The sequence below is a fragment of the Camellia sinensis genome, chromosome 2 (assembly GCF_055761805.1).
Source record: "Camellia sinensis isolate YWXY chromosome 2, ASM5576180v1, whole genome shotgun sequence".
Classification (NCBI taxonomy): domain Eukaryota; kingdom Viridiplantae; phylum Streptophyta; class Magnoliopsida; order Ericales; family Theaceae; genus Camellia; species Camellia sinensis.
Window position 1 is genome coordinate 84,206,812 of NC_138962.1, and position 72,089 is coordinate 84,278,900.

The following is a 72,089-nucleotide window of genomic DNA, read 5'->3' on the forward strand; positions in this document are numbered from 1 at the left end:
TGGGTCCGTCTGCTCTTCGGCAACGTCATCCCCAGATAGTTGCAGGTCGAAGAAGATCTCAAAACCAGGCACGCGCTTCCTCTCCTCATTCAGCCACGGCTCTAGGAAGCCACAAAATGGAAAGTCCTCCCCCTCCTGGACGAAGCGTCCGTTCAGGGTACCTTGAATGGGTCGATGCATTAACTCAAAAGGCTTCCCTACCTTCTTTGCTCTAGCTCTCCCAGCCATCTCTTTACCCTTCTCACCCAGTCCTCTTTGGTGGGCAGATAAACCAAGCCAAAGGTATGCGGATTGTGCGGCACTTCGGCCAATGCTGCGACGCCCTTCGGCCGCTCTTTCCCAATCCTATCCCGGGGATGCGTTGAAGCTTGTTCATGAGGTATACAGATTGAGCACTGACATACACTCCCTCATTAATAGCCATGATGTTCTGCACAATTCGGGCCTCAGCCAAAGTAAACCCTGATAAGAACAAATCCTCCGTGCCATGTTCAATTTCCAAGACTGGTGTAGACACTTCCGGCGGCGGATAGATTGACGAATTCCCAAAAATAAGAGCTACCCCTTTCTCGTGAGGGTACTTCAACATCTGATGCAAGGTGGAAGAGACTGCCTTGACCTGGTGCAACCACGGTCGCCCCAAAAGTAGGTTAAAGGTTGCGGGAACGTCTAAGACATGGAATTCAACGTTGTGTTGTCCTGGACCAACCTGGGTCTGAATTTTGACAGTCAACATCACCTCCCTGCTTGTATTATCATAGGCTCTGATCACTTGAGTAGTTGGCACGAAGTCCGCGGGCTTCAACCCGATTGCATATGCCGTCCTTGACGGGCACACGTTAATAGCGGATCCCGTGTCGACAAGAACCACTGGTACCCATTTGCCTCTACATTCCACTGAGATGTAGAGTGGTTTGTTGTGATTTGCGCCTTCAGGCGGTAGTTCTTTGTCAGAAAAGGTCAACGTCGGGGAACCTCCTCCCGGAAAAACCAATCCAACCAGCTGCTCCGGCGTGGTGTCTATAGAAAGCTTGGCCTTATCCATGGCTGAAAGGACAGCCTGCCTGTGTACTCGTGATGCCATAAGCAGTCCCCAAATGGAGATGTCTGCTTGTATCTTCTTTAACTGCTTCAGTACGGCCTCTTCTTCGATTTGCTTTTCTTTCTGTCTCTCAGCTTCCTTATCCTTTCCAGATGCTTCTGGCTGGTCTAGGTACGGGGGCTTGAAATACCGCCCACTCCTTGTCATATGATCGACCTCGCCGATATACCAGGTATCATCTGGCTGGTTACTCCCCCAATCTTTATCTGTGTGGACGAGACATAAATCATCGTTTTCTCACCACATTCCGTCGGCGGCCGACAGACACCTGTCCGGCCCCGGTATGATCGTACTCGCAGTACCTTCAGCCCACATGCCCACAGCGTCTTCTGTTCCTGTGCCCACAGCACTTTTGGTCCCTTCACAGGCTTTTGCCTTCCTGATTCTCTCAGAATCCCAAAACTTTTCTTGTTCTGATTGCATCAGTGCAGTTTGTGGTTCAACTTTCTCTGCATCCACAATGCTCAAGTCCCAAGCGAAATTCTTCATACCGGCGCTCTCCGGCAATGTATTCTGACTTCCGGCCCTTCCGGCCACAATTGACACTCTCGCTCTTGCTAGGCCCTGTTCTGGTTGGAACTCTTCCACAATATCCTGTTAATCATCCAGCCATCTGGTAACCTCTGCCGATTCCTCATAGTCAAACCAGTTGACTGCCGCGCCCCTTGATCCTTGGTCATTGAAAAACTGTAGGTTGGCAAAGTCCTCTTCTATAGCTGCCACGTCATCTGTTCCCTGCTCAAATCTATCCCCCTAGATCACACACAGTTCTGCTTTCTTTGGCAATTCTACACTTGGCTTAGACTGGCCTACTGACAGGATGTAATCACTCGGATCATAGGCTTCCCCAGCAAAGTTCCCAGACTGCTCAAACCCTGATTCAACAGCTCCATCCTCAACAGTCGCCACCATTGGCTCAGGTTGGGTTGTGGAGATGCCCAGCATGCACAAAAAGTCAGTGCAGTCAGGGAGGAACACCTCTGGCTTAGGGAGATGGGGCGGGGTGATATAGATGCTAGGATCGTAAGACACGACCCTAGTCTGGATAAAGTTGATTCTTTTGGGAGGTGGAGCTTGGTTGTGTGTAGGGAGTGGGTTGGTTGTGACATTGGGTCTTTCTGGTGGCAAAATCACCTGTTTGTCAACGAGATCTTGAATCTCGTGACGCAATCTGAAACATTGGTTGGTGTCATGACCGTGTTGTTGGTGATATGCGCAATATTTGGCTGGGTTGTGAGTGGGGGGGTGGATTTGGCAACGACCCCGGTTCCAGGGGTTTTAGATATCCTTTTCTGATTAAGACCCCTAGGGCCTTGGACAAGGGCATGTACAATGGGGTGAAGGTCCTTTGGCCTCTAGGTTGGTATTTGGTGGTCTGTGTATTGCTTCCGGATGCACCGGAAAATGGTGTGGCTGCCATGGGCTTTGGAAGGGGAGGGGGAATGGTGGCGATCATGTTTACCTCTGAAGTTCTTACAGTTGCAGCGCCACTCGGGCCTGCATTATTATTGCGGTTAAAGGTTCTTCGGGGTTGCTCTCTGTCTTGGTCAATCAGACCCTGTTTCATTGCATCTTCAATTTGTACTCCCATCTCGTGCAAATCTGAACAGGTGGGGAAGGGGAGCACAATCATTTTTTGCATCAGTTTTGGCTGGAGATTGCGCACAATCATCCTGATCTGGTCCTTATCGGTGGGCCTTAAAGTCATCATCGAGGCCTTCGCCCTCCGCCGGGTCACGAAATTCGAGAAACTCTCTCTGTGCTCCTGCCTTGTTGTTTTGAGATCACGAGTTGTAATCTCAATTTGGGTGTTGTAAGAGTATTGCGCAACAAAGGCCTCAGCTATTTCATCCCAACTCCGCTTGACATCATCCTCCAACTTCGCATACCAGATAGCGGCCACGCCTGACAGGGTCCGGCCGAATAGCGAAAGCTTCTGGGGTCTGGTGAGGCCCATTGGCCGTAATATATCTGAGAATAGCCGGAGGTGGACCATGGGATCACCAGATCCATCGAAGCGATCGATCTGCGGCATTTTGAATCTATCTGGCAACGTTACAGCCACGTCGGTATATCCGTCCTCGATATCTGGGATAGCCTTTACCCCCTGGGATTTTTTGAATAGCTTCTCGAGCTTGCTCAATTTTAGTGCTGTATGGTCTACCTCGAACTTGAAGGGAGAGTCCGGTTGATTGACAGGCGTAGGTGCCTTAGATAGCTGGGGCAGAATTGGGGGCGGAGCTGGCCCCGTTGGTATGTCTGTATCTGCCTGGACATTTGGTGCCTCCTCGGGTGTTGGGATTCCCGGTGGGGGAGGGACTGGGTGTGAAGCAGATGCTCCGATTTGTTGTTGCAGCCTGGCAATTAATTCTGCTTGCTGGGCCATGATCTCGGCCTGTTGTTTGGCAAACTCATCCCGGTGAACAGCGTCCTGCTGCATGGCTCTGCATGGCTCTCATGGTCTCTTGTATCTGACGCATCATTTCCTCAACTCCTGTCGGTGCCGCCATACTGCCCTGATTTGTCTGAACTATTGGTAGGTCTATTTCTATAGCAACAATTGGGATCTCAATCTGACTGTCCACTGATTGGGTAATCCACTACTCTGGCAACCTCTGCTCAGATACACTGCGTTTCCTTGGTCTTTGCCTGATAACCGGGGGTAGAGAGTGGAACACTAGTTGTCCGTCAACCAGATCCTCGGATCGATTGAGTCGGCGACCTCTAGTCTAGAGTGCTTGGGGAATATCTGCTTGGTTTGAAGTAATTGTGCTAAACTACCCTCCCCTAGCAAAAAGATAAATAAAGCAATAAGGAAATAAATAACCAGATAAATGGACAGTATAACAGCTTAAAATAAATACAAAACACACAGCCGGGCATAACAACACACGGTCGACAAGCTGAGTACACACTGTCCTCAAACACTGATCATTATCCTTGAATCACTGTCCCCGAAAACTGAATTCGGTACCCGCAGATAACTGATTCTGAAACACTGATTGATGCCCGCAGGCCTGATACCCAAAATACTGAACTAGCGCCCGCAGGCCTGATGCCTAAACTTGTAAACTGATACATGCATTCGTATAGAGACGCACTCTAAAAGCACATAACAAACAAGTGAGAGCCAAAACACCCCTATGTTGGGGTAAGGTTTCCCTGTCCTATTCTGTCAGGAGCTAGGGTTTCACTACGCACGTAGCGGTTTCAAAAAACCTATCGGGTAAGCAACCTGTCCTAGTTTGGAATGGTCGCTATGGATTCCGAATATGCACTAGGTCGAATGGTCAAAAGGGTGCCCCGGTAAAACCGGCGTTTGTGTTCCCATACTAGCAGAGCCCACAACCGGTCAGCCTTATGGTCATGTCTTGACAAGACAAGCCTCCGGCAAACCGTTCAGGAATAGCAGATGGCAAACACGGTGTCCTAGGCGCACCAATGCACATGCAATGCAAAGAAACACATAAGTGTAGTCAAAAACAGATATCATGAGTTCAAGTCAAGTTCTCTAAGTCCCCAGCAGAGTCGCCAGAAACTGTAGACGTCCCTGAATGTCCCGGGAGGATGAGTCTCGTTCTGTTCATTTGGGCTCACTACAGTTCGGACTCTCTAATTGTCACGGTTCTAAATCTGAACCAAAGAGTCCAAATCCGGCAAATCGTTTTGAGAAAACAGATTGTGAAAGAAGTGCCAAACATGGACTGCTTTGCCAGATACAGAGTCGCCACTTAAATGTTTTATTTTGGGGAAATTTAGGAAACCCTGACTCGTTTGCCTAAGGCCACGTGTCCGTCATTACCAAAGTTGCCTCGGCTCGGGAACTTGGGTACGATTGGGGAAGGTCACTTCGTGAGCACCCCCGCTCGCCCGATCAAAGATCGGCCTCTAATAATCATGATATCTATTTTTGAAAACATTATGCGTTCTTATTCCGGTTATTAGCCTAGATTTACTATGTGATGCGCACAGCATACAAGTATAGACTGGGTCGCCTGAATTGGAACAAAACATTTCATGTTTGTTTATTTGAAAATGGTTTGATGGTGCTACCCGCAAGTAGGCTAAGACGTGGATTTGCCACCCTCAGATGGGCTTAGAAAACATGATTTTGCCACTATCTAGTGGGCTTAAAACTCACAGTCAACGAATTGTTCCAATTCAAATAGCCCAGCCTTCACCCACAAGCATTCAGGTAGTTATATCATATAAGCATATAGCCTCATGGTAAGAATGCTATCATGGTAGTCACTCACACGCATGCAAGGATGCTAAAGCATAAAACTTACCGAGTACTCCAAGCCAAAACATAAGCTAATTAGAAATCCATGCATGATCCTAACTATACAGAAATGCCTAATGCAACACATGCAAAAATGCAACTATAGAAGGCTCGGCTATTCTAAAGATGGCATGCGAAATGCTACAAGTAACAAGTATTCAACTTGGAATCGAAATATAATGCAGTTAGTATGATGCGCCGAGCCCGGTGCATGCAAAACAGATGAATGAATGCAAACATGCTATCATACTGTATGCTAATTGAAACATGCCCTAATCTAACCATCGTAAGCTGGTAAATAAAAGGGAGAAAGATGTAGGGTTGGAAGACATACATCACATGCACGCACACTTATTACAATTGTGCCCTCGCTTGGAGGGTCCGAATAAATAATATACAGTCCCGGATAAATAGTACAGTCCGAATAAGTATAAAATCCTAATTAATTAGCAAATTAATCTAGGAAAGCAGTAAATTGCACGCAAATCTGTGGACCGACTCAGCTCTGTTCCAAATGATGGATGATGCATGCTCGAGTTGCCTTGCGCGGAAATCCATTGCGATGCCCTGGTTTGTCTCTGTTTGCAATTGTTCTCAGGATGCGTGCCAAGCTCCGGAAGGCTGCCGATTTCTGATTTGCTGCAACAGAGAGCAACACAGGGGCATGGCAAAGTATTTTCACATATGTATGCATGGCTCTTTTCAGGAAGTGTAGTCCTCGATCCTCGTGCCACCTATCACGCATCTCGATGCATGATGGCCGAGGAGTCGATTTGCACAACTCAATATGAAATGAATGCACATATGGACACAACAAGGCCTAAACTCCATCATGGGTAAGCCGGAATGTCGGCGACAGGGAATTGAGACACGTTCCGTCACTCGGAGTACGAAACGTCCCTCGTTTCCCGTGCTTGGGCTAACTCCTATCCCAAGCACTATGCAATATGCATGACATGCATGAATGTGATCCTAACATGCATCCTAGCATACACAATGATATGAAATGGCATACACAATGCACGATGTAACGAGGCATACACGATGCTCTAACATACAACCTAGCATAAACAATGCTGCGAAATGAAATGGCATACACAATGCACGATGGACTTAGACCAACATGAGTGGACCTCAGCCACACTCACATCAGTAGCCATTAGGTGAAAATGGGACTATCGAAATGCGTGCAGAGGACCGATCCTAGGCATAACATGCAACTCTAACAAGGCATGGCAAGGGATGCAAGATGGCATACAAACTCACAAATTCCAGTGTCCCCCAAAAGGAAGTAAATAAGATGTGTGCCGAAAACCGGAGCAAACGGAGGTGGTTAGGCGGTCGCGAACCGAGGCACACGGCCGTCAGCTCCGAAAAATCGAAAACTGGGCTCCAAACGGGAAAAATGGCCTACGACCACGAAACGTAGCCTACGGCCACTGAGAGATGATCTATGAGACCTCTCCCTCCCTTTGGGAAGAGAAAACAGAGCCTGGTTCGCAAACCGAGGCAAGACATGAAAGAGTCCGGAAGTCCGGAGGCAAAGCTTGCAGCCGGGACTCTGAAACTTTTGAACGAGCACAATATGCAATATCACCGAGTGCTCAATCAGTGACGTCTGAGTCTTAAGGTTGGTCAAAAATGGGGTGTCTACAGATACTATTATAAATATGTTTCATCATCAACAACATTTATCATCATCATCAACAACAACGATAATAACAAAAAAATTAATAATTTCACACATATCTTATTTAAATTAAACAAATTTGAAGAGATCCGAGGTCTTTTGATCGTCGAAGGTGTTCAAATCTTCAGATTTGACGTTGTTAGAGTTCCATCGTTGTAAGTGGATGAGAAGAAGAAGAAAAACCCTAGATTGGCACTAAGAGAGGATGATGGTCGAGAATCTGGAGATATTTGAAAGAAACCCTAAAGTGGCGACAATGGTGGCGGAATCGCCGTTGGGAAGGGTGGTGAGATACATTGGTTCGAATGAGAGATTAGGGATGAAGATGTGGAGGCTGAAACATAAACTCGATGGCAGGGTAAGGATGTTCGAGGGTTGGTTTTCATAGTTAAGGATTCTTCGTCGAAAGAGACAATGTCAACGCGATTGTTGTACTCTTCGATGAAGCTCCCGATGATGATGCGATGGTAGTGGGGTGGCAACTGAGTGGAAGAAGAGAAGGCCTTGGCATAGAGAGGGTAGGGGGAGTCGCAGGTCACGGAGTTTTTGAAGCTGATGTGGGAATCTTAGCTTGAATTATAGCGTTTCTAGTTTGGACGCGACACATTTGATGTTATGGATCCAGGTTTCATTGTCATATATAGCTATCCATGTCTTGTTTCCATTAATATCTCTTTGAGTTTGGATCGTGGGACGTGTTGATTGCGTTTGGAACAAGTTGGTAGCATGTTTTTCAAACTTTTGTGGTCCAGATTTTTGTCCCTTCACTCGAGCGAAGATTCTTGCGCTCGAGCGGTCTTTGTGAACCTCAAGTACTTTTGTAGGTCTGCAAAAATACTGAGAGTTTATATTTTTCGTGCACTCAAGCGAAGTTTCATGCGCTCGAGTGACGACCTCTATTTTCAAAACTACTAAGAGTTTGTATTCTGCGCTCGAGCAAAGCTTCTGGTGCTCAAATAGTAAAACTTATTGTGTCTATTTGCTTGAGCAACACATCTTTCACTTGAGCAAACTCTGCGTATATCAATTCGTAAATAGGTCATTTTACATCACTTTTCATCTCTCTCTCTCTAAAACATTTTAAAACTCTAAGTTGAGACTTGCTTTCTATAAAACTCACATGCTCTATACAAATACACCTAGATCTAGTGATTTCTTCACCCTAATCCCTTTGTTAAAAAGGTAAAGCTCACCTAGAGTTTCGTTTTGATCCAAACAAAGTTGGGTTTCGGCGTGGTTGGAATCTTTTCACTCTTTTTCTCGTCTTCTAAACTCGAGGTAGAGATTCTCTACATCTTTTATGATTTTTAACTGTCACGACCCAAACTCACCCCTATAGGTTTAGCGTCGTAACTAGCTAGTAATCTGTGATTAACAAAGGCCTAATTAATAATAATGACAAAAACACAATAAAAAGGGCTGGCCGAAGCCAATCAATAATAGAAAATAACGTCCAATGAGCTGTGAGGACTTAAATGTACAAAATAACTTTCAAATATTTATATATGCACATAAACACTTAAGGCCATAAACACTTATATACAGAATAAAACACAAGTTAGGGATTTAAATCCCATAATAAAAAATAGTACAAACAAAAGTCATAGACCATTCTCGTCACTTGACTGATTACAAAAGGATGAGTCTGAGCCATCCAATAAGCCTTGACATGTGTTGGTTTGGAACCTCGTGGTGAGGCTCGATAGTTGGCTTGACAAAAATAGGGTTCGGGTCGACGCCACTAACTCTGATCCGGTGCTCGATCACCTACATACATATAATAAATAGTGAGTTACCACCCAGTGAATAACAACTGTGTAAAGGGGTTATAAATGATGTCCTTACAATAATTGAAACAATCAATTCATCAATAAATCAATTTCTCAATCAATGTTTCATATCATATCAATCATTTTGATTCATAATAGTCATACGTGGTACATCTAATAGCAGAACAATTGATAGGTCTTAAAGACCGAACAATAATTTGATGGCCATCAATGCAATAACAATAGTTCTAAGAATTGGAACTGGCAAAGATTTCTGTAACAATAACAATATGTTATGGATGCCACAAGTACAGTTCATAAAATAGAACAATAATTCATCAATAAACATTATCATTTGAGTAAAACAATACATTTTTATCAATCAAAAAAATAATTATAATGGAACATAGCTTTACAACAGTGTTACTCATAGTGGGCTCCCTGAAACACGTGCTAAAGATGTGGTGCCCGACCTAATATATAGATTCAAGCACAACAATTCAATACACAGTTCAATCTTTCAGTCGAATCTATTTAGTTCATTGTTTTCTTGGTCGGTTTCTATTCGTTGTTCACTCATTTGGTTCTAACTTTTTGTTTTATATTCATTCGTGTTCATGAGATGCAAATACATTTGAAAAACACTTTTTAAAGCATGAAAACGGAGGCCCGAAATGTAGAAAAGTGGAGCGAAAACAAAATCGGGATTGCCCTTAAAACCGTACGTGCAGGGGTATTGGCCGCACGTGTGGAACCATCACTGCACATGCACCCCGCACGTGCAATTATTTCAGTATGTTCAGCTTGAGGTGCCCTGTTTTCCGCACGTGTGGAACCCCAGGGCGCACGTGCGGAACTAGGTAAAATCTAGTCTGAATTTTGCTGCAAGTTTTAAAGCTCCAATTTTGCAAGTTTCAACTTCATTTTCATGCAAAACACTTCCAAAACTTGTCAAAAACACCTTGAATTAAACATATCTAGTTTGAAACAAAATTCATAACTTCAATTGGAGCTTCAAAACCATGCAAAGAGTTAAACTCTTGAAATTAAACACAAAATCATAATTCATACAAATTGAGCTCCAACTCTTTGAATTGTGTGGAGCGTTCCTCCTAAATTTTGAAAGCTCAAACAAGAAGTAAGGAAAGAAGTAAATGATCATGGTTTCCATGGAAATTATGCCATGCATGTTGCTAATTCAAGTCAATTTCTAGAATTTCTTCTTTATGTGATCATGAGCTCTTAACAACAATTTACACTACTACACTCACAATTATGCAAGATTTTTTTCTTGATTCAGCTAAATTTCTATGATTTCATTTGTATTATAACTCAATGACATGGAATTAAAGATGAATTCCTACCTTAATTGCTCAAATTGTTGAAGGTTTCCTAGCACTCTTTCTTTCTCCTTCTTGAGCTTCTCCTTCCTTTCTTTCTAATGTTGACTCTAACATTTCCCACTAAGCCTTCTCTTCCTCCTCTTTTGTTTTAAGTTGATGAGTAGAACACTACCATTTTTTTTTCTTTTTTTCTTTTATTTTATATATATGCATTAGGCTTAAATTAAATAGGCTAATAAATCATATTAACTAATTTAATCAAATTCACTTAATTAAATTAATCCCCATCATTTTATGACTTAAAGCAAACTAAAGTTAGGTATACTAATGTGAATTAGACTCTAATTCCCTATCCAATTATTTGATACTAATTTGTTAAAATTACTGAATCAGACAAGTTTATATTACATTTTATCACATCTGTTCACAATAACACAATTCAAATAATCACATGGCAAATCAAAAACACTTCATAACACATAATCACATAATTAACAATAAGCACATAATCAATATAATTAATTTACTTAGTTAAGGAGGTGGTTGTCATATTAACTTAGCTATTTATCTTTATAAAACAATCTCATGATTTTGGGAGATTTTGGACAAACTTACGATTTTGATTTAAAATCAAAATAGGGGTTTTTAAATGGATGTATTGAAAATGCTTGTGGGAGTGGAAATGAGGTTGAATTGTGATAAAATTATTGATTTAGATACTCCGGATATATTTTGGAAGAAAATAGGGTTTTTCCCTAAATGTCTCAAATGTTTATTTTATATAAATAAATGAAATTAGTGTTAAAAATGTGGAATTGGATGGATATTATTATGGATGGTGGAGTTAGATATGTAATATCACTCACCTCTTGAAAATTTGAAGAGTTTATCCTTGTTGATGATTGTATATCTGTTTTGGGCTATCGGTGAAGGATAACTATGATTGTTGTAGAAATTGCATGTGAATTAGGAGAATTGAAACTATTTTCTTATTCATTTGCATCGGGCATTATCTCACATTCATACATTGGAAATGTTATTGTTTTGATAATATAGGTGAATCTAAGAAGAAATTATCGTTATATCAAATAAGTTGGCTTGTGTGTCAAGAGTGAAAGTCCCGAAAATTGCGCGTATACATGGGTGCCGATTCCGCGGATGAAATTTTCGTGAAATGGCTAGTAGTGTTTGTATAGCCTACGTTTACATGGGTCACAGTTTATGGTTTCCTCTGGATGAAAATTTTGGGAAAGGTTGTATTTTTTTGAAATACTCAGAGTGTGAATCACCGCCTTACTTTCTATTGTAATGGAAACGATTTATGAATCAAGATATTAACTTGGCATGGCATAGTTTTGAAAAGAGATATAAATATGTTTTGGGCAAGAACATGACATATGCATTCACCTTATAACTTTATTAAGATTCATATATTGTGTTGGATTATTTCTACTGGGTTTTGACTCACCATATCTGGGAAAAACATTTCAGGTGCTGATGATAGGCCTCCACCAAGGCAATAACTTGGGAGGACTTAGAGCAAGAGCTTATTTTGTTTATTTGTTATATTTATTTTTGTATAGGCCAAGGGCTTAAAACTGTATTGGCCTTAAGTCCACTTTTGTTGTAACCAAGCATCGCCTTGGAAAGTTGTAAGCCCTTAGGGCATTGTAGACACCCCATTTTTGACTGACCTTAAGACTCAGACGTCACCAACTGAGCGCTCGGTGATGACGCATGTTGTGCTCGTTCTGAGGTTGCGGAGTCTCGGCTGCGAGCTATGCCTCCGGACTTCGGGGCTCTTTTGTGCTTCGCCTCGGTTTGTGAACCAGGTCCTGTTTTCTCTATTTCCTCTTCTCGAAGGGAGGGATAGGTCTCGTAGACCATCTCTCAGTGGCCGTAGGCTACGTTTCGTGGTCGTAGGCCATTTTTCCCGTTTGGAGCCCAGTTTCCGGTTTTCGGAGCCGTTGGCCGTGTACCTCGGTTCGGGACCACATAACTACCTCCGTTTGCTCCGATTTTTGGCACACATCTTATTTCCTCCCTTTAGAGGGACACTGTGGCCCAGGAGACCACCTTCGTGGTCATACGCCACTTCCAGTGCCTAATAGCCTATTTTCGGGGCCTCGGACTGCGCGTTTTGGCCCCCGAACCTTCGTTTTGCATCTGTCTTGGTCCATTTTTGGTAAGGACCCTATTTTCACTGTTAGAGAGGGGGTAGTATGGTGGCCGGCCACCTTTTCCCCTGAAAAACTAGTTTTCTCATTTTCTCTCTCCAAAAGTTGATTTTTCTGACAGAAAGTTGGTTTTTCCCACTTTTGAGCCACAATTTCTGGTTTTTCACATCATCATTATGTTGTGCTCATCTGGGAGGCCACCAATATGGGTAGGCCGACCAGTATTTCCTCTTGACCCTTTTGAACACCTCTAAAAAGCTAGTTTTTCTCTCTCCTGGGTCACTTTTTCTAGTTTTTCACCACAGGACTGTGTTCTACTCATCTGGGAGGCCACCTTTCTGGGTAAGCCGGCCAGCAATTTTGCTTTACCCTTTTGACCCCTGGTCGGCCGACCATGGGGAGCGGCCGGCCGGCCACCTTAGCTGGTCGGTCAGCTTTCTGCTTTTTGCTCTTCTCAAGTGCAACACAACTGTGCCAGCTGTGAAGCACTTGACCCACTGTCCGAGATTTTGAGTCTTTTGTTGACCTTTTTAAGTTGGTTTTGACCCTCTTGCTTAGCTTCTTAGGGAAGCTTGACTCTTTTGTGAAGCTTCTTGAGGAGGCTTGACCCTTTTCGGTCTAGCTTCCTCAAGAAGCTTGACCCTTTGTGGTTAAGCTTCTTTGGGAAGCTTTGAACCCCTCTTGAGGCTTCTCCAAGAAGCCTTATCCCTTCTCCTCTATATAACCAACCCTCCATCCTATTTTGCAAGGGTTAGAAAAAAAGTTTGGCCAAGGCACATGCACTCCACCCTCCATAGCCTTCTTCTCCAAAGCTCCAAACCCGAATTTTCTTGGCCATTTACACAACACCTCTAAGCCTAACCTCCACCATCCATTCCAGCACCTTGGAACTCATTTTCAGAGGTTCAAAGCTCACTTTCTTGGTCCGAGGTTGGCTGCATTGCTGTGCTACAAGGGTAAGTCCTCATTTTCCCAATTTTTGCATTATTTTGCTTTATACCTTAGCTCCATTTGCAAGCATTTTCGAGTCTTGGTGTAAACTGAAAATAGTCTTATTTTGAGCTCCTCTTCATGTTTATTTAAGATTACTTTTCTGTTTGAGGTCTCCTACCCCCTTGAATGCTTTATCTCTCCTTTAGGGCTTATTTTGCATAATATATTGGCCTCATTTGTGAGAATTTTTGGACCTCGATCTAAACTGAAGAGAGTTTCTTTTTGACCTCCTCTTTAAGTTTGATTGGGTCACTTTTCTGTTTGGAGTCATTTTCTTCCTTGCATGCTTCATTTCCCCATGTTTTGAGCCATGCATGTGAGCATTTGCATTGGCCTTGTTTTGGCCTCTTAGCCACTGAAATCCAGTGGATTTTTAGTGGCCTTGATGTGTCTTTGAGCTCCAAAATCATAGAGGGGTGACCCTCTCACCCCTCATTCTCTTTACTAGCATTGTTGGCCTTCCAAAGGGACTCTATTTTGCATGCATTGAAGTCATGTTTCAGGCCTCATTTTGTGAGTTTTATGGTCTGCATTAGCTCTGTCCGAAGCCCATTTTGCCATATTTTATGTCTATGATGCATGTGTAGAACAATCCCACTCAAGGCCTTTCAAAGGGTCTTTCATTTGCATGCTTCCTAGGTTAATTTGAGGACATTTTTGGTGAGTCTTAGGGCTATCATAACTCATTTCCAGAGGTGGTTTTTCCATGTTACATGTCTATCTTGTATGTGCTTAATAACCCCTTGTATGGCCCTCTAAAGGAGCTCATCATTTTTGCATGTATTGGCTGCATTTCAGTGGTTATTTGGGCATCTTTTGTCATGTTTTATTCACTGTTTTTGGCTGGTTTGATGAGTTCTCATACGCTTCATATACATGCCATGTAAACCATGCTTGCTAGCCGAATTTGCATGCTATTTTTGTCCATCATGTTAGCACCTTTTGGCCATGCTCTAAACTAGAAATGTGCATGTTTTGGGACTGTCTTGGCTCGGTCTTTGTACCTCATGGCCAAATAATGCTTGCTTTGCATAATTATAATTCAATACATGTGCCTAGTTTTGAGTTTCGGGGCTTATTTCATGCATAGGGTGCCATATTTCCATGTTTCGGGATCCTTTAGCATCATGTTTTAGTGCTGGAAATTGCATGTTTCTATGCCATCTTTCATCCCTTGCCATGCTTTGGTACAGTGGCATTTTATGCCTTAGGTTCGGTCCTTGGTATGCGTGCACGTGTGCACGCATTTCGGTTGTCTCTTTTCCATCTCATGGCCACTGATGTGAGTGTGGTTGAGGTCCACTCATGTTGGTGTAAGTCCATAGTGCATTGTGTATGCCATTTCGGTCCATAGCATTATGTATGCTGAGTTGCATGTTAGAGCATTGTGTATGTGATGTTACATTGCGCATTGTGTATGCCATTTCATAGCATGGCGTATGCTAGGTTATATGTTAGTCGAATTGTGTATGCCATCTCATTACATTGTGTTTGGGATAGGAGTTAGTCCAAGCGCGGGAAACGAGGGACGTTTCGTACTCCGAGTGACGGAACGTGCCTCAATTCCCAGTCGCCGACACTCCGGATTACCCATGATGGAGTTTAGGTCTTGTTGTGTTTTCATGTGCATTCATTTCATATTGAGTCGTGCAATTCGACTCCTCGGCCATCATGCATCGATATGCGTGATTGGTGGCACGAGGATCGAGGACTACACTCCCTGAAGCGTAGTCATGCATACATATGTGAAAATACTTTGCCATGTCCCTTTGTTGCTCTCTGTTGCAGTAAATCAGAAATCGGCGGCCTTCTGGAGCGTTGCGCAATGTTCCAAGAACAATTGCAAACAGAGGCAAACTGGGGCATCGTAATGGATTTCTGCGCAAGGCAACTCAAGCATGCATCGTTCATCATTTGGAACAGAGCTGAGGCGGTCCATGGATTTGCGTGCTAATTTACCTGCTTTCGTAGATTAATTTGTTAATTAATTAGGATTTTGTATTTATTCGGACTGTATATTATTTATTCGAACCCTCTGAGCGAGGGCAAAATTGTAATAAGTGTGCGTGCGTGTGATGTATGTCTTCCAACCCCACGTCTTTCTCCCTTTTATTTACCAGCTTATGATGGTTAGATTAGGGCATGTTTCAATTAGCATACAGTATGATAGCATGTTTGCATTCATTCATCTGTCTAGCATGCACCGGGCTCGGCGCATCATGCTAACTGCATTTGTATTTGGATTCCGAGTTGAATACTTGTTAGTTGTAGCATTTCACATGCCATCTTTAGAATAGCCGAGCCTATCTTAGTTGCATTTTGCATGTGTTGCATTAGGCATTTCTATATAGTTAGGATCATGCATAGATTTGTAACATAGCTTTTGTTTTTGCTTGGAGTACTCGGTAAGTGTTTATGCTTTAGCATCTTTGCATGTGTGTGAGTGACTGCCATGATAGCATGCTTACCATGAGGCTATGTGCTTATATGATATAACTACCTGAATGCCTGTGGGTGAAGGTTGGGTTATTTAAATTGGAACAATTCATTAATTGTGAGTTTTAAGCCATAGTGGCAAAATCATGTTTTCTAAGCCCACCTAAGGGTGGCAAATCCACATTTTAGCCTACTTGCGAGTATCAAACCATTTTCAAATAACAAACATGAGATATTTTGTTCCAATTCAGGCGACCCAGTCTATACTTGTATGCTGTGCGCATCACATAGTAAATCTAGGCTAATAACCGGAATAAGAACGCATAATGTTTTCAAAACTAGATATCATGGTTAGTAGAGGCCGATCTTTGATCGAGCGAGCAGGTGTGCTCACGAAGTGACCTTCCCCAATCATATCCAAGTTCCCGAGTCGAGGCAACTTTGGTGATGACGGACACGTGGCCTTAGGCAACGAGTCAGGGTTTCCTAAATTCCTCCAAAATAAATATTTAGGTAGCGACTCTGTATCTGGCAAAGCAGTCCATGTTTGACACTTCTTTCTAAAAAATCGGTTTTCCAAAACGATTTGCCAGATTTAGACTCTTTGATGATTTATCGGTCTTGTATTGCACTCTGCGATATTAGATACAGGACCGTGACACAAATTGAGTCCGAACTGTAGTGAGGCCCGAGGGCGCGTCTACAGTTTCTGGCGACTCTGTTGGGGACTTAGAGAACTTGACTCGAACTCATGATAACTTGTTTTGACTACACTTATGTGTTTCTTTGCATCGCATTTGCATTGGTGCGCCTAGCACACCGTGTTTGCCATCTGCTATTCCTGAGCCTTTTGCAAGAGGCTGCGTGCCATAAGGCTTACCGGTTACGGGCTCTGCCAGTATGGGAAAACAAACCCCGATTTTACCGGGGCACCCTTTTGACCATTCGACCTAGTGCATATTCGGATCCATAGTGACCATTCCAAGTTAGGACAGATTGCTTACTCGATAGGTTGTTTGAAACCGCTGCGTGCATAGTGAAACCCTAGCTCCTGACAAAATTTGACAGGGAAACCCTATCCCAACATAGGGGTGTTTTGGCTCTCACTTGTTTGTTATGTGCTTTTAGAGTGCGTCTTTATACGAATGCATGTATCAGTTTACAAGTTTGGAGATCAGGCCTGGGGGCGCCAGTTCAGTATTTTGGGTATCAGGCCTGCGGGCACCAGTTCAGTACTTTCGGAATCAGTTATCTGCGGGTATCAGATTCAGTTTTGGGACAGTAATTTGGGGAACAGTGATCAGTGGTCGAATACAGTTATTCAGCTATGTATTGATTGGGCTGAGATGCTGCCTGTTTTCTCTTTCAGTTCAGAGATTCAGTTCAGAGCAACCAGCGTTCTCCATTGCAGAGGCAAGGCAGGAAAAGACTCACTGGTTCATCAGATCCGTCAGTCACCAGTCACCTCACCTCCGTTCAGTTTAGCGGATTTCAGATGACACAAAATTCAGAGGAAATTGTGGTTATGGCAGCCGCATTCGATCAAGGAATCATCTTGCAGGGTGAAATCGACGCTGAAATACCACACCCGCCCAGGTCGCCTGTCGCGCGCCCGATTTGGGAACCCCAGTTGTTTCAAGCTCGTGAACCCACAACATTTGAGTTGATGGGAATGATTGGTGACCTTCAAAGGTCTGTGGCTGATCTCGCCTATGGGATGTCGGCTTCACCACTAACTACACCGTATGCCGGGAATTTCATACCACAGGAGGCCCCATTGCTGGGGCGAATTGTGATCGAGCTCAGCCAACCTGAAGCTGTCTCCAGCTCCGACAATGACATGCCGACAACATGGCTCCACTCTGACCTAGTAATCCAAACCTTTTGCCAAGCTGAGGCTAGTGGAAAGAACAAGATGAAGGTGGACACTGATCCCTATGAACAACTCCAGCATGCTGTTGAGGCTCTGAAAGCTAGGAGGTTGAATAAGCAGCAAATACTTGCAGTTGTGCTAAGACTGTAGATGACGTCTTTCCCACTCAGGCCGAGAGCAGTTCAGGCCGAGGAGAAAATCAGGATAGGGACCGTCGCACTGGAACTTTTCCTGCCAATCCTAACCCCGCACCTGAAAAAGATCGGAAAGCCAAGGCAGCACCTGCCGATCCTTTTTCAAGTGCGTCCAGTAAAAGCACGCAGACCTCGAAGTATCTGCCCCGAGGTCGCAGGGTCTTTCACGCCCTCTACATGCCTTTGTCTAAGGAACTTCAAATTCTTGCTAAAAAGGGGTATCTCAAACCCCTCAAGCCTCGACCTCTCCCAAGTAATCTCCCTCTCTCACATGATGCTACCCTGTACTGTGCGTACCACCAACAGACTGGTCACGCCACCGACAACTGCTTCCGTCTTCGTCATGAAGTACAGGATCTGTTTGACAACGAGGTTGTCCTCCCGCCAAGCTCGGTGAAGTCCACCATCACTGGGTCAGCAAATTTCGAGGATATTACAAGAATGTGATCAGAGGATGAACCACCTGCGGGCGGTGTTCAGTTCACTTCAGATGTGGCGTTTGGCACGCACTGTTTTGGGGCATTTGCGAATGCTAGTTTTGTGGTTTCCGACTTGGGTGTTGAGTCAGTTCTGTAGTTTTGTTTTGAGTCTGTCTCATTGTCCTGAGTCAGTCTTTTTGTTTCAGGTCTGTCTTGTTGTATTGAGTCAGTCCTGTTGTATAGGAGTCGGGTGATTCAGGGGGTGTTACCTCGGACGTCATTATTTTTGTTTTGTGTTTGTCTTTTTGCTTTCTTTTGAGTTTGTTTCTGTCGAGGAGCCAGTTGTGCCCACAGATCTCAATGAAACAGCAGTAGTTTTCACACTCTTGTGTTTGCCTCCGCTTTGTGCCAGTTATGCCAGAAGCTTGAATGAAACGGCAGTGCATTCCACCAGCTCTTTTGTGCTCTGAAATTATTGCATTGACCTAAGTTTTTCAAAACTTTTTCTAACACTATGGTGAAAACGAAGAGGAAGGAATTCCTCGGGTTTTGCAAAAATTTGATCCATTGAGGGAAAGAGAGGCATGCTAGGCCCTTAATGAATGAGATCTTGCTTGTTAATGTGAGTACTGAGAAGGATCCTGGCTTGATCCAGATTGGCTCCACACTGTCTTCAGCGCGAGTGATTTGTTGCTTTCTTAAAAGATTTCAAAAAATGTTTTGCGCGATCCTGCGAAGACCTGTGTGGAATCGCTCTTGAGATTGTGCAGCCTAGGATCGCTCTCAGCCTCAAGACTCGGCCCCTTGCTTTCAAACCTTGAACTTGCATTCAGAATGTTCAACGGTTAACCACAATGTGAGGCCTGTGTGGCCAGATTTGAAGCAACCCTCGAACAAGAGGCCAGGAAAGTCGGATCAAGAAGATCAGAAGGTCAAAAGAAGCTTGCGAAGCTAGATCAGAAGCACCCTTCGAACTAGGGGAAAAAATGTCGAATGTGCTCGAAGAGTCAAAGACAAAGACAGGCAAGAATGCCAAAACCCAGAAGGGAAGAAATAAGAAGGTGTCGCTGAAGGACAACTGAGTCCCGATCCATAACACAAGGGGCAAATTCAGCCCCCCCATTGGATGGTCTCCTACATCATCAGCGAACAGCAGCCATTCTCCTAGATTCAGATGACTTCAGGATCTCAAAACCATTTGACATGGATCAGCTACACTTTTATCCTTGAGAGGCTCGCTGGGTCGAAAACCCGGAAGGGCAACCCAGGCAAAAGTTAGAGCAAGAAAAAGAAGAAAAAAAGAACAAAGAAGAAAAAGAAGAAAAATGAAGAAAATAAAAAGAAAAGATAAAAAGAAAAAAGAAGAAAAGAAATGAAAAGAATTGAAAAGAAAAGAAAAACAAAGCTCGCAAGGTTGAAAACCCTTAAAGGGCGGCCTTGGCAAAAGTTAGAGCGTAAAAGGAGAAGTTAATACCCGAGTGTACCTTAACCCCGAACTACGTAAGGCTTGATTCCCATCTTTGGGATACGTAGGCAACTTCATTATGAAGTCCAACCGTAAAACACTTCAAATTGATTGTGCCCATGTAATGGTTTTGATCATCTTTGCCTTATCTGTATTTGAGAGTTTGGTTGTGTTCGTCACTCTAAGGACTGACTACAATGCGCTGCGGTGCCATTCAAATAAGGGGAAACTTTCCGTTGCCATTCAACGCGTTGCGGTGTGTAGACACCCCATTTTTGACCGACTTTAAGACTCAGACATCACCAGTTGAGCGCTTGGTGGTGTTGCATATTGTGCTCATTCTGAGGTTGCGGAGTCTCGGCTGCGAGCCTTGCCTCCGGACTTCGGAGCTCTTTTGTGCTTTACCTCGGTTTACGAACCAGGTCCTATTTTCTCTGTTTTCTCTTCCCGAAGGGCGGAAGAGGTCTTGTAGACCATCTCTCAGTGGCCGTAGGCCATTTTTCCCGTTTGGAGCCCAGTGTCCGGTTTTCGGAGGCGTCGGCCCTGTGCCTCGGTTCGAGACCGCTTAACTACCTCCGTTTGCTCTAGTTTTTGGTACACACCTTGCTTCCTCCCTTTTGAGGGACACTGTGGCCCGGGAGACCACCTTCGTGGTCATACTCCACTTCCGGTGCCTAACAGCTTGTTTTCGGGGCCCCGAATCGCGCGTTTTGGCCCACGAACCTTCGTTTTGCATCCGTTTTGGTCCATTTTTGGTAGAGACCCTGTTTTCACTGTTAGGGAGGGGGTAGTATGGTGGCCGGCCACCTTTTCCCCTGAAAAACTAGTTTTCTCATTTTTCTCTCTCCAAAAGCCGATTTTTCTTACAGAAAGTTGGTTTGTCTCACTTTTGAGCCACAATTTCTGGTTTTTCACACCATCATTGTGTTGTGCTCATCTGGGAGGCCACCAATATGGGTAGGCCGACCAGTAATTCCTCTTGACCCTTTTGAACCCCTCTAAAAAGCTAGTTTTTCTCTCTCCTAAGTCACTTTTTTTGGTTTTTCACCACAGGGTTGTGTTCTACTCATCTGGGACACCAACTTTCTGGGTAGGCCGACCAACAATTTTGCTTGACCCTTTTGACCCCTGGTCGGCCGACCATGGGGAGTGGCCGGCCAGCCACCTTAGCTGGTCGGTCGGCTTTTTGCTTTTTGCTTTTCTTAAGTGCAACACAGCTGTGCCAGCTGTGAAGCACTTGACCCACTGTTCGAGATTTTGCGTCTTTTGTTGACCTTTTTAAGTTGGTTTTGACCTTCTTGCTTAGCTTCTTAGGGAAGCTTGACCCTTTTTGGTCTAGCTTCCTCAAGAAGCTTGACACTTTTTGGTTAAGCTTCTTTGAGAAGCTTTGAACCCTTCTTGAGGCTTCTCCAAGAAGCATTATCCCTTCTCCTCTATATAACCAACCATCCATCTCATTTTTCAAGGGTTAGAAAAATTTGGCCAAGACACATGCACTCCACCCTCTATAGCCTTCTTCCCCAAAGCCCCAAACCCTAATTTTCTTGGTCTTTTTCACTACACCTCTAAGCCTAACACCTCCACAATCCATTCCAGCACCTTGGAACTCATTTTTAGAGGTTCAAAACTCACTTTCTTGGTCCAGAAGCTGCTGGAAATCTGTTCTTTAAGGGTGAGTCCCTATTTTCCCTTTTTCTTGTCTTATTTTGCATGATTGATTAGCCTTATTTTCAAGCATTTCTGGGCTTCGACCCAAACTGTAAAGTGTCTTATTTTAACCCCCTCTTCAACTTTGTTTAAGGGAATTTTGCTGTTTGAGGTCATCTACTTCCCCTTATCCTCTATCTCTCTTTTAGGGCTATTTTTGCATCATATTTTAGGATTACTTGTGAACATTTTCGAGATTTGTCATAAACTGGAAAAGTTCTTATTTTGAGCCCCTCTTCAAGTTTTAGTCAGGGAATTTTTCTGTTTGGGGTCATCTTCCCCTATGCATGCTTCATTCTTTCATGATTAGGGCCATGCATTAGAGCACTTGCATTGGCCATGGTTTGGCCTCTTAGCCACTGAAATCCAGTGGATTTTCAGTGGCTTAGATGTATTTTTGAGGGCCAAAATTAGAGGGGGTGACCCCCTCTCTCCTTGTCTTGTTTGGTGGTCTTTTGGGCCTTCCAAAGGGACCCTATTTTGCATGCATCGAAGTCATGTTTCAGGCCTCATTCTGTGAGTTTTGGGGTCTGCCTTGGCTCTGTCTAAGGCCCTTTTGGACATATTTTATGTCTACAATGCATGTGTAGAGCAATCCCATCCAAGGCCTTTCAAAGGGGCCTTTCTTTGCATGTTTCCTAGATCCATTTCAGGGCCAATTTGGTGAGTTTTAGGGCTTTCATAGTCCATTTACAGAGGTGGTTTTTGTATGCTTCATGTCTATCTTGTATGTGCTTAACAACCCCTTGCATGGCCCTCCAAAGAAGCCCCTCATTTTTGCATGCATTGGCTGCATTTCAGTGATTATTTGGGCATATTTTGGCATGTTTTATTCACTGTTTTTGGCTGGTTTGATGAGTTCTCATACGCTTCATATACATGCCATGTAAACCATGCTTGTTAGCCAATGTTGCATGCTATGTTAGTCCATCATGTTAGCATCTTTTGGCCATGCTTTAAACCAGAAATGTGCATATTTTGGGACTGCCTTGGCTCTGTCTTTATACTTCATGGCCAAATAATGCTTGCTCTGCATAGTTATAATTCAATACATGTGCCTAGCTTTGAGTTTCGGGGCTTATTTCTTGCATCGGGTGCCATATTTTCATGTTTCGGGATCATTTAGCATCATATTACAGTGCTGGAAATTACATGTTTGTATGCCATCTTTCATCCCTTGCCATGCTTTGATAGAGTGGCATTTTATGCCTTAGGTTCGGTCCTCGGTATGCGTGCACGTGTGCACGCATTTCGGTTGTCTCTTTTCCATCTCTTGGCCACTGATGTGAGTGTGGCTGAGGTCCATTCATGTTGGTGTAAGTCCATAGTGCATTGTGTATGTCATTTCGGTCCATTGCGTTGCGTATGCTAGATTGCATGTTAGAGCATCGTGTATGCCATGTCACATCGAGCATTGTGTATGCCATTTCATAGCATTGCGTATGCTAGGTTGTATGTTAATCGCATTGTGTATACCATCTCATTTGCATCGTGTTTGGGATAGGAGTTAGCCCAGGCACGGGAAACGAGGTACGTTTCGTACTCCGAGTGACGGAACGTGTCTCAATTCCCTGTCGCCGACACTCCGGATTACCCATGATGGAGTTTAGGTCTTTTTGTGTTTTCATGTGCATTCATTTTATATTGAGTCGTGCAATTCGACTCCTCGGCCATCATGCATCGATATGCGTGATTGGTGACACGAGGATCGAGGACTACACTCCCTGAAGCGTAGTCATGCATACATATGTGAAAATACTTTGCCATGTCCCTTTGTTGCTCTCTGTTGCAGTAAATCAGAAATCAGCGGCCTTCTGGAGCGTTGCGCAATATTCCAAGAACAATTACAAACAGAGGCAAACTGGGGCATCGTAATGGATTTCTGCGCAAGGCAACTCAAGCATGCATCATTCATCATTCGGAATAAGAGCTGAGGCTGTTCATGGATTTGCGTGCTAATTTACCTGCTTTCGTAGATTAATTTGTTAATTAATTAGGATTTTGTATTTATTCGGACTGTATATTATTTATTCGAACCCTCTGAGCGAGGGCAAAATTGTAATAAGTGTGCATGCGTGTGATGTATGTCTTCCAACCCCACGTCTTTCTCCCTTTTACTTACCAACTTATGATGGTTAGATTAGGGCATGTTTCAATTAGCATACAGTATGATAGCATGTTTGCATTCATTCATCTGTCTAGCATGCACCGGGCTCGGCGCATCATGCTAACTGCATTTGTATTTCGATTCCGAGTTGAATACTTGTTAGTTGTAGCATTTCACATGCCATCTTTAGAATAGCCGAGCCTATCTTAGTTGCATTTTGCATGTGTTGCATTAGGCATTTCTGTATAGTTAGGATCATGCATGGATTTCTAACATAGCTTTTGTTTTTGCTTGGAGTACTCGGTAAGTGTTTATGCTTTAGCATCTTTGCATGTGTGTGAGTGACTGCCATGATAGCATGCTTACCATGAGGCTATGTGCTTATATGATATAACTGCCTGAATGCCTGTGAGTGAAGGTTGGATTATTTGAAATTGGAACAATTCATTAATTGTGAGTTTTAAAGCCCACTAGATAGTGGCAAAATCATGTTTTTCTAAGCCCACCCGAGGGTGGTAAATCCACGTCTTAGCCTACTTGCGGGTAGCACCATCAAACCATTTTCTAATAAACAAACATGAGATGTGTTGTTCCAATTCAGGCGATCCAGTCTATACTTGTATGCTGTGCGCATCACATAGTAAATCTAGGCTAATAACCGGAATAAGAACGCATAATGTTTTCAAAACTAGATATCATGGTTAGTAGAGGCCGATCTTTGATCAGCCGAGCGGGGGTGCTCACGAAGAGACCTTCCCCAATCGTACCCAAGTTCCCGAGCCGAGGCAACTTTGGTGATGACGGACACGTGGCCTTAGGCAACGAGTCAGGGTTTCCTAAATTCACTAAAAACAAAATATTTCGGTGGCGACTCTGTATCTGGCAAAGCAGTCCATGTTTGGCACTTCTTCCAAAAAAATCCATTTTCAAAAATGATTTGCCGGATTTGGACTCTTTGACGATTCACCGGTCTTGCATTGCACTCTGCGAGATTAGATACAGTGACATTGAGTCTGAACTGTAGTGAGGCCCGAGGGCGCGTCTACAATTTCTGGCGACTCTGCTGGGGACTTAGAGAACTTGACTCGAACTCATGATATCTGGTTTTGACTACATTTATGTGTTTCTTTGCATTGCATTTGCATTGGTGCGCCTAGGACACCGTGTTTGCCATCTGCTATTCCTGAGCGGTTTGCCAGAGGCTGCGTGCCATAAGGCTTACCGGTTACGGGCTCTGCCAGTATGGGAACACAAACCCCGGTTTTACCGGGGCACCCTTTTTGACCATTTGACCTAGTGCATATTCAGAATCCGTAGTGGCCATTCCAAACTAGGACAGGTTGCTTGCCCGTTTATAGGTTGTTTGAAACCGCTGTGTGCGTAGTGAAACCCTAGCTCCTGACAAAATAGAACAGGGAAACCCTACTCCAACATAGGGGTGTTTTGGTTCTCACTTGTTTGTTATGTGGTTTTAGAGTGTGTCTCTACAGGAATGCATGTATCAGTTTGCAAGTTTGGGCATTCGGCCTGCGGGCACCAGTATCGGTATTTTGGGAATCAGTTATCTGCGAGTATCAGATTCAATTTTGGGACAGTAATTTGGGGAACAGTGATCAGTGGTCGAATACAGTTATTCAGCTATGTATTGATTGGGCTGAGATGCTGCCTGTTTTCTCTTTCAATTCAGAGATTCAGTTCAGAGCAACTAGTGTTCTCCTTTGCTGAGGCAAGGCAAGAAAAGACTCACCGGTTCATCAGATCCGTCAGTCACCAGTCACCTCACCTCCGTTCAATTCAGCGGATTTATGATGACACAAAGTTCAGAGGAAATTATGGTTAAGACAGCCGCATTCGATCAAGGAATCATCTTGCAGGGTGAAATCGACGCTGAAATACCACACCCGCCCAGGTCGCCTGTCGCGCGCCCGATTTGGGAACCCCAGTTGTTTCAAGCTCGTGAACCCACAACATTTGAGTTGATGAGAATGATTGGTGACCTTCAGAGGTCTGTGGCTGATCTCGCCTATAGGATGTCGGCTTCACCACTAACTACACCGTATGCCGGGAATTTCATACCACAGGAGCCCCCACTGCTGGGGCGAATTGTGATCGAGCTCAGCCAACCAGAACCTTTTTCCATGCCGACAACAAGGCTCTACTCTGACCAAGTAACCCAAACCTTTTGCCAAGCTGAGGCTAGTGGAAAGAACAAGATGAAGGTGGACACTGATCCCTATGAACAACTCCAGCAAGCTGTTGAGGCTCTGAAAGCCAGGGGGTTGAATAAGCAGCAAATACTTGCGGTTGTGGCTAAGACTGTAGATGACGTCTTTCCCACTCAGGCCGAGAGCAGTTCAGGCCGGGGGGAAAATCAGGATAGGGACCGTCGCACCAGAACTTTTCCTGCCAATCCTAACCCTGCACCTGGAAATGATCGGAGAGCCAAGGTAGCACCTGCCGATCCTTTTTCAAGTGCGTCCAGCAAAAGCACGCAGACCTCGAAGTAGCCGAGGTCGCAGGGTCTTTCACGCCCTCTATATGCCTTTGTCTAAGGCACTTCAAATCCTCGCTAAAAAGGGGTATCTCAAACCCCTCGAGCCTCGACCTCTCCCTAGTAATCTCCCTCTCTCACATGATGCTACCCTGTACTGTGCGTACCACCAACAGACTGGTCACGCCACCGACAACTGCTTCCATCTTCGTCATGAAGTACAGGATCTATTTGACAACGGGGTTGTCCTCCCGCCAAGCTCGGCGAAGCCTACCATCACTGGGTCAGCAAATTTTGAGGATAATACAAGAATGTGATCAGAGGATGAACCACCTGCGGGCGGTGTTTAGTTTACTTCAGATGTGGCATTTGGCACGCACTGTTTTGGGGCATTTGCGAATGTTAGTTTTGTAGTTTCTGACTTGGGTGTTGAGTCAGTTCTGTAGTTTTGAGTTTGGCTCATTGTCTTGAGTCAGTCCTTTTGTTTCAGGTCTATCTTGTTGTATCGAGTTAGTCCTGTTGTATAGGAGTCGGGTGATTCCGGGGGTGTTACCTTGGACGTCACTATTTTTGTTTTGTGTTTGCCTTTTTGCTTTCTTTTGAGTCTGTTTCTACTGAGGAGCTAGTTGTGCCAATAGATCTCAATGAAACAATAGTAGTTTTCGCACTCTTGTGTTTGCTTCCGCCTTGAGCCAGTTATGCCAGAAGCTTGAATGAAACGGCAGTGCATTCCACCTGCTCTTTTATGCTCAGAAATTATTGCATTGACCTAAGTTTTTCAAAACTTTTTCTAACATTGTGGTGAAAACGAAGATGAAGGAATTCCTCGGGTTTTGCAAAAATTTGACCCATTGGGAGAAAGAGAGGCATGCAAGGCCCTTAATGAATGAGATCATGCTTGTTAATGTGAGTACTGAGAAGGATCCTGGCTTGATCCAGATTGGCTCCACACTGTCTTCAGCGCGAGCGATTTGTCACTTTCTTAAAAGATTTCAAAAAATGTTTTGCCTGTGAAGACCTGTGTGGAATTGCTCTTGAGATTGTGCAGCCTAGGATCGCTCTCAGCCTCAAGACTCGGCCCCTTGCTTTCAAACCTTGAACTTGCATTCAGAATGTTCAACGGTTAACCACAATGTGAGGCCTGTGTGGCCAGATTTAAAGCAGCCCTCGAACAAGAGGCCAGGAAAGTCGGATCAAGAAGATCAGAAGGTCAAAAGAAGCTTGAGAAGCTAGATCAGAAGCACCCCTCAAACTAGGGGCAAAAATGTCGGATGTGCTCGAAGAGTCAAAGACAAAGACTGGCAAGAATGCCAAATCCCAGAAGGAAAGAAATAAGAAGGTGTTGCTGAAGGACAACTGAGTCCCGATCCACAACACTAGGGGTAAATTTAGCCCCCCCATTGGATAGACTACTACATCATCAGTGAACAACAGCCATTCTCCTAGATTCAGATGACTTCAGGATCTCAAAACCATTTGACGTGGATCAGCTACACTTTTACCCTTGAGAGGCTCGCTGGGCCGAAATCCCGGAAGGGCAACCCAGGCAAAAGTTAGAGCATAGAAAAAGAACAAAAAAGAACCAAAAAAAAAAGAAAAATGCAAAGAATGAAAAAAAGAAGATGAAGAAAAAGAAGAAAAATGAAGAAAATGAAAAGAAAAGATGAAAAAGAAAAAAGAAGAAAAGAAATGAAAAGAATTGAAAAAAAAAGAAAAACAAAGCTCGCAAGGTTGAAAACCCAGAAAGGGCGGCCTTGGCAAAAGTTAGAGCGTAAAAGGAGAGGTTAATACCCGAGTGTACCTTAACCCCGAACTACGTAAGGCTTGATTCCCATCTTTGGGATACGCAGGCAACTTCATTTTGAAGTCCAGCCGTAAAACACTTGAAATTGATTATGCCCATGTAATGGTTTTGATCATCTTTGCCTTCTCTGTATCCGAGAGTTTGGTTGTGTTCGTCACTCTGAGGACTGACTACAATGCGCTGCGGTGCCATTCAAACAAGGGGCAACTTTCCGTTGCCATTCAACGCGCTGCGGTGCTGTTCAAACAAGGGGCAACTTTCCGTTGCCATGCAGCTCTCTTCAAGCAAGGGGCAATTTTCCTTAAGATCTGAGGTTGTGCATCTCAAAAGTAAGTTTCATGCTCGTTAAGCAGTGGCCGTTTGCAAAAATAGTTTTTGAGAATTTTTACTGAGGTTGACTAATTTTCTCGAAAATTGTTTTATCTTTTCCAAAAACTGGACCATTTCTTGGACTCAAAAAAGGAAAATTTTCAGTGCTCATAACCTGACTTGCATGATTTCAAATCAGAAAAGTGAACGAGCATGTTAATCTAACTCTCATGTTGGTCAAACTTGTTTCAGTAGAAAACCAAAACAAAAATGGTCAAAAATGATGAACTAGGGGCACAGTTGAGTCAGGTGTTCTGTCTTTTCCCCATTGTCAACATACTTGCTTGAAAGGGCACAACTGAGGTTAATAACGAAAGGCTAAAAGCTCTCTCACCCTCCGAGCAACGAGGTATCAAGCCAAATGCGAGGCACGAATTGGAATGGATCAATATATTCCACTCCCTCATCCGAGGCATCGACTAAACGTCATCGGAGGAAAAAGCCGTGAGCTGATAGTGTTGGGCATGAACCCACAACTTCCTGTTTATCCATCAACCACCCAGGGGAGGGATAAAAAAAAAATAATAAATAAATAAAAATAAAAAATAAAAAATAAAAAAAATAAAAATCTGAGAGATTGAAGAATAGAGAGATGCGCGTGCAGAGAAAAAGTGAGAAAAGGGTTTTCAGAGAAAAACAGAGCTTGAGGGTCGAGTGATGTGAGAATCACAAATGAGAAAGGGTGGGAAACAATACCCAAAGAAACTGGCTCCTCGCGAACTAAGAGGTCTCTCGTCATTGGAACATGTCTGAGTGTTGTGTCTCTTGTTTTTTTTTATTTATTTTGTCTCGATTCTTGTTGAGTCGTTTCAAGTGTCTGTGTTTGCATTTAGGTTGTTTGACCTTTGTTTTCCTTTGTCGAGTCATGGTGCACTGTGTTCAGTCGTAGGTTCAATACCCAGTTGAGAACTTACTCTCACTCTCAATTTCAAAAAACCATTTTGTGCTCAGAGTGCCGTGCCGTTCTCCACATTTGTGCAAAATAAGATTTTGTTCTTTCAAAACCGCAGGGTTCAACCTAGGTCATGTGAGAACAGTAAAAGCAGGACCTATCTGAAGCTATATAGGTTCCAGACTTCGAAGCAAAAGAAAAAGGAAAAAATGCTGGGCATCTGAGTTTGTTTCAACTTCTGCAAGTTCCGTCGTCGCGTCCTATATGTTCAGAATGAGCAGTGTGTTAAAAATTCAAAGAATACTATGTTATGAGCCGTGTGTTCAGATTGAGCAGAGTTGTGATATGAGCTGCGTGTTCAAAATTGAAATGAATGAGCTGCGTGTTCAGAAATGAACAAAGAAGCTGGGTGGAAATGAGATGAATGAGCTGTGTGTTCAGAAGTGAAGTGTATGAACTGTGTGTTCAGTATGAGCTGCATGTTCAAAATTGAAATGAATGAGTTGCGTGTTCAGAATGAAATATATAAGCTGCGTGCAAATGAGATGAATGAGCTGTGTGTTCAGAAGTGAAGTGTATGAACTGTGTGCCTAGTATAAGCTGCGTGCAAATGAAATGAATGAGCTGCGTGTTTAGAAGAGAAATGTGTGGGCTGCGTGTTCACTAGAAGAGTGTGGGCTGTGTGTTCACCATCAAGAGCTTGGGCTGCGTGTTCAACTTTCAAAAACTGTGAGCTGTGTGTTCAACTTTCAAAAACTGTGGGCTGTGTGTTCACAACAACAAGTTTGAGCTGTGTGTTCAGATTTCAAGAAAATCAGTGGGCTGTGTGTTCACCTCAAAGTTTGAGCCGAGTGTTCAACATCAAGTATTTGGGCTGTGTGTTCAGATTTCAAAATCAGTGGGCTGTGTGTTCATCTCAAAGTTCGAGCTGTGTGTTCAGATTTCAAGATCAATGGGCTGTGTGTTCACCTCAAAGTTTGAGCCGAGTGTTCAACATCAAGTATTTGGGCTGTGTGTTCAGATTTCAAAATCAGTGGGCCATGTGTTCATCTCAAAGTTTGAGCTGAGTGTTCAGAATAGAAGTGTTTGAGCTGTGTGTTCAGATTTCAAGATCAGTGGGCTGTGTGTTCACCTCAAAGTTTGAGCCGTGTGTTCAACATCAAGTATTTGGGCTGTGTGTTCAGATTTCAAAATCAGTGGGCCGTGTGTTCATCTCAAAGTTGGAGCTGTGTGTTCAGAATAGAAGTGTTTGAGCTGTGTGTTCAGATTTCAAGATCAGTGGGCTATGTGTTCACCTCAAAGTTTGAACTGTGTGTTCAACATCAAGTACTTGGGCTGTGTGTTCAGATTTTAAAAGCATTGGGCTGCGTGTTCTACTCTCAACAAGTGTGTACTGCGTGTTCACCTTCAATTTGGGCAGAGTGTTCAGAAATTCAAAAGTTTGGGCTGCGTGTTTGACTTTCAACAAGTGTGTACTGCGTGTTCACCTTCAATTTGGGCTGAGTGTTCAGAAATTCAAAAGTTTGGGCTGCGTGTTCGACTTTCAACAAGTGTGTGCTGCGTGTTCACAACCAAAATGGGCTGCGTGTTCAGAAATTCAAAAGTTTGGACTGCGTGTTCAACTTTCAAAAACTGTGGGCTGTGTGTTCACCATCAAAATGTGGGCTGTGTGTTCACAACAAAAGGTTTGAGCTGTGTGTTCAGATTTCAAAAATTCAAGTGCTAAAGTTGTGTGTTCAAAATGCAAACAGAATGCTGTGTTATAGACTGAGTGTTCAGAACAAGCTGTGTGCCAACTCAACAAAATTCTGTGTTGCGAGCTGTGTGCCCGAAAAATGAGCTGTGTGCCCCGAAGAATGAGTTGTGTGCCTAAAGAACGAGCTGTGTGCCCAAAGAATGAGCGGTGTGCCCGAAAAAACGAGCTGTGTGCTCGAAAAATGAGCCGTGTGCCCAAAAATGAGCTGTGTGCCCCCAAACGAGCTGTGTGCCCGAAATCTTCCGTGTGCCCAGAAAATGAGCTGTGTGCCCGAAAGAGTTGTGTGCCCAGATCAACAGAGTGCTGCGTGTCGAGCTGCGTGTCGAATGAACAGAATATTGTGTTGTGAGCCGCATGCCAAACAAACAAAGTGTTGTGTTATGAGCTGCGCGCCAAATGAATGGAACGCTATGTTGTAAGCTGTGTGCCAAGTCTTGCATTGTGCATGCAATTTATCACTCGCGCTTTCTTGTGCATTGCACTGTTTTGTGCAGTTTACACTCACGCTGCTTAGCGTATCGCACTGTTTTGTGCAATTTACTTTCCCGCTTTCTTGCGCAGCGCACTGTTTCGTGCACTCTACTTGCATTGTGCATGCATTTTATCGAGCTATCTTACGTACCTTACCTGCACTTGTTAGTGCATTGCATCATTCGCGCTATTTTGCGCATCGCACTGTCCTGTGCATTACATTCATTCACGCTATCTTGCGTACCTTATCTGTATCGCACTGTTTTGTGCATCTGTTTAGCACTGTTTTGTACATTCACTCTACATCGCACTGTCTTGTGCACCCTTTGGTCTAGGAGACCTTAAATCCTCTAAAGGTGCAATTCCTTTGGTGTTTGTCATGCCCGAACGACTTCCAGTGGTCTGGTATAGCCACCTGCTTGTGTTTGCGGTGAGTTCCTAGGAGACCAACTAAGATGGTGGAAACTAGAGTTCGAATGGCTCATGCCTAGAACGCAAAGGTTCGAGATTTCCGAGACTAAAGTCTGGTTTAAATACCCAGGGGTCTATCCTCGGCTTGAAATCTGTATGGCAGCCCCATAGATTGAGATAGCATATGTATGTGCCTCAATTCTGGATACCGAATCAACCTAGTCTGTCATCCTGTTGGAGAATAGGGAAAGCTGCGACCATAGTCAGGGAGAAAAGTAGTACCTGCGGTTCAACTGAGAAGAAGGGGAAGATTCCCACATCAGCATGAGGTAGGACATTGCTGAGGAAGGTCATTGCCAAATGCCCCTGTAAGGTACCTTCGCTTCCTAACTACTACATCGTCTAGTATGTCCATTACATTGCATATAGAATACATTGCATTATAGTTTGCATGCATTTACTGCATTATCCATCTATGGCTTGCGCCTTTCCATGCTGAGCTTGGTCTGGTATGTGCCCATACTTTTCATGTCGAAGCATGGTTATGAGATTTTGTGTACGCACCTATCCCACTAATGGGATTGTGGTTTGAGGGTGACTGCACCATTTCTGTGTTAAACGTGGTTTGTTTGTGTCCATGCCTTTCCTAGGCAAGATATGTTTTGGTCGCGCGCCATATCCATTCCATTCATTACATTGTAGTGTAGTGTTTTGCATCCAGCATTTAGGATCATGATCTTTCCTCAGCAGATTATTTCTCACTTATATCATACCACCCAATTACTTGTATCTTGTGTTCCGTCTACACACACACAGTTCTGCATATGTACGAGCCTATTCCACTGATGGGATTGTGGTTTGAGGGTGCCGGCACCTTTTCTATGGTAGACGGATTTTGCATCTCCATCATCTTTATGATATTTGTGTGATTTTATATTGCTTGTGGTTTGATCAACTCAAATGCATTGCATATCATTTGCATTGTTTACTACATTGTATTGTAATATCACATATCATTTTGCATTTTGCCCCCCGCCTGTGGGCATGCCTGCGGGCACATCTTTGTTATCCTGCCTGTTTGTCTAAGTCTTTGGCCTTGTCAAAAATGGATCGTTTCTGGGCTTTGACATTCACTCCCGTCACGTATGACTTCCGAGTTCTGTCAAAGAGGGGCAACTGTAGACACCCCATTTTTGACCGACCTTAAGACTCAGACGTCACCAGTTGAGCGCTTGGTGGTGTTGCATATTGTGCTCGTTCTGAGGTTGCGGAGTCTCGACTGCGAGCCTTGCCTTCGGACTTCGGAGCTCTTTTGTGCTTTGCCTCGGTTTGCGAACCAGATCCTGTTTTCTCTGTTTTCTCTTCCCGAAGGAAGGAAGAGGTCTCGTAGACCATCTCTCAGTGGCCGTAGGCTACGTTTCGTGGCCGTAGGCTACGTTTCATGGTCGTAGGCCATTTTTCCCGTTTGGAGCCCAGTGTCCAGTTTTCGGAGCCGTCGGCTGTGTGCCTCGGTTCGGGACCACTTAACTACCTCCGTTTGCTCCGGTTTTTTGGTACACACCTTACTTCCTCCCTTTTGAGAGACACTATGGCCCGGGAAACCACCTTTGTGGTCATACGCCACTTCCGGTGCCTAACAGCCTGTTTTCGGGGCCCTGAACCGCGCGTTTTGGCCCCCGAACCTTCGTTTTGCATCCGTTTTGGTCCATTTTTGGTAGAGACCCTATTTTCACTGTTAGGGAGGGGGTAGTATGGTGGCCGACCACCTTTTCCCCTGAAAAACCAGTTTTCTCATTTTCTCTCTCCAAAAGCCGGTTTTTCTTACAGAAAGTTGGTTTTTCTCACTTTTGAGCCACAATTTCTGGTTTTTCACACCATCATTGTGTTGTGCTCATCTGGGAGGCAACCAATATGGGTAGGCCGACCAGTAATTCCTCTTGACCCTTTTGAACCCCTCTAAAAAGCTAGTTTTTCTCTCTCCTAGGTCACTTTTTCTGGTTTTTCACCACAGGGTTGTGTTCTACACATCTGGGACACCAGCTTTCTGGGTAGGCCGACCAGCAATTTTGCTTTACCCTTTTGACCCCTGGTCGGCCGACCATGGGGAGTGGCCGGCTGGCCACCTTAGCTGGTCGGCTAGCTTTCTGCTTTTTGCTCTTCTCAAGTGCAACACAACTGTGCCAGTTGTGAAGCACTTGACCCACTGTCCGAGATTTTGAGTCTTTTGTTGACCTTTTTAAGTTGATTTTGACCCTCTTGCTTAGCTTCTTAGGGAAGCTTGACTCTTTTGTCAAGCTTCTTGAGGAAGCTTGACCCTTTTAGGTCTAGCTTCCTCAAGAAGCTTGACCCTTTTTGGTTAAGCTTCTTTGAGAAGCTTTGAACCCCTCTTGAGGCTTCTCCAAGAAGCCTTATCCCCTCTCCTCTATATAACCAACCCTCCATCTCATTTTGCAAGGGTTAGAAAAATTTGGCCAAGGCACATGCACTCCACCCTCCATAGCCTTCTTCTTCAATGCTCAAAACCCTAATTTTCTTGGCCTTTTACACTACACCTCTAAGCCTAACACCTCCACCATCCATTCCAGCACCTTGGAACTCATTTTCAGAGGTTCAAAGCTCACTTTCTTGGTCCAGAAGCTGCTGGAAATCTGCTCTTCAAGGGTGAGTCCCTATTTTCCCTTTTCTTGCCTTATTTTGCATGATTGATTAGCCTTATTTTCAAGCATTTCTGGGCTTCGACCCAAACTTTAAAGTATCTTATTTTGACCCCCTCTTCAACCTTTCTTAAGGGCACTTTACTGTTTGACGTCATCGACTTCCCCTTATCCTGTATCTCTCTTTTAGGGCTATTTTTGCATCATATTTTAGGCTTACTTGTAAACATTTTCGAGATTTGTCATAAACTGAAAAAGTTCTTATTTTGAGTCCCTCTTCAAGTTTTATTCAGGGCATTTTTCTGTTTGGGGTCATCTTCCCCTATGCATGCTTCATTCCTTCATGATTAGGGCCATGCGTTAGAGCACTTGCATTAGCCATGGTTTGGCCTCTTAGCCACTGAAATCCAATGGATTTTCAGCAGCTTAGATGTATTTTTGAGGGCCAAAATTAGAGGGGGGTGACCCCCTCTCTCATTGTCTTGTTTGGTGGTCTTTTGGGCCTTCCAAAGGGACCCTATTTTGCATGCATCGAAGTCATGTTTCAGGCCTCATTCTGTGAGTTTTGGGGTCTGCCTTGGCTCTGTCTAAGGCCCTTTTGGACATATTTTATGTCTACAATGCATGTGTAGAGCAATCCCATCCAAGGCCTTTCAAAGGGGCCTTTCTTTGCATGTTTCCTAGGCTCATTTCAGGGCCAATTTGGTGAGTTTTAGGACTTTCATAGTCCATTTCCAGAGGTGGTTTTTGTATGCTTCATGTCTATCTTGTATGTGCTTAACAACCCCTTGCATGGCCCTCCAAAGAAGCCCCTCATTTTTGCATGCATTGGCTGCATTTCAGTGATTATTTGGGCATATTTTGGCATGTTTTATTCACTGTTTTTGGCTGGTTTGATGAGTTCTCATACGCTTCATATACATGCCATGTAAACCATGCTTGTTAGCCAATGTTGCATGCTATGTTAGTCCATCATGTTATCATCTTTTGGCCAGGCTTTAAACCAAAAATGTGCATATTTTGGGACTGCCTTGGCTCTATCTTTATACTTCATGGCCAAATAATGCTTGCTCTGCATAGTTATAATTCAATACATGTGCCTAGTTTTGAGTTTCGGGGCTTATTTCTTGCATCGGGTGCCATATTTCCATGTTTCGGGATCATTTAGCATCATGTTTCAGTGCTGGAAATTACATGTTTGTATGCCATCTTTCATCCCTTGCCATGCTTTGATAGAGTGGCATTTTATGCCTTAGGTTCGGTCCTCGGTATGCGTGCACGTTTGCACGCATTTCGGTTGTCTCTTTTCCATCTCTTGGCCACTGATGTGAGTGTGGCTGAGGTCCATTCATGTTGGTGTAAGTCCATAGTGCATTGTGTATGTCATTTCGGTCCATAGTGTTGCATATGCTAGATTGCATGTTAGAGCATCGTGTATGCCATGTCACATCGAGCATTGTGTATGCCATTTCATAGCATTGCGTATGCTAGGTTGTATGTTAATCGCATTGTGTATACCATCTCATTTGCATCGTGTTTGGGATAGGAGTTAGCCCAGGCACGAGAAACGAGGTACGTTTCGTACTCAGAGTGATGGAACGTGTTTCAATTCCCTCTCGCCGACACTCCGGATTACCCATGATGGAGTTTAGGTCTTGTTGTGTTTTCATGTGCATTCATTTCATATTGAGTCGTGCAATTCAACTCCTCGGCCATCATGCATCGATATGCGTGATTGGAGGCACGAGGATCGAGTACTATACTTCCTGAAGCGTAGTCATGCATACATATGTGAAAATACTTTGCCATGCCCCTTTGTTGCTCTCTGTTGCAGTAAATCAGAAATCAGCGGCCTTCTGGAGCGTTGCGCAATATTCCAAGAACAATTGCAAACAAAGGCAAACTGGGGCATCGTAATGGATTTCTGCGCAAGGCAACTCAAGCATGCATCATTCATCATTCGGAAAAAGAGCTGAGGCAGTCCGTGGATTTGCGTGCTAATTTATCTATTTTCCTAGATTAGTCTGTTAATTAATTAGGATTTTATATTTATTCAGACTGTACTATTTATTCGAACTGTATATTAATTATTCGGACCCTCCAAGCGAGGGCACAATTGTAATAAGTGTGCGTGTGTGTGATGTATGTCTTCCAACCCCACGTCTTTCTCCCTTTTATTTACCAGCTTATGATGGTTAGATTAGGGCATGTTTCAATTAGCGTACAGTATGATAACATGTTTGCATTCATTCATTTGTCTAGCATGCACCGGGCTCGGCGCATCATTCTAACTGCATTTGTATTTCGATTCCGAGTTGAATACTTGTTAGTTGTAGCATTTCACATGCCATCTTTAGAATAACCGAGCCAATCTTAGTTGCATTTTGCATGTGTTGCATTAGGCATTTCTGTATAGTTAGGATCATGCATGGATTTCTAACATAGCTTATGTTTTGGCTTGGAGTACTCGGTAAGCGTTTATGCTTTAGCATCCTTGCTTATGTGTGAGTGACTGCCATGATAGCATGTTTACCATGAGGCTATGTACTTATATGATATAACTGCCTGAATGCCTGTGAGTGAAGGTTGGGTTATTTGAAATTGGAACAATTCATTAATTGTGAGTTTTAAAGCCCACTAGATAGTGGCAAAATCATGTTTTTCTAAGCCCACCCGAGGGTGGCAAATCCACGTCTTAGCTTACTTGCGGGTAGCACCATCAAACCATTTTCTAATAAACAAACATGAGATGTGTTGTTCCAATTCAGGCGATCCAGTCTATACTTGTATGCTGTGCGCATCACATAGTTAATCCAGGCTAATAATCGGAATAAGAACACATAATGTTTTCAAAACTAGATATCATGGTTAGTAGAGGCCGATCTTTGATCAGGCGAGCGGGGGTGCTCACGAAGTGACCTTCTCCAATCGTACCCAAGTTCCCGAGCCGAGGCAACTTTGGTGATGACAGACACGTGGCCTTAGGCAACGAGTCAGGGTTTCCTAAATTCCCCAAAAATAAAATATTTAGGTGGTGACTCTGTATCTGGAAAAGCAGTCCATGTTTGGCACTTCTTTCAAAAAAATCTGTTTTCAAAAATGATTTGCCGGATTTGGACTCTTTGACGATTCATCGGTCTTGCATTGCACTCTGCGAGATTAGATACAGTGACATTGAGTCCGAACTGTAGTGAGGCCCGAGGGCGCATCTACACGGTGCCATTCAAACAGGAGGCAACTTTTCGTTGCCATTCAACGCGCTGCGGTGCCATTCAAACAAGGGACAACTTTCCGTTGCCATTCAAAGCGCTGCGGTGCCGTTCAAACAAGGGGCAACTTTCCGTTGCCATGCAGCTCTCTTCAAGCAAGGGGCAATTTTCCTTAAGATCTGAGGTTGTGCATCTCAAAAGTAAGTTTCATGCTCGTTAAGCAGTGGCCGTTTGCAAAAATAGTTTTTGAGAATTTTTACTGAGGTTCACTAATTTTCTCTAAAATTGTTCTATCTTTTCCAAAAACTGGACCATTTCTTGGACTAAAAAAAGAAAAATTTTCAGTGCTCATAACCTGACTTGCTTGATTTCAAATCAAAAAATCGAACAAGCATGTTAATCTAACTCTCATGTTGGTCAAAATTGTTTTAGTAGAAAACCAAAACAAAAAATGGTCAAAATGATGAACTAGGGGCACATTTGAGTCAGGTGTTTGTCTTTTCCCCATTTTCAACATACTTGCCAGAAAAGGCACTCTACTTGCCATGAAGGGCACTCTATCTGCCAGAAAGGGCACAACTGAGGTTAATAACGAAAGGCAGAAAGCTCTCTCAGCCTCTGAGCAACGAAGTATCAAGCCAAGTGCGAGGCATGAATTGGAATGGATCAATATATTCCACTCCCTTATCCGAGGCGTCGACTAAACGTCATCGAAGGAAATAGCCGCGAGCTGATAGTGTTGGGCATGAACCCACAACTTCTTGTTTATCCATCAACCACCCAGGGGAGGGATAAAAAAAAAAATCTAAGAGATTGAAGAATAGAGAGATGCGCGTGGTGAGAAAGAGTGAGAAAAGGGTTTTCAGAGAAAAACAGAGCCTGAGGGTCGAGAGATGTGAGAATCACAAATGAGAAAGGGTGGGAAACAATACCTGGAGAAACTGGCTCCTCGTGAACTAAGAGGTCTCTCGCCATTGGAACATGTCTGAGTGTCGTGTCTCTTGTTTATTTTGTCTCGATTCTTGTTGAGTCATTTCAAGTGTCAAGTGTTTGCGCTTAGGTTATTTTACCTTTGTTTTCCTCTGTCGAGTCGTGGTGCGCTGTGTTCAGTCGTAGGCTCAATACCCAGCTAAGAACTTACTCTCACTCTCAATTTCAAAAAAACCGTTTTGTGCTCAGAGTGCCGTGCCATTCTCCATATTTGTGCAAAACAAGATTTTGTTCTTTCAAAAACCGCAGGGTTCAACCTAGGTCATGTGAGAACAATAAAAGCAGGACCTATCTAAAGCTATATAGGTTCCAGACTTCAAAGCAAAAGAAAAAGGGAAAATGTTAGGCATCTGAGTTTGTTTCAACTTCTGCAAGTTCCGTCGTCGCATCCTGAACATAGAGTATGAGCTGTGCGTTCAGAATTGAAATGTGTGAACTGCATGTTCAAACATAAGGTATATGAGCTGTGTGTTCAGAATTGAGGTATATGAGCTGTGCGTTCATAATTGAAATGTGTGAGCTGCGTGTTCAACATGAGGTATATGAGCTGCGTGTTCAGAATTGAGGTATATGAGCTGTGCGTTCAGAATTGAAATGTGTGAGCTGCGTGTTCAACATGAGGCATATGAGCTGCGTGTTCAGAATTGAGGTATATGAGCTGTGCATTTAGAATTGAAGTGTGTGAACTGCGTGTTCAACATGAGGTATATGAGCTGTGTGTTCAGAATTGAGGTATATGAGCTGTGCATTCAGAATTGAAATGTGTGAGCTGCGTGTTCAACATGAGGTATATGAGTTGCGTGTTCAGAATTGAGGTATATGAGCTGTGCGTTCAGAATTGAAATGTGTGAGCTGCGTGTTCAACATGAGGTATGTGAGCTGCGTGTTCAATATGAAGTATATGAGCTGTGTGTTCAGAATTGAAGTGTGTGAGCTGTGTGTTCAACTCTCAACAAGTGTGTGCTGCGTGTTCACCTTCAAATTATGGGCTGCGTGTTCAACTCTCAACAAGTGTACGCTGCGTGTTCACATTCAAAAATATGGGTTGCGTGTTCAGAAATTCAACAGTTTGGGCTGCGTGTTCAACTCTCAACCAGTGTGTGCTGCGTGTTCACCTTCAAAATATGGGCTGCGTGTTCAACTCTCAACAAGTGTGCAGTGTTCACATTCAAAAATATGGACTGCGTGTTCAGAAATTCAACAGTTTGGGCTGCGTGTTCAACTCTTAACAAGTGTGCGCTGCGTGTTCACATTCAAAAATGTGGGCTGCGTGTTCAGAAATCCAGCAGTTTGGGCTGTGTGTTCAACTCTCAACAAGTGTACGCTGTGTGTTCACATTCAAAAATATGGGCTGCGTGTTCAACTCTCAACCAGTGTGTGTTGCTGTAGACACCCCATTTTTGACCGACCTTAAGACTCAGACGTCACTGATTGAGCGCTCGGTGATATTGCATATTGTGCTCGTTCAGAAGTTTCAGAGTCCCGGCTGCAAGCCTTGCCTCCGGACTTCTGGACTCTTTTGTGCCTTGCCTCGGTTTATGAACCAGGCTCTGTTTTCTCTGTTTTCTCTTCCTAAAGGGAGGGAGAGGTCTCATAGATCATCTCTCAGTGGCCGTAGGCTACGTTTCGTGGTCGTAGGCCATTTTTCCCGTTTGGAGCCCGGTTTTCAGTTTTTCGGAGCCGACGGCCGTGTGCCTCTATTCGGGACCGCCTAACCACCTCCGTTTGCTCCGATTTTTGGTATACACCTTATTTCCTCCCTTTTGAGGAACATTGTGGCCCGAGAGACCAACTTCGTGGTCGAATGCCACCTCCGGTGCTTAACAACCCATTTTCGGGGCCCCGGGCCGCGCGTTTCGGTCCCCGAACCTCCGTTTTGCATCCGTTTTGGTTCATTTTTGGTGGAGACCTTATTTTCATTGTTAGAAAGCTTGTAGGAGGGTGGGAGGCCAGTAATTGTTCTGAAAAGCCAGTTTTATTTCTTCATCGCTCTTCGTCGCCCGTTTTTCTCACTAGAAAGCCAATGTTGACCACCCTTAGGCCACTTTTTCTAGCCCTAAACCACATATTTGTGTTGTACACACCTGGGAGGCCACCAATATTGATAGGCCGGCCAGTAATTGTCTCTGACCCTTTTAAACCCCTCTATAAAGTTGGCTTTTCTCTCTCCTGGTTCACATTTTCTGGATTTTGACCACATAGTTATGTTGTGCACACATGGGAGGCCACCTTTTTGAGGTGGCCGGCCAGCAATCTTCATTGACCCTTTTGACCCCTGGCCGGCCGGCCATAGGGGGTGGACGGCCGGCCACCTGAACCTTTTGAACCTGGCCGGCCTTGATCCTCTCTCCAAGTGTGTTCCAGCTGTGCAATTTATTTTCCCCCAGATTTTGTATCCGGGGTTGCCTTTTGGGGGGGAAATTTGAATTTGATTTTCCTCCCTTTCCTTGCCTCTCTCCCTCTATAAAACCAGCACCCCAGCTCCATTTTGAAGGGTTGACAAAACCAACTGGGGCATTGATACATACACTCCCTATCTCTCTCATTCAACCCTCAAAACCCTAAGGTTCTTGCACCCTTTACACTACACCTCCAAGCCTACAACCTCCATACTCCATTCCAGCAACTTGAGGCTATTTTTCAGAGCTTAGGAACACCATTTCTCGGACCAAAAGCTGCTGGAAGTTTGGACTACAAGGGTGAGCCTCATTTCTCTCTCTTTTTGCTTTATTTTGCATGCAATCTTAGCCTTTGTTTCTTACATTTTTGGGCTCCAACCTGAACTGTAAATAGTCATAGTTTGAGCTCCTTTTCATGTTTGATCAAGGACCTCTTGCTGTTTGAGGTCTCCTACTGCCACTTGCCTCTTTATCTCTCTTTTAGGCCTATTTTTGCATGGTATTTTAGTCTTATTTGTGAGCTGTTTTGGATTTGGTCTTAAACTGTAAAATGTCTTGTTTTGAACCCATCTTCAACTTTGTTGAAGGGCTATCCTCTGTTTGAGGCCATCTGCTACCACTTGTCTCTTTATCCCTCTCTTAGGCCTTTTTCTTGCATGTTGTTTTAGCCTCACTTGTGTTTATTTTTGAGACTTGATATAAACTGTAAAGTGACTTTTCTTGAGCCTCTCTTTAACTTTGTTGAATGGCTCTTTTCCATTTGGGGTCAGATGCTGTCCCTTGTCTCTAATCTCTCTTTTAGGGCCATTTTTGCATGATAGATTAGCCCTGTTTGTGTTCATTTTTGAGATTTTTTATAAACTAGAAAAAGGCTTGTTTTGACATCATCTTCATGTTTTATTAAGGTAATTTTCTTATTTGAGGTCTCATGCTTCCTTGTATGCTTGATTGTCCCTTGTTTTGAGCCTTACACCTAAACTCTTGTTGCATGCTTTGTTTGGCCTTCTAGCCACTGAAATCCAGTGGATTTTCAGTGGCTAGCACACTATTTTGAGCCTCCAAATCAGAGGGGGGTGACCCCCTCTCTCCTTGACTTGTTTGGTGGTCATTTTGGCCTTCCAAAGAGACCCTATCTTTCATGCTTTGAAGCCACTTTCCAGGGTCAATTTGGTAAGTTTTAGGACTATCATATTTGATTTTCATGGTTGTTTATGCCATGCTAAATGTCTATCTTGTATGTGCTTAATAACTCATCGCATGGCCCTCTAAAGTAACTCATCATTTTTTCATGTGTTGGCTTCATTTCAGTGGTTATTTGGGCCTACTTTCACATGTTTTGTTCACTGATTTTTGCTGGTTTGGTGAGATTCCATATGCTTCACACACTTTCCATGTAAACCATGTTTGCTAGTCAAAGTTGCATGCTATTTTGTCCACCCTGCTAGCATTTTTTGGCCATGCTTTGAACTGGAAATGTTCATGTTTTAGGACTGCCTTGGCTCTGTCTTCATGTTTCATGATCAAATAATGCATGCTTTGTATAGCTATAAGTCATTCCATGTGCCTAGTTTCGAGTTTCGGGTTTCATCTCATGCATCGGGTGCCATTTTTCCATGTTTTGGGGCTGTTTAGCATCATGTTTCAGTGCTGAAATTCACATGCTTGTATGCCATCTTGCATCCCTTGCCATGCCTTGTTAGAGTTGTATGTTGTGCCTTAGGATCGGTCCTCGGTTTGCGTGTATGTGTGCACGCATTTCGATAGTCCCATTTTCACCTAATGGCTACTGATGTGAGTGTGGCTAAGGTCCACTCATGTTAGTGTAAGTCCATTATGCATTGTGTATGCCATTTCATTTCATAGCATTGCGTATGCAAGGTTGTATGTTAGAGCATTGTGTATGCCTCGTTACATCGTGCATTGTGTGTGCCATTTCATAGCATTGCGCATGCTAGGTTGCATGTTAGGATTGCATTCATGCATGTCATGCATATTGCATTGTGCTTGGGATAGGAGTCAGCCCAAGCACGGGAAACGAGGGACGTTTCGTACTCCGAGTGACGGAACGTGTCTCAATTCCCGGTCGCCGACACTCCGGATTATCCATGATGGAGTCTAGGCCTTGTTGTGTCCATATGTGCATTCATTTCATATTGAGTCATGCAATTCGACTTCTCGGCCATCATGCACCGAGAGGCGTGATTGGTGGCACGAGGATCGAGGACTACACTCCTTGATGAGTAGTCATGCATACATATGTGAAAATACTTTGCCATGCCCCATTGTTGCTCTCTGTTGCAGTAAATCAAAAATCAGCAACCTTCCAGAGCCTGGCACGCATCCCAAGAATAATTGCAAACAGAGGCAAACCGGGGCATCGCAAGGGATTCTCCGCACAAGGCAACCCGAGCATGCATCATTCATCATTTGGAACAGAGCTGAGGCGTCCATGGATTTGCGTGCCAATCTACTACTTTTCTAGATTAATTTGTTAATTAATTAGGATTCTGTATTTATTCGGGACTGTATTGTTTATTCATTTGGGACTGTATTATTTATTCGGACCCCCTGCGCAAGGGCAATGTTGTAATAAGTGTGTGTGTGTGTGTGTGATGTATGTCTTCCAACCCCAGGTCTTTCTCCCTTTTATTTATCTGCTTATGATGGTTAGATTAGGGCATGTTTCAATTAGCATACAGTATGATAGCATGTTTGCATTCATTCATCTGTCTTGCATGCACCGGGCTCGGCGCATCATAGTAACTGCATTTGTATCTCAATTCCAAGTTGAATACATGTTAGTTGTAGCATTTCACATGCCATCTTTAGAATAGCCGAGCCTATCTCAGTTGTATTTCGCATGTGTTGCATTAGGCGTTTCTATATAGTTAGGATCATGCATGGATTTCTAACATAGCTTTTGTTTTGGCTTGGAGTACTCGGTAAGTGTTTATGCTTTAGCATCCTTGCATGTGTGTGAGTGACTGCCATGATAGCATGCTTACCATGAGGCTATATGCTTATGTGATATAACTGCCTGAATGCCTGTGGGTGAAGGTTGGATTATTTGAATTGGAATAAATGAATCGACTGTGAGTTTTAAGCCCACTAGATAGTGGCAAAATTATGTTTTTCTAAGCCCACCCGAGGGTGGCAAATTCACGTCTTAGCCTAGTTACGGGTAGCACCATCAACCACTTTAAAAAATAAACATGAAATGCTTTGTTCCAATTCAAACGATCCAGTCTATACTTGTATGCTGTGCGCATCGCATAGTAAATCTAGGCTAATAACCGGAATAAGAGCACATAATGTTTTCAAAACTTGATATCATGGTTAGTAGAGGCCGATCTTTGATCGGGCGAGCGGGGGTGCTCACGAAGTGACCTTCCCCAATTGTACCCAAGTTCCTGAGCCGAGGCAACTTTGGTGATGACGGACACGTGGCCTTAGGCAACGAGTCAGGGTTTCCTAAATTTCCCAAAATAAAACATTTAGGTGGCGACTCTGTATCTGGCAAAGTAGTCCATGTTTGGCACTTCTTTCAAAATCTGTTTTCTCAAAACGATTTGCCTGATTTGGACTCTTTGGTTCAGATTTAGAACCGTGACAATTTGAGAGTCCGAACATGTAGTGAGCCCAAATGAACAGAACGGGACTCATCTTCCCGGGGCGTTCGGGGACGTCTACAACTGCATGTTCACCTTCAAAATATGGCCTGCGTGTTCAACTCTCAACAAGTGTGCGCTGCGTGTTCACATTCAAAAATATGGGCTGCGTGTTCAGAAATTCAACAGTTTGGGCTGCGTGTTCAACTCTCAACAAGTGTGCACTGCGTGTTCACATTCAAAAATATGGGCTGCGTGTTCAGAAATTCAGCAGTTTGGGCAGTGTGTTCAACTCTCAACAAGCGTGTGCTGCGTGTTCACCTTCAAAATATGGGCTGCATGTTCAACTCTCAAGAAGTGTGCGCTGCGTGTTCACATTCAAAAATATGGGCTGCGTGTTCACAAATTCAACAGTTTGGGCTGCGTGTTCAACTCTCAACAAGTGTGTGCTGCGTGTTCACCTTCAAATATGGGCTGCGTGTTCAACTCTCAACAAGTGTACACTGCGTGTTCACATTCAAAAATATGGGCTGCGTGTTCAGAAATTCAACAGTTTGGGCTGCGTGTTCAACTCCCAACCAGTGTGTGCTGCGTGTTCACCTTCAAAATATGGGCTACGTGTTCAACTCTCAATAAGTGTGCGCTGCGTGTTCACTTTCAAAAATATGGGCTGCGTGTTTAGAAATTCAACAGTTTGGGCTGCGTGTTCAACTCTCAACAAGTGTGTGCTGCGTGTTCACCTTTGAAATATGGGCTGCGTGTTCAAACTCTCAACAAGTGTGCGCTGCGTGTTCACATTCAAAAATATGGGCTGCGTGTTCAGAAATTCAACAGTTTGGGCTGCGTGTTCAATTCTCAACAAGTGTGTGCTGCGTGTTCACCTTCAAAATATGGGCTGCGTGTTCAACTCTCTACAAGTGTACACTGTGTGTTCATATTCAAAAATATGGGCTGCGTCTTCAGAAATTCAACAGTTTAGGCTGTGTGTTCAACTCCCAACCAGTGTGTGCTGCGTGTTCACCTTCAAAATATGGGCTGCGTGTTCAACTCTCAATAAGTGTGCGCTGCGTGTTCACTTTCAAAAATATGGGCTGCGTGTTTAGAAATTCAACAGTTTGGGCTGTGTGTTCAACTCTCAACAAGTGTGTGCTGCGTGTTCACCTTCGAAATATGGGCTGCGTGTTCAAACTCTCAACAAGTGTGCGCTGCGTGTTCACATTCAAAAATATGGGCTGCGTGTTCAGAGATTCAAAAGTTTGGGCTGCATGTTCAACTTCTTTCAACAAGTTTGTGCTGCGTGTTCACAATCAAAATGAGTTGCATGTTCAGAAATTCAAAAGTTTGAGTTGTGTGTTCAGATTTCAAAAAGTATGGGCTGCGTGTTCACGACAAAAAGTATGAGCTGCGTGTTCAGAAATTCAAGTGCTTGAGCTGTGTGTTCAAAATACAAACCGAATGTTGTGTTATGCACCGAGTGTTTAGATCGAGCAGTGTTACGAGCCGTGTGCCTGAAAACGAGTTGTGTGCCCGAAAAGCGAGTTGTGTGCTTGGAGAATGAGCTGTGTGTCTGAAAAAACAAGCTGTGTGCCCGAAAACGAGCTGTGTGCCCGAAGAATGAGCTGTGTGCCCGAAAGAGCTGTGTGCCCAAAAGAGCTGTGTGCCTAGATAAACAGAGTGCTGTGTTTCGAGCGGCGTGCCAAATAAATAGAATATTGTGTTGTGAACCGCGTGCCAAACAAACAAAGTGTTGTGTTGTGAGCTGTGTGCCAAATGAATGGAATGCTATGTCGTAAGCTGTGTGCCAAGTCTCGCATTGTGCATGCATTTTATCGCGCTATCTTGCGCACCTTATTCGCACTATTTTGCGCATCTCATGCATTTTGCATACATTTCATTTCGCGCTATTTTGTGCAGCGCGCTATCTTGCGCACCTTCATCGCACTGTTTTGTGCATTGCATTTTATCGCGCTATCTTGCGCTCCTTACCTGCACTTGTCAGTGCATTGCATTATTTGCACTGTCTTGTGCACTCTTTGGTCTAGGAGACCTTAAATCCTCTAAAGGTGCAATTCCTTTGGTGTTTGTCGTGCCCGAACGACTTCCGGTGGTCTGGTATAGCCACCTGCCTATGTTTGCGTTGAGTTCCTAGGAGACCAACTGAGACGGTGGAAACTAGAGTTCGAATGGCTCATGCCTAGAACACAAAGGTTCGGGTACCCTGGGATATATTCTCGGCTTGAAATCTGTATGGCAGCCCCATAGATTGAGATAGCATATGTATGCACCTCAATTCTGGATACTAAGCTAACCTAGTTTGTCACCCTGTTGGAGAATAGGGAAAGCTGCGACCATAGTCAGGGAGAAAAGTAGTACCTCTGGTTCAACCAAGAAGAAGCAAAAGATCCACAACACTGCTGAGGCACAATATTGTATGTACGATTCATTTGAGGCTGGCGCGACCAGACGAACCGGACAGGTATTGTATTCTCCGAGTGAAACATAACGAGGATTGAATAATTCTTCGCATTCTTAAACTGCAAGAAATGTAGTTGTTGCTTTGCATTATTGCTTTAAACTGTTGCATATATTGTGAATACTTGCTTCATTACAGCTTGCTGCTTTGCATGATCATGAGTTACGTCCGGCTTTGTGCATATCATTTTGCATCTTGCCCCCTGCCTGCGGGCGCCTCTTTGTCATCTTGCCTGTTTGTCTAAGTCTTCGGCCTTGTCAAAAAAAGGTCGTCTCTGGGCTTTGACATTCACTCTCGTTACGTATGACTTCCGAGTTCTGTCAAAGAGGGGCAACTGTAGACACCCCATTTTTGACCGACCTTAAGACTCAGACGTCATCAATTGAGCGCTCGGTGATGACGCATATTGTGCTCGTTCTGAGGTTACAGAGTCTCGGCTAGGAGCCATGGGGAGTGGCCGGCTGGCCACCTTAGCTGGTCAGCCAGCTTTCTGCTTTTTGCTCTTCTCAAGTGCAACACAGCTGTGCCAGCTGTGAAGCACTTGACCCACTGTCCGAGATTTTGAGTCTTTTGTTGACCTTTTTAAGTTGGTTTTGACCCTCTTGCTTAGCTTCTTAGGGAAGCTTGACTCTTTGTCAAGCTTCTTGAGGAAGCTTGACCCTTTTTGGTCTAGCTTCCTCAAGAAGCTTGACCCTTTGTGGTTAAGCTTCTTTGAGAAGCTTTGAACCCCTCTTGACGCTTCTCCAAGAAGCCTTATCCCTTCTCCTCTATATAACCAACCCTACATCCCATTTTGCAAGGGTTAGAAAAAAAGTTTGGCCAAGGCACATGCACTCCACCCTTCATAGCCTTCTTCTCCAAAGCTCCAAACCCTAATTTTCTTGGTCATTTACACTACACCTCTAAGCCTAACACCTCCACCATCCATTCCAGCACCTTGGAACTCATTTTCAGAGGTTCAAAGCTCACTTTCTTGGTCCGAGGTTGGTTGCATTGCTGTGCTACAAGGGTAAGTCCTCATTTCCCCCATTTTTGCATTATTTTGCTCTATACCTTAGCTCCATTTGCAAGCATTTTTGAGCCTTGGTGTAAACTGAAAATAGTCTTATTTTGAGCACCTCTTCATGTTTGTTTAAGAGTACTTTTCTGTTTGAGGTCTCCTACCCCCTTGAATGCTTTATCTCTCTTTTAGGGCTTATTTTGCATAATATATTGGCCTCATTTGTGAGCATTTTTGGACCTCGACCTAAACTGAAGAATTTTTTGTTTTTACCTCCTCTTTAAGTTTGATTAGGTCACTTTTCTTTTTGGAGTCATTTTCTTCCTTGCATGCTTCATTTCCCCATGTTTTGAGCCATGCATGTGAGCATTTGCATTGGCCTTGTTTTGGCCTCTTAGCCACTGAAATCCAGTGGATTTTTAGTGGCCTTGATGTATCTTTGAGCTCCAAAATCATAGAGGGGTGACCCTCTCACCCCTCATTCTCTTTACTAGCATTGTTGGCCTTCCAAAGGGACTCTATTTTGCATGCATTGAAGTCATGTTTCAGGCCTCATTTTGTGAGTTTTATGGTCTGCATTAGCTCTGTCTGGAGCCCATTTTGCCATATTTTATTTCTATGATGCATGTGTAGAACAATCCCACTCAAGGCCTTTCAAAGGGTCTTTCATTTGCATGCTTCCTAGGTTAATTTCAGGGCATTTTTTGTGAGTCTTAGGGCTATCATAACTCATTTCCAGAGGTGGTTTTTCCATGTTACATGTCTATCTTGTATGTGCTTAATAACCCCTTGTATGGCCCTCTAAAGGAGCTCATCATTTTTGCATGTATTGGCTGCATTTCAGTGGTTATTTGGGCATCTTTTGTCATGTTTTATTCACTGTTTTTGGCTGGTTTGATGAGTTCTCATACGCTTCATATACATGCCATGTAAACCATGCTTGCTAGCCGAATTTGCATGCTATTTTTGTCTATCATGTTAGCACCTTTTGGCCATGCTCTAAACTAGAAATGTGCATGTTTTGGGACTGCCTTGGCTCTGTCTTTGTACTTCATGGCCCAATAATGCTTGCTTTGCATAGTTATAATTCAATACATGTGCCTAGCTTTGAGTTTCGGGGCTTATTTCATGCATAGGGTGCCATATTTCCATGTTTCGGGATCATTTAGCATCATGTTTTAGTGCTGGAAATTGCATGTTTGTATGCCATCTTTCATCCCTTTCCATGCTTTGGTACAGTGGCATTTTATGCCTTAGGTTCGGTCCTCGGTATGCGTGCATGTGTGCACGCATTTCGGTTGTCTCTTTTCCATCTCATGGCCACTGATGTGAGTGTGGCTGAGGTCCACTCATGTTGGTATAAGTCCATCGTGCATTGTGTATGCCATTTCGGTCCATAGCATTGTATATGCTGAGTTGCATGTTAGAGCATTGTGTATGCCATGTTACATTGTGCATTGTGTATGCCATTTCATAGTATTGCGTATGCTAGGTTATATGTTAGTCGTATTATGTATGCCATCTCATTTACATTGTGTTTGGGATAGGAGTTAGTCCAAGCACGGGAAACGAGGGACGTTTCGTCCTCCGAGTGACGGAACGTGTCTCAATTCCCAGTCGCCGACACTCCGGATTACCCATGATGGAGTTTAGGTCTTGTTGTGTTTTCATGTGCATTCATTTCACATTGGGTCATGCAATTCAACTCCTCGGCCATCATGCATCGAGATGCGTGATTGGTGGCACAAGGATCAAGGACTACACTCCTTGAAGAGTAGTCATGCATACATATGTGAAAATACTTTGCCATGCCCCTTTGTTGCAGCAAATCAGAAATCAGCAGCCTTCTGGAGCTTTGCACAATATTCCGAGAACAATTGCAAACAGAGGCAAACCGGGGCATTGCAATGGATTTCCGCGCAAGGCAACTCAAGCATGCATCATTCATCATTCGGAACAGAGCTGAGGCAGTCCATGGATTTGCGTGCTAATTTACCTGCTTTTGTAGATTAATTTGTTAATTAATTAGGATTTTGTATTTATTCGGACTGTATATTATTTATTCGGACCCTCTGAGTGAGGGCGCAATTGTAATAAGTGTGCATGCGTGTGATGTATGTCTTCCAACCCCACGTCTTTCTCCCTTTTATTTACCAGCTTATGATGGTTAGATTAGGGCATGTTTCAATTTGCATACAGTATGATAGCATGTTTGCATTCATTCATCTGTCTAACATGCACTGGGCTCGGCGCATCATGCTAACTACATTTGTATTTCGATTCCGAGTTGAATACTTGTTAGTTGTAGCATTTCACATGCCATCTTTAGAATAGCCGAGCCTATCTTAGTTGCATTTTGCATGTGTTGCAGTAGGCATTTCTGTATAGTTAGGATCATGCATGGATTTCAGACATAGCTTTTGTTTTGGCTTGGAGTACTCGGTAAGAGTTTATGCTTTAGCATCCTTGCATGTGTGTGAGTGACTGCCATGATAGCATGCTTACCATTAGGCTATGTGCTTATATGATATAACTGCCTGAATGCCTGTGGGTGAAGGTTAGGTTATTTGAATTGGAACAATTCATTAATTGTAAGTTTTAAGCCCACTAGATAGTGGCAAAATCATGTTTTCTAAGCCCACCTGAGGGTGGCAAATCCACATTTTAGCATACTTGCAAGTATCAAACCATTTTCAAATAAACAAGCATGAGATATTTTGTTCCAATTCAGGCGACCCAGTCTATACTTGTATGCTATGCGCATCACATAGTAAATCTAGGCTAATAACCGGAATAAGAACGCATAATATTTTCAAAACTAGATATCATGGTTAGTAGAGGCCGATCTTTGATCGGGCGAGCGGGGGTGCTCACGAAGTGACCTTCCCCAATCGTACCCAAGTTCCCGAGCCGAGGCAACTTTGGTGATGACGGACACGTGGCCTTAGGCAACGAATCAGGGTTTCCTAAATTATCCCAAAATAAATATTTAGGTGGCGACTCTGTATCCGACAAAGCAGTCCATGTTTGGCACTTCTTTCTAAAAAATCTATTTTCTAAAATGATTTGCCAGATTTGGACTCTTTGATGATTCATCGGTCTTGCATTGCACTCCACGAGATTAGATACAGGACCGTGACACAAATTGAGTCCGAACTCTAATGAGGCCCGAGGGCGCGTCTACAGGCATTCTTATCTGTTTACCTTCCATTCTTTCTTTTTGGCTTGCAACATATGTTATAGATTCAAGGCTAGTGTAGACACCCCATTTTTGACCGTCCTCAAGACTTGGACGTCACCGATGGAACACTTGGTGATTACCCATGTTTGTGTTTCATTTTGAGTTCCCGGAGGTCTCGGCTGCGCGCATTGCTTCAAGATCTCTCAACTCGACTGTTCTGTGTTTGTGTAGACACCCAATTTTTGACCGACCTTAAGACTCAGATGTCACCAGTTGAGCGCTCGGTGATGTTGCATTTTGTTCTTGCTCTGAGGTTTCAGAGTCTCGGCTTCAAGCCTTGCCTCCGAACTTCAGGGCTCTTTTGTGCCTTGCCTCAGTTTGCGAACCAGGTCCAGTTTTCTTCGTTTTCTCTTTCCAAAGGGAGGGAGAGGTCTCGTTGACCATCTCTCAGTGGTTGTAGGCTACGTTTCGTGGTCGTAGGCCATTTTTCCCGTTTGAAGCCCAATTTTTGATTTTCGGAGTCGTCGGCCGTGTGCCTCGGTTTGGAACCGCTTAACTACCTCCGTTTGCTCCGGTTTTTGGTACACACCTTATCTCCTCCCTTTAGAGGGACACTGTGGCCCGGGAGACCACCTTCGTGGTCATACGCCACTTCCGGGGCCTAACAGCCTGTTTTCGGGGCCCCGAACCGCGCGTTTTGGCCCCCGAACCTTCGTTTTGCATCCGTTTTGGCCCGTTTTTGGTGGAGACCCTATTTTCACTGTTAGGGAGGGGGTAGTATGGTGGCCGGCCACCTTTTCCCCTGAAAATCCAATTTTCTCATTTTCTCTCTCCAAAAGTTGATTTTTTTGACCGAAAGCTGGTTTTTCCCACTTTTGAGCCACATTTTCTGGCTTTTCATACCACCATTGTGTTGTGCTCATCGGGGAGGCCACCAATATGGGTAGGCCGGCTAAAAATTCATCTTGACCCTTTTGAAACCCCTCTAAAGGCTAGCTTTTCTCTTTCTTGGGTCACATTTTCTGATTTTTCTCTACACAGCTGTGTTGCACTCATCTGGGAGGCCACCTTTTTGGGGTGGCCGGCCAGAATTTCTTGTTGACCCTTTTGACCCCTGGTCGGCCGACCAGGGGGAGTGGCCGGCCGGCCACCTTAGCTGGTCGGCCAGCTTCCTGCTTTTTGTTCTTCTCTAGTGCAACACAGCTGTGCCAGCTTTTTTGCACTTGACCCACTGTCCGAGGGTTTTGTCCCTGTTTTGGTCCTTAAAAGGGGGTTTTGACCCCTTTTCTTAGAGAGAAGGATGATTTGGCCCCTTTGGTCAAGCTTCTTGAGGAAGCTTGACCCTTTTTGGTCTAGCTTCTTCAAGAAGCTTGACCCTTTGGTTAAGCTTCCTTTAGAAGCTTTGAACCCCTCTCTTGGTTTCTCCAAGAAGCCTCACCCTTCTCCCTCTATATAACACACACTCCTCCTCCATTTGCAAAGGTTAGAAGCTTTGGGCTGAGATATATACACACAAACCTCCATTATCACTATTCCAAGCTCCAAAACCCTAATTTTCTTGGTCCATTTGCACTACAACCCTTAGCACCACACCTCCATCATCCATTCCAGCACCTTGGACGTCATTTGCAGAGGTTGAAAGCTCACCAACTTGGTCCAAAAGCTGCTGGAGGTCGGCTCTTCAAGGGTAAGTGTCTATTTCCCTTAAACTTGCATTTTTTTGCTTCATTACTTAGTTTCACTTGCAAGTATTTTTGGGCTTTATGATAAACTAGAAAGTGTCATATTTTGAGCTCCTGTTCAACTTTGTTTAAGGGCACTTTGCTGTTTGAAGTCATCTACTTCCCCTTACCCTCTATCCCTCTTTTAGGGTTGTTTTTGCATCATACTTTAGCCCTACATGAGATGTTTCGTTCCAATTCAGGCGATCCAGTCTATACTTGTATGCTGTGCGCATCACATAGTAAATCTAGGCTAATAACCGGAATAAGAATGCATAATGTTTTCAAAACTAGATATCATGGTTCATAGAGGCCGATCTTTGATCGGACGAGCGGGGGTGCTCACGAAGTGACCTTCTCTAATCGTACCCAAGTTCTTGAGCCGAGGCAACTTTGGTGATGACGGACACGTGGCCTTAGGCAACGAGTCAGGGTTTCCTAATTTTTCCAAAATAAAATATTTAGGTGGCGACTCTATATCTGGAAAAGCAGTCCATGTTTGGCACTTCTTTAAAAAAATCTATTTTCAAAAATGATTTGCCAGATTTGGACTCTTTGATGATTCATCGGTCTTGCATTGCACTCTGTGAGAGTAGATACAGGACCATGACATTTGAGTCCTGAACTGTAGTGAGCCCAATGAACAAAATTTTGGGGGGGGGGATTTCCTCCCGGGACGTTCGGGGACGTCTACAGTTTCTGGCGACTCCGCTGGGGATTTAGAGAACTTGACTCGAACTCATGATATCTTGTTTTGACTGCACTTATGTGTTTCTTTGCATTGCATTTGCATTGGTGCGCCTAGGACACCGTGTTTGCCGTCTGCTATTCCTGAACGGTTTGTCGGAGGCTCGCTTCGAGAAGCGTGCCATAAGGTTGACCAGTTACGGGCTCTGCCAGTGTGGGAACACAAACCCCGATTTTACTGGGGCACCTTTTTTGACCATTCGACCTAGTGCATATTCGGAATCCATAGTGACCATTCCAAACTAGGACAGGTTGCTTACCCGTTTATAGGTTGTTTGAAATCACAGCGTGCATAGTGAAACCCTAGTTCCTGACAAAATAGGACAGGGAAACATTACCCCAACATAGGGGTGTTTTCGCTCTTACTTGTTTGTTTTGTGCTTTTAGAGTGCATCTCTATACGAATGCATGTATCAGCTTACAAGTTTGGGCATCAGGCCTGCGGGCACCAATTCAGTATTTCTGGGTATCAGGCCTGCGGGCACCAGTTCAGTATTTTGAAATCAGTTATCTGCGGGTATTAGATTCAGCTTCCGGGACAGTGATTTGGGAGTAGTGATTTGGGAATAATGATCGGTCTTTGAGAACAGTGTATCAATTGCATGTTAATTATACCCGACTATGTGTTGTGTTTATTTACGCCGTTGTGCTGTCCGTTCGTCTTGTTGTTTATTTCCTTATTATTGCTTTATTTATCTTTTTGCTAGGTAATTTAGCACAATTGCTCCAGACCAAGCAGATATTCCCCAAGCACTCTGGACAAGAGGTCGCCAACTTAATCGATCTGAGGATGTGGTCGACGGATAACCAGTGTTCCACTCTCTACCCCCGGTTATCAGACGGAGGTCAAAAAGGCGCAGTATATCTGAGTAGAGGTTACTAGAGCATCGGATTACCCCATCAGTGGACAGTCGGATTGAGATCCCAATTGTTGCTATAGAGATAGACCTGCCAGTAGTTCAGATAGATCAGGGCAGTATGGTGGGACCAACAGGAGTTGAGGAAATGATACGTCAGATGCAGGACACCAAGAGAGCCATGCAGCAGGATGCTGTTCGACGAGATGAATTTGCCAAACAATAGGCCGAGATCAGGGCCCAACAGGCATAGTTAATTGCCAGATTGCAACAACAAGCCGGAGCATCTGCTTCACACCCAGTTCCTCGCCCACCAGGAATCCCGACACCCGAAGAGGCACCAAATGTCCAGGCAGAGACGGACATACCAACGGGGCCAGCTCTGCCCCCTATTCTGCCCCAGCTATCTAAGGCACCTACGCCTGTCAATCAACCGGACTCTCCCTTCGAGTTCGAGGTAGACCATACAGCACTGAAATTGAGCAAGCTTGAGAAATTGTTCAAGAAATCCCAAGGGGTAAAGGCTATCCCGGATATCGAGGACGGATATACCGATGTGGCTGTTACGCTGCCGGATAGGTTTAAAATGTCGCAAATTGATCGCTTCGACGGATCTGGGGACCCCATGGTGCATCTCCGGCTATTTTCAAATATACTACGGCCAATGGGCCTCACCAGACCACAAAAGCTTTCACTATCCGGTCGGACCCTGTCGGGTGTGGCCGCTATCTGGTATGCGAAGTTAGAGGATGATGTCAAACGGAGTTGGGATGAAATGGCCGAGGCCTTTGTTGCGCAATACTCTTACAATACCCAAATCGAGATTACGACCCGAGATCTCGAAACAACAAGGCAGGAGCCTAAGGAGAGCTTCTCGGATTTTGTAACTCGGTGGAGGGCGAAGGCTTCGATAATGACCCTGAGGCCTACCGACAAAGACCAAATCAGGATGATTGTGCGCAATCTCCAGCCAAAACTGATGCAAAAAATGATTGTGCTCCCCTTTCCCACTTTTTCAGATCTACATGAAATGGGGGTACAAATCGAAGATGCAATGAAACAGGGTCTGATTGACCAAGATAGAGAGCAACCCAGAAGAACCTTTAAACGCAACAACAATACAGGCCCAAGTGGCGCTGCAACTGCAAGAGCTTCGGAGGTGAGCGTGGTCGCCACCATTCCCCCTCCCCTTCCAAGACCCATGGCAACTACACCTTTCTCCGGCGCGTCCGGAAGCAACACACAAACCACTCGATTCCAACCCAGAGGCCAAAGAACCTTCACCCCACTGTATATGCCCCTGTCCAAGGCTCTAGGGGCATTAATTAGGAAAGGGCATCTAAAACCTCTGGAGCCGAGGCCATTGCCAAATCCACTCTCTCCTTCCCATAATCCAGCAAAATACTACGCATATCACCAACAACATGGTCACGACATTGACCAATGTTTCAGATTGCGTCATGAAATTCAAGACCTCATTGACAAGCAGGTGATTGTACCTCCAGAAAAACCCAATGTCACAACAAACCCTCTCCCACCGCACAACCAAGCTCCACCTCCCAAAAGAATCAACTTCATCCAAACTGGGGTCGTGTCTTACGATCCCAGCATATATATCACTCCTTCCCACCTACCTAAGCCAGAGGTGCTCCTTCCTGACTGCACCGACTCTTTGTGCATGTTGGACATCTCCAGAACCCAACCCGAGCCAATGGTGGTGATTGGCAAAGATAGAACAGAGGAGATTTCAGAGGAGGATGGAATTGTCCAATCAAGGTTTCAGCAGTCTGGGAGTGTCGCTGGGGAAGCCTACGATCCGAGTGATTACATTATGCCAGCAGGCCAGTTTGAGCCTAATATTGAATTACCAGAGAGGGCAGAGCTGTGTGTGATCCGAGGAGATGGATTTGTGCAGGGGATAGATGGTTTGACGGCTGTGGAAGAAGACTTGGCCAACCTCTAATTTTTCAACGACCAAGATCTAGGAGACACGACGGTCAACTGGTTTGATTATGAGGAATCGGCAGAGGCTACTGGCTGGCTTGATGACTTGCCAGACGTTGTTGACGAAGCTCAGTTAGAACAAGGCCCGGCAAGGGCAAGTATATCAGTGGTGGCCGGAAGGGCCGGAAGTCAGAATGAATCACCGGAGAGTGCCGGTGCTAAGAATTCCACTCGAGACTTGGGCATTGTGAATGCAGGAATTGTTAAACAACCAGCTATACTGACACAGCTGGAACAAGATAGGCTTGAGGATGCCGAGAGAATTAGGAAAGCTAAGGGCCCTGAGGGGACTGAGAGTGCTGTGTGCACGAAGATAGAGAATGTTGCGAGCATGTGGACGGAGAGTACTGCGGGTGCAATTGAACCGGAGCCAGACAGGTGTCTGTTGGCTGCCAACGGAATGTGGTGAGAGGACGATGATTTACGTCTTGCCCACACAGATGGGGATTGGAGGAGCAATCAGCCAGATGATACTTGGTATATCGGTGAGGTCGATCATATGACGAGAAGCGGGCAGTATTTCAACCCCCCGCACCTAGACCAGCTAGAGGCATCTGGAAAGGATAAGGAAGTTGAGAGACAGAAAGAGAAGCAAGTCGAATAAGAGGCTGTATTGAGGTAGTTAAAGAAGATATAAGCAGACATCTCCATCTGGGGACTGCTTATGGCATCGCGAGTACACAGACAGGCTGTCTTATCGGCCATGGACAAGGCCAAGCTCTCTATAGACACCACGCCCGAATAGCTGGTAGGCTTAGTTTTTCCGGGAGGATGTAGACACCCCATTTTTGACCGACCTTAAGACTCAGACGTCACCAGTTGAACGCTCGGTGATATTGCATATTGTGCTCATTCAGAAGTTTCAGAGTCTCGGCTGCGAGCCTTGCCTCCGGACTTCCGGACTCTTTCGTGCCTTGCCTCAGTTTGTGAACCAGGCTCTGTTTTCTCTTCCCAAAGGGAGGGAGAGGTCTCGTAGATCATCTCTCAGTGGCCATAGGCTACGTTTTGTGGCGTAGGCCATTTTTCCCGTTTGGAGCCAGGTTTCCGGTTTTTCGGAGCCGACGACCGTGTGCCTCGGTTCGGGACCGCTTAACCACCTCCGTTTGCTCCGGTTTTTGGCATACACCTTATTTCCTCCCTTTTGAGGAACACTGTGGCCCGAGAGACCAACTTCGTGGTCGAACGCCACCTCCGGTGCTTAACAGCCCATTTTCGAGGGCCCGGGCCGCGCGTTTCGGTCCCCCGAACCCCCGTTTTGCATCCGTTTTGGTTCATTTTTGGTGGAGACCTTATTTTCATTGTTAGGAAGCTTGTAGGAGGGTGGGAGGCCAGCAATTATTTTGAAAAGGCAGCTTTATTTCTTCATCGCTCTCCGACGCTCGTTTCCTCACTTGAAAGCCAATGTTGACCACCCCGGGGCCACTTTCTTGAACCCTAAACCGCATATTTGTGTTGTACACACCTGGGAGGCCACCAATATTTGGTGGTCGACCAGTAATTGTGCCTGACCCTTTTGATCCCCTCTAAAAAATGGTCTTTTCTCTCTCCTGGTTCACTTTTTCTGGGTTTCAACCACATAGTTGTGTTGTGCACACATGGGAGACCACTTTTTGAGGTGGCCGACCAGTAATTGTGCTTGATCCTTTTGACCCTTGGTCGGCTGGCCATGGGAGGTGGTCGGCCGGCCCCCTGAACCTTCTGAACCTGGCCGGCCATGACCCTCTCACCTGGTTCCTTACAGCTGCACCCTCTGTTTCCGCCCAGATCCTGTATCCGAGGGGGGGTCTTTTAGGGAGGAAATTTGAATTTGATTTTCCTCCCCTTTCCTCCATTCCTTTGCCTATATAACCAGCACCCCCAGCTGCATTTTAGAGGGTTACAAAAATTGGTTTGGAGCCCTTGCATTCAATCTCTCTCTCTCTCTCTCTCTCTCTATTCCAACCCTCAAAACACCCTTAGTCCTACACCATTTACCCTACACCTCATAGCACAAGGCCTCCATCCCTCATTCCAGCAACTTGAGACTGCTTTCCAGAGGTGAAGAGCTCCCAAAATTGGTCCAAGACCTGCTGGTCCATTGGTCTACAAGGGTGAGTCTCATTTTCCCTCTTTCTTGCCTTATCTTGCTTTGTTTCTAATCCATACTTGCTAGCATTTTTGGGCTCCGACCCAAACTTTAAATAGTCATATTTTGTGTTCATATCTATGTTTCATTAAGGGTCTTTCTCTGTTTGAGGTCCCCTCCTCACCCTTTGTGTTTAAACTCTCTTTTAGGCCAATTTTTGCATAGTATTTTAGGCCTATTTGTGAGTTGTTTTGGACTTGGTCATAAACTGTAAAATAACATTTTTTGAGCCCCTCTTCAACATTGTTGAAGGGTTCTACTCTATTTGAGGCTTCCTTCTATCACTTTCCTCTTTATCTCTCTTTTAGGCCAATTTTTGCATAGTATTTTAGGCCTATTTTCGAGTTGTTTTGGACTTGGTCATAAACTGTAAAATAACTTTTTTTGAGCCCCTATTAAACATTGTTGAAGGGATATACTCTGTTTGATGCCTCCTTCTATCACTTTCCTCTTTATCTCTCTTTTAGGCCAATTTTTGCATAGTATTTTAGGCTTATTTGTGAGCTGTTTTGGACCTTTCCATAAACTGTGAAATATCTTGTTTTGAGTCCCTCTTGAACTTTGTTGAAGGGCTCTCCTCTGTTTGAGAACAGAAGCTACCACTTGTCTCTTTACCCCTCTTTTAGGCCTTTTCTTGCATGATAGTTTGGTCTTATTTTTGATTATTTTCGTGGCTTGATGTAAACTGTAAAGTGCCTTTTTCTGAGCCCCTCTTAAACTTTGTTGAAGGGATCTTTTCCATTTGGTGCCAGCTGCTGTCCCTTTGTGTTTAATCTCTCTTTTAGGGCCATTTTTGCATGATAAATTAGCCCTATTTGTGTTCATTTTTGAGACTTGTTATAAACTGGAAATATGCATGTTTTGGGACAGTATTGCATCTTTCTTCATGCTTCATGATCAAATAATGCATGCTTTGTATAGCTGTAAGTCATTCCATGTGCCTAGTTTCGAATTTCGGAGTTCATTCCATGCATAGGGTGCCATGTTTCCATGTTTCGGGGCTGTTTTGTAGCATATTTCAGTGCTGAAATTCACATGTTTGCATATCATATTCCATGCCTTGCCATGCTTTGGGTAGAGTGGCATTTGATGCCTTAGGCTTGGTCCTCAGTTTGCGTGCATGTGTGCACGCATTTCGAGTATCTCATTTTCGTCTCACGGCTACTGATGTGAGTGTGGCTGAGGTCCACTCATGTTGGTGTAAGTCCATCATGAATTGTGTATGCCATTTCAATTCATAGCATTGCGTATGCTAGGTTGTATGTTAGAGCGTCATGTATGCCGTGTTACATCGCGCATTGTGTATGCCATTTCATAGCATTGTGTATGCTAGGTTGCATGTTAGAATTGCATTCATGCATGTCATGCATATTGCATTGTGTTTGGGATAGGAGTTAGCCCAAGCACGGAAAACGAGGGACATTTCGTACTTCGAGTGACGGAACATGTCTCAATTCCCAGTCACCGACACTCTGGATAATCCACGATGGAGTTTAGGTCTTGTTGTGTTTATATGTGCATTCATTCCATATTGAGTCGTGCAATTCGACTCCTCGGCCATCATGCATCGATATGCGTGATTGGTGGCACGAGGATCGAGGACTACACTCCCCGAAGAGTAGTCATGCATACATATGTGAAAATACTTTGCCCTGCCCTTTTGTTGCTCTCTCTTGCAGCATGTCAAAAATCGACAGCTTTCCGAAGCTTGGCACGCATTCCAAGAACAATTGCAAACAGAGGCAAACCGGGACATCACAAGGGATTTTCCGACAAAGGCAACCGGAGCATGCATCATTCATCATCCGGAGCAGATTTGAGGCAGTCCCTGGCTTGCATGCCAATTTATTGCTTTCCTAATTTAATTTGTTAATTAATTAGGGTTTTGTACATATTTGGACTGTAATTATTCATTTGGGACTGTATATTATTTATTCGGACCCTCCGAGCGAGGACACAACTGTAATAAGTGTGCGTGTGTGTGATGTATGTCATCCAACCCCACGTCTTTCTCCCTTTTATTTACCCGCTTATGATGGTTAGATTAGGGCATGTTTCAATTAGCATACAGTATGATAGCATGTTTGCATTCATTCATCTGTTTTGCATGCACCGGGCTCGACGCATCATACTAACTGCATTGTATTTTCACTTCCAAGTTGAATACATGTTAGCTGTAGCATTTCATATGCCATGTCTAGAATAGCCGAGCCTGCTATAGTTGCATTTTTGCATGTGTTGCATTAGGCATTTCTCTATAGTTAGGATCATGCATGGATTTCTAACCTAGCTTTTGTTTTGGCTTGGAGTACTCGGTAAGTTTTATGCTTTAGCATCCTTGCATGTGTGTGAGTGACTGCCATGATGGCATGCTTACCATGAGGCTATGTGCTTATGTGATATAACTGCCTAAATGCCTGTGGGTGAAGGTTGGGTTATTTGGATTGGAACAATTCATTAATTGTGAGTTTTAAAGCCCACTAGATAGTGGCAAAATCATGTTTTCTAAGCCCACCTGAGGGTGGCAAATCCACGTCTTAGCCTACTTGTGGGTAGCACCATCAAACCATTTTCAAATAAACAAACATGAAACGTTTTGTTCCAATTCAGGCAATCCAGTCTATACTTGTATGATGTGCGCATCACATAGTAAATCTAGGCTAATAACCGGAATAAGAACGCATAATGTTTTCAAAAATAGATATCATGGTTAGTAGAGGCCGATCTTTGATCGGGCGAGCGGGGGTGCTCACGAAGTGACCTTCCCCAATCGTACCCAAGTTCCCGAGCCGAGGCAACTTTGGTGATGACGGACACGTGGCCTTAGGCAAACGGGTTAGGGTTTCCTAAATTTCCCCGAAATAAAACATTTAGGTGGCGACTCTGTATCTGGCAAAGCAGTCCATGTTTGGCACTTCTTTCAAAATCTGTTTTTCTCAAAACGATTTGCCGGATTTGGACTTTTTGGTGCAGATTAAGAACCCTAACAATTTGAGAGTCCTGAACTGTAGTGAGCCCAATACGAATAGAACGGGGGGCGGGGGACTCTCCCTCCCGGGGCGTTTGGGGACGTCTGCAGTTTCTGGCGACTCCGCTGGGGATGTAGAGAACTTGACTCGAACTCATGATATCTTGCTTTGATTACACTTATGTGTTTCTTTGCATTATATTTGCATTGGTGCGCCTAGGACACCGTGTTTGCCATCTGCTATTCCTGAACGGTTTGCCGGAGGCTTGGCTTGTCAAGGCATAACCATAAGGCTGACCGGTTATGGGCTCTGCTAGTATGGGAACACAAACCCCGGTTTTACCGGGGCACCCTTTTTGACCATTCGACCTAGTGCATATTCGGATCCATAGTGACCATTCCAAACTAGGACAGGTTGCTTACCCGTTTATAGGTTGTTTGAAATCGCTGCGTGCGTAGTGAAACCCTAGCTCCTGACAAAATAGGACAGGGAAACCCTCCCCCAACATAGGGGTGTTTTGGCTCTGAATTATCTGTTATGTGCTGTCAGAGTGTGTCTCTACAGGGGTTGCATGTATCAGTTTGAGAGTTTGGGGCATCAGGCCTGCGAGCATCAGTCAGTGTTTGAGAATCAGTTATCTGCGGGTATCAGATTCAGTCTTTGGGGACAGTGATTCAGGGATAATGATCAGTGATTGAGGACAGTGTGTGTTCAGCTTACCGACTGTGTGTTGTTATGCCCGGCTGTGTGTTGTGAATTTACTTTAAGTTGATATGTTGTCCATTTATCTGTTTATTTATTTCCTTATTGCTTTATTTATCTTTTACTAGGGGCAGTTTTAGCACAATTGCTTCCGACCAAGTAGATATTCCCCAAGCACCCTGGACCAGAGGTCGCCGACTCAATCGATCCGGGGATCTGGTTGACGGACAGCCAGTGTTTCACTCTCTACCCCCAGTTATCAGACAGAGGCCAAGAAAACGCAGTGTATCCGAGCAGAGGTTGCCAGAGCAGTGGATTACCCCATCAGTGGACAATCAGATTGAGATCTCGATTGTTGCTGTAGAAATAGACTTGCCAATAGTCCAAACAAATCAGGGCAGTATGGCGGTACCGACAGGAGTTGAGGAAATGATGCGTCAGATGCAAGAGGCCATGAGAGCCATGCAGCAGGACGCTGTTCGCCGGGATGAGTTTGCCAAACAACAGGCTGAGATCATGGCCCAGCAAACAGAATTAATTGCCAGGCTGCAACAACAAAACGGAGCATGTGCTTCACACCCGGTCCCTCCCCCACCAGGAATCCCAGCACCCGAGGAGGCACCAAATGTCCAGGCAGATATGGACATACCAACAGGGCCAGCTCCGCCTCCAATTCTGCCCCAGCTATCTAAGGCACCTACGCCTGTCAATCAAACGGACTCTCCCTTCGAGTTCGAGGTAGACCATACATCACTGAAATTGAGCAAGCTCGAGAAGCTATTCAAAAAATCCCAGGGGGTAAAGGCTATCCCGGATATCGAGGACGGATATACCGACGTGGCTGTGATGCTACCGGATAGATTTAAAATGCCGTAGATCGATCGCTTCGACGGGTCTGGGGATCCCATGGTCCACCTCCGGCTATTCTCAGATATACTACGGCCAATGGGCCTAACTAGACCCCAGAAGCTTTCACTATTTGGCCGGACCCTGTCGGGTGTAGCCGCCATCTGGTATGCAAAATTGGAGGATGATGTCAAGCAGAGTTGGGATGAAATGGCTGAAACCTTTGTTGCACAATACTCTTACAACACCCAAATTGAGATTACAACTCGTGATCTCGAAACAACAAGGCAGGAGCCTAAGGAGAGTTTCTCGGATTTCGTAACCCGGTGGAGGGCGAAGGCCTCGATGATGACTTTAAGGCCCACCGATAAAGACCAGATCAGGATGATTGTGCGCAATCTCCAGCCAAAATTGATGCAAAAGATGATTGTACTCCCCTTCCCCACTTTTTCAGATCTGCACGAGATGGGGGTACAGATTGAAGATGCAATGAAACAGGGTCTGATCGACCAATATAGGGAGAAACCAAGGAGGACTTTCAACCGTAACAACAATGTAGGCCCGAGTGGCGTTGTAACTGCAAGAGCTTCAGAGGTAAGCATGGTCACCACCATTCCCCCTCCCCTTCCAAGACCCATGGCAGCCATGCCCTTCTCCGGTGCATCCGGAAGCAACACGCAGACCACCAAATACCAACCCAGAGGCCAAAAAACCTTCACACCCTTATACACGCCCCTGTCCAAAGCTCTAGGGGTATTAATCAGGAAAGAGCATTTGAAGCCCCTGGAGCCGAGGCCACTACCAAATCCACTCCCTCCCTCTCATGACCTAGCAAAATACTGCGCGTATCACCAACAACACGGTCACGACACCGACCGTTGTTTTAGATTGCGTCACGAGATCCGGGATCTTATTGACAAGCAGGTGATTGCGCCTCCCGACAAACCCAATGTCACAACCAATCCTCTCCCACCGCATAACCATGCTCCCCCTCCCAATAGAATCAATTTTATCCAACTGGGGTCGCATCTTACGATCCTAGTATCTATATCACCTCATCCCACCTACCCAAGCCGGAGATGCTTCTTCCTGATTGCACCGACTCTTTGTGCATGTTGGACATCTCAACAACCCAACCAAAGCCGACGGTGGTGACCATCGAAGATGGGGCAGGGCAGATTTCAGAAAAGAATGGAATTGTTGAGTCTAGGATTGAACAGTCTGAGAGTTTTGCTGGGGAAGCCTACGATCCGAGTGAGTACATCTTGTCAACAGGCCATATTGGGCTGGGTATAGAATTGCCAGAGAAGGAAAAGTCGTGTGTGATCCAGGGGGATGGATTTGAGCAAGGGGCAAATGATTTGACGGCTGTGGGGGAGGACTTTGCCAACCTACAGTTTTTCGATGACCAAGAATCAGGGGGCGCGACAGTCAACTGGTTTGATTATGAGGAATCGGCAGAGGTCACTGGATGGCTGGATGATCAACCAGATGTGGTGGAAGAGGCCCAACCAGAACAGGGCCCGGCAGGGGCGAGAGTATCAATTGTGGCCGGAAGGGTCGAAAGTCAGAATACATTACCGGAGAGCGCCGGTATGAAGAATTTCGCTCGGGACCTGAGCATTGTGGATGCACAGAAGGTTGAACAACAAACCACACTGACACAGGCGGAACAAGAAAAGTTTTGGGATTCTGAGAGAATTAGGAAGGCAAAAGCCCATGAAGGGGCCGAGGGTGTTGTGGGCACAAGAACAGAAGATTTTGCGGCATGTGGACTGAAGGTACTGCGAGTACGATCATACCAGGGCCGGACAGGTGTCTGTCGGCCGCCGACGGAATGTGGTGGGAAGACGATGATTTATGTCTTGCCCACACAGATAAGGATTGGGGAAACCATCAGCCAGACGACACCTGGTATGTCGGAGAGGTCGACCATTTGACGAGAAGCGGGCGGTATTTCAAGCCCCCGCACTTGGACCAGCCAGAGGCATCTGGGAAGGATAAAGAAGCTGAGAAACATAAGGAGAAACAGCTTGAAGAGGAGGCTGTACTCAAACAGTTAAAGAAGATACAAGCAGACATCTCCATCTGGGGACTGCTTATGGCTTCACGAGTGCACAGACAGGCTGTCCTATCTGCTATGGACAAGGCCAAACTCTCTATAGATACCACACCAGAGCAACTGGTTGGACTGGTCTTTCCGGGAGGAGGTTCCCCGACACTAACCTTTTTAGATAAAGAGCTGCCGCCTGAGGGCACAAATCATAACAAACCCCTTTACATCTCCGTGGAATGTAGAGGCAAGTGGGTGCCAGTGGTTCTTATCGACACGAGATCTGCCATTAATGTACGCCCGTCAAGGACGGCATATGCGATCGGGTTGAAGCCCGCGGACTTCGTGCCGACTACTCAAGTGATTAGAGCCTATGATAACACCAGCAGAGAGGTGATGGGGACTGTCAAAATTCTGACCCAAGTTGGTCCAGGACAACACAACATTGAATTCCATGTCTTGGACGTTCCCGTAAACTTCAATCTACTCTTAGGGCGACCGTGGTTGCACCAAGTGAAGGCAGTCTCTTCCACTTTGCATCAAATGCTAAAGTACCCTCACGGGAAGGGGGTGGCCATTATTTTCAAGAATTCATCAATTCATCCACCGCCAGAAGTGTCTACACTAGTCTTGGAAATTGAACATGGCACAGAGGATTTGTTCTTATCAGGGTTTACTTTGGCTGAGGCCGGGGTTGTACAGAATATCATGGCCGTTAATGAGGGAGTGTATATCAGTGGTCAATTTGTATACCTCATGAACAAGCTACAATACATCCCCGGGATGGGATTAGGAAGGAGTGGCTGGAAGGGCGTCGCAGCATTGGCCGAAGTGCCACACAACCCTCATACCTTTGGCTTAGGATATCTACCCACCAAAGAGGACTGGGTGAGGAAGGGAAAGGAAATGGCTGGAAGAGCCAGAGCAAAGCAGGCCGGGAAGCCTTTTGAGCTGATGCATAGGCCCATTCAGGGTACCCTAAACGGACGCTTCGTCCGGGAGGGGGAGGACTTTCCATTTTGCGGCTTCCCAGAGCCGTGGCTGAACGCGGAGAGGAAGCGCGTGCCGGGTTTTGAGATTTTCTTTGACCTGCAGTTTTTCGGGGATGACGTTGCCGAAGAGCAGACAGACCCATCAGCTGAGGTTGAACAGAGTAAGATAGTGCAGTCTGAGGACACCGAACTTGAAATGGGGGTAGCACTGGCGTGTCTACTTTTAGATCCTCTGATCGACTAGGAGTGCTTGGGGGATAACTTCTCAGTATGCGTGATCGGGAATGAAATGGCTGCGGGCCCGCCAGCAACTATTTTGGATGCATCTATCGCACCCTCTCTCATTTGGCAGTATGAAGAGGGATTTTTGTCCAGCAGTACCGAGTCAGGTAGTGAGCCGGAATCTGATTCCACCGAGTCTTGTGAGTCGGAATCAGGTTCCAGCTTGACTGAGTCTGAGTCTGGTAATCCTGGGGATGATAACCTAGATGCCACAGTCTTGTCTAGGTCGTCTTTTTCTTTCTCTTTTGAGTCTGTTGTAACCGAAGAATCGGACGATTTGGATGTGCTTAATGAGAATCAAGTAGTTGTGGTTTCTGAGTACTTTTCTGTGCCCTTGATTTATTGCATTAACTCAGACTTTCAAAATTTTGATGAAAACGACGAGGACGAACGTCCTCCGGTTTTGCAACGCTTAATTGAACAAGAGCAGGAAAGATTTGCTAAATCCCTGGTTGATGAAATCACTACAGTAAATATTGGTACTGAGGAGGACCCGCGGCTGGTCCAGATTAGGTCCACGTTGTCTTCGGAGGAACGCGAGCGCTTAGTCGCTTTATTAAAAGATTTCAAAGTTGTTTTCGCGTGGTCCTACGAAGACATGCCTGGAATCGATCCTAAGATTGTACAGCACTGGATCCCTCTTGACCCCGAGGCCCGACCCGTCAAGCAGAAACTTAGGAGGATCCGCCCCGACTGGGCTCTCAAGATTAAGGAAGAGGTCACCAAGCTAATCGACGCAGGCTTCCTGCTGGTATCCGAATACCCGACTTGGTTGGCCAACATCGTCCCAGTGCCAAAGAAGGATGGCATGATCCGAGTGTGCGTGGATTTCAGGGATTTGAACAGAGCTAGTTTGAAGGACGACTTTCCCTTGCCGCATATTGATGAGTTAGTGGACTTCACAGCAGGGCATGCTTTGCTTTCATTCATGGATGGCTTCTCAAGTTACAATCAGATAGTGATGGCACCAGAAGACAGGGAAAAGACTGCTTTCACCACCCCGTGGGGGACTTACTGCTACAGAGTGATACTGTTTTGGTTAAACAATGCTGGAGCTACATATCAACGGGCCACGACAACAATATTGCATGATATGATCCACAAAGAGGTCGAGGTGTACGTGGACGACATGATTGTCAAGTCCAAAGAAAGAGAGGGCCACTACACCGCCTTGCAAAAGTTCTTTCAAAGGATCAGAGAATTTTGGTTGCGGCTAAATCCTCAGAAGTGTACGTTCGGTGTTACAGCGGAAAAAAATATAGGGATTTCTGATTACACAAAGGGGGATTGAGGTCGACCCTTCAAAGATCAAGGCCATCTTAGAAATGCCACCACCAAGGACTGAAAAGGAGGTGCGAGGCTTTCTGGGTAAAGTGCAATTCATAAGACGGTTTGTCTCAAAATTAACCTTGACTTGTGAACCACTTTTTGGTCTCCTGAAGAAAGGCAAGAAATTCCAATGGGATGGCCGATGCCAAGCTGCTTTTGAACAGATCAAAGAATACTTGCAGAACCCACCCGTGTTGTCACCGCCAGAGCCGGGGAAACCGTTGATATTATACCTTTCAGTGACCAAGACCACAATGGGCTGTATGCTCGAGCAAGAATCAGCGGACAAAGTGGAGAGAGCCATCTACTATCTAAGCAAGAAAATGCTAGAGTATGAGACTCGCTATACGCCATTGGAGAAGGCTTGCTTAGCTTTGGTATGGGCCACCAGGAAGCTGCGACACTACCTGTTAGCTCACTCCGTAATGTTGGTTTCACGACTCGATCCCATCAAATATCTTTTCGAGAAACCGGCACTTACGGGTAGGCTAGCTCGTTGGTTGCTGTTGCTTTCCGAATTCGATCTAAAATATGTGACGCGCAAGTCAGTCAAGGGAAGAGCGGTGGCAGAGTTCTTAGCCGATCATCCAGTAGAATGAGGTGAAGCAGTTAAATACTTATTCCCAGATGAAGCCATTTTGCACATCGACGACGAGTATTGGACGATGTACTTTGACAAAGCGTCAAATCAGTACGGGTATGGGATAGGGGTGTTACTGATAGCACCCGACAATTCCCGTATCCCTCTAGCCTTCAAACTCCGGTTCAAAGTCTCGAACAACGAAGCAGAATATGAGGCATGCATTGCCGGTCTAGAAGCAGCCCTGGAACTAGGAGCAAGACGGTTGGACGTCATCAGGGACTCGAACCTTGTTGTGTCTCAAGCAAAAGGAGACTGGAAAGTCAAAGAAGAAAAAATGATGATGTACCACCAGACCTTGGACTTGTTAATTCCTCGGTTTGAAAAGCTAAACTTTGCTCATCTTCCAAGAGAGAACAACAGGTTTACAAATTCTTTAGCAACTCTATCTTCCATGATAGACATCCCGTTTGGAGTCCGGATGCGTCCAGTCATCATTGACCAAAACTTTGCGCCAGCCTATGAGTCGATTGCTGCTATAGATGAGGTTCCGGACGAAAACCCCTAGTATTACGACATTTGGAACTTCTTGGAGAAGGAAGCATATCCACCAGGGGTAAATGCCAAGGATAAAAGGGTAATCAGAAGAATGGCCGTTCTGTTCATCATCTGTGGAGGTAAGTTGTATACGAGAGGTCATCTGGGAATGCATAAGTTGTGTGTCGAAGCCGAGGAATCGAAGCGCCTGATGGAGGCCATCCATGGAGGAGAATGCGGTGCACATATGAACGGAGTAATGCTAGCACGGAAGATCCTCAGACAGGGTTACTACTGGTCCACCATGGAGGAGGATTGTATCGGTTTTGTTCGGCGATGCCATAAGTGTCAGATCCATGGAAACCGCATAAGCATCCCGCCGTCAAAGCTGTACAACATGACTTCGCCATGGCCATTTTCAGTTTGGGGAATCGATGTGATCGGGGCTGTCACTCCGAACGGGTCGAATGGGCATAAGTTCATCCTGGTTGCGATAGATTATTTCACGAAGTGGGTCGAGGCCCAATCGTATGCGGTGTTGAAGGCGTCGCACGTTGTAAAATTTATCAGAAACAACATCATCTGCCGCTACGGGGTCCCAAACGAGGTCATTTCAGATAACGGTTCCCACTTCAAGAAGGAACTAATTGACTTGTTGGAGAAATACAACGTGGCTTTCCATAAGTCATCCACATACCGGCCGCAAACCAATGGAGGGGTCGAGGCTGCCAACAAGAATATCAAACACATACTGCAGAAGATGGTGGAAACCTTCTGGGATTGGACAGATAAGCTGCCATTTGCTCTGTGGGGCTACCGGACTTCAATTAGAACTTCTACCGAAGCGACTCTGTACTCATTAGTTTATAGGATGGAGGCCGTTCTACCTATCGAGATTGAGGTTCCGTCATTGTGAGTATTGGCTGAGTGTCAAATAGCCGAAACAGATTGGCAGCAGAGCAGGTTTGAGGAACTCATGCTCTTTGATGAGAGAAGACTGAAAGCACTGTACCATGTTCAAGGCTATCAACGCAGAATTGCCTGGGCTTTCAACAAGAAAGTTAAGTCCAGGAATCTAAAGGAAGGAGATTTGGTGCTCAAGGACAACTGAGCTCCCATCCACGACCCAAGGGGCAAGTTCAAACCCAATTAGACTGGTCCCTATATCATTAAAGCTATCTGGTCAGGTGGAGCTGTGGTTCTGATGGATCTAGATGGCCTAGAGTTCTCCCAACCGATCAACATGGACAAGTTGAAGAAATATTACCCCTGAGAGGCTCGCTAGGCCGAAAACCCGAAAGGGCGACCTAGGCAAAAGTTAGAGCATAAAAATTTGGAAAAACATAAAAACTGAGCTCGCAAGGTTGAAAACCCGCAAAGGGCGGCCTTGGCAAAAGTTAGAGCGGAAAAGGAGAGTGAAAATACTCGAGTGAACCTCAGCCTGAACTACGTAAGGCTTGATTCCCATCTTCGGGATACGTAGGCAACTTCATCCTGAAGTTCAGCCATAAACTTTTCCCCGATCAACTTTGTCCATTTGATCATCTCAGTCATCTTTGTCTATCAGCTTCCATTTGAATCTCCGGTGCAGTACTATTCAGACTAGGGGCAACTTTCCGTTGCCATGCAGTGCCGCGGCACTCTTTAGACTAGGGGCAACTTTCCAGTTGCAGGGATCCGGGGTTGTGCATCTCAGTGACAGATCTCAAGCGTGTCCAGTTCTGATCCATATCGAAAATGCTTTTGAAAAGTTTTAATAAAAGTTGACTTTGTTCAAATTAATCTTTCTACAACTAAGACCATTTTTGGACCAAAGCGAAAAAAATTCAGTACCACAACCTTCAATTTCATTGATTTCAATACAGAGTTCTCCTGCTCTTGCATACAATCGAAGTTGCTTTTTATTACATTCATAAAGAAAACTTGAAAGTACTAATAAAGCAATAAATCCGGGGCATAGTCAAGTCAGGTGTCCCTGCGCCCCCTCCCAGAGCTGGTCGAAGCTTCTGATACCGAGCTGGGCCCGATCTGTGCCTCTTCATTAAGCCAATCCAAGCACTCGTTAGACAAAGTGCAACTGAAAGTAGGAGCAGGGGCCAGGAGTTCTCTCATCCTCCATGCTGTGGCATATCGGGTAAGCTGTGCACCTCGAACTGGGAAGGCAGCCGGATATTCTATCCCCTCTGGCGGGCAAGTCTGATCATGAACAAACTAGCGTTGGAACCGGAACGGGAAGTAGAATACACAGTGAGTCAGACCAACCAACTGGATCCCGGTCTGCCGGAACATACTATAGCTCATTGCCTGGAGATTGAGCCAAGGGCAGCGCCAGGCGATGCGATCTGTAGACAAATTGCACATCCAGTCGAACCACCATCCCTCATCAAAGGCATCGACTAGGTGTTGTCGAAAGAAGTAGCCGTGAGCTGAGTAGGCTGGGCATGAGTCCACAACTTGCAATTTATCTATCAACCATACCTGGGGAGGGATGAAAAATGAGAGAATAAAGAATAGAGAGATGTACGATGAGAGAAAAGTAAGACAAGGGTTTTGTGAGAAAAACCGAGCCTGAGGGCCGAGTGATGTGAGCATTGCATATGTGAGATTGGGTGGGAAACATTACCTGCAGCAGTAGTGGACTCCCCGCAAATCTGGTCGTCTCCCGGCGATGGAAAGCATCCAAGCCCATCAGCGTCTCAGCCAGTGTCATCGCAATACAACTCTTTCCATCCTTTAAGCCTTGAGCAACTTCAATCAGGCGAATGCTAGATCCACCAAAGCCCGACGCAAGCAGAAAGTGAGATAGCATACACAAGCAAAGGGCATGTTGTCGGAAACCTTGTCAATGATGGTCGCCACGGTCACCGGCGTTAGAAAAGTGATAAATCAATCTGAGGATGTCCAGTTCCCCATTACAGGTCAGAGACCGAGCGTTATGCGTGGTGAGTCCACACATCCGCCCTAAAGCCTGGTCGTGACCAAAGCGAAACTGAGGCAAGATCTCTTCACAACTTTCGGATTCCATCAAAGCTTGAAAATCTTCGAAAGTTGGACATACCTCTTGCCCGCCGAAGCTAAAG